The 52,607-nt window shown below is 39.8% G+C and overlaps 1 protein-coding gene and 2 long non-coding RNA genes across 6 annotated transcripts; all 3 read right to left on the reverse strand.

Moving 5' to 3' along the window:
• Positions 1-11,416: 11,416 nt before the first annotated feature.
• Positions 11,417-51,926, reverse strand: LOC114554894 (CD276 antigen homolog). 3 transcript variants are annotated; one of them, XM_028576968.1, is made up of 5 exons: positions 51,758-51,926; positions 22,019-22,360; positions 13,018-13,296; positions 12,719-12,856; positions 11,417-12,043 (listed from the first exon to the last, which is right to left on the reverse strand). In XM_028576968.1, exons 1-5 carry the CDS (start codon positions 51,813-51,815, stop codon positions 11,952-11,954), a joined length of 909 nt encoding a protein of 302 aa, XP_028432769.1. In that variant the 5' UTR covers positions 51,816-51,926; the 3' UTR covers positions 11,417-11,951. The 3 variants fall into 3 exon arrangements, with proteins under 3 accessions (XP_028432769.1, XP_028432768.1, XP_028432770.1); XM_028576967.1 differs by lacking the exon at positions 51,758-51,926 and adding an exon at positions 31,169-31,456; XM_028576969.1 differs by lacking the exon at positions 51,758-51,926 and adding an exon at positions 29,551-29,630.
• Positions 26,470-26,993, reverse strand: LOC114554896 (uncharacterized). The gene is made up of 3 exons (XR_003692489.1): positions 26,960-26,993; positions 26,733-26,834; positions 26,470-26,622 (listed from the first exon to the last, which is right to left on the reverse strand). It is a non-coding gene; the product is annotated as an uncharacterized LOC114554896 (long non-coding RNA).
• Positions 37,583-47,378, reverse strand: LOC114554895 (uncharacterized). 2 transcript variants are annotated; one of them, XR_003692487.1, is made up of 5 exons: positions 47,199-47,378; positions 43,543-43,578; positions 40,973-41,248; positions 40,691-40,825; positions 37,583-40,480 (listed from the first exon to the last, which is right to left on the reverse strand). It is a non-coding gene; the product is annotated as an uncharacterized LOC114554895 (long non-coding RNA). The 2 variants fall into 2 exon arrangements; XR_003692488.1 differs by lacking the exon at positions 43,543-43,578.
• Positions 51,927-52,607: the final 681 nt, after the last annotated feature.

Here is a 52,607-nt window from a genome sequence, read left to right on the forward strand (position 1 = left end):
CAAGCAGCACTTTAACAAAACAACAAGGCCCAAAACTAAAGAATTATAATCGCCACATATTTTTATAAAAGAGGGACAATTAATAGGATGGGTTTATTTACTATAGATGCTAAATGAGGATGAAACAAATTAATTATAATAATGCAGATGCGAGTAGGGCTCATCTCGACTAAAGAAGTTCTTAGTCAACATTTTGTCAACTAATCCATTAGTTGGTTTAATCCACAGATCTGTAGTTTCTCCTCAGAGAATCGTGCAACAGCGACATTTTAGATCTTGTGAGAGAGGTGGGCTCATAAGTTTCGTGGAAATTACTCATTCAGCATGAAGAAAAAGCATAAAAAATGACTAATGGACTAAAGAATTCTTAGATTAGTCGACTAATCGACTACTGCTACATCTACACTACTATGTTTTATTTTTTAAAGTGCTCATATTATGCTCATTTTCAGTTTCATAAGTGTATTTAGAGGTTATACCAGAATAGGTTTACATGGTTTCATTTTCAGAAAACACCATATTTTTGTTGTACTGCACATTGCTGCTGCTCCTCTTTTCACCCTGTGTGTTGAGCTCTCTGTTTTAGCTACAGAGTGAGACATCTCACTTCTGTTCCATCTTTGTTGGGAGTCGCACATGCTCAGTAGCTAGGTAAGGACTACTAGCCAGTCAGAAGCAGAGTATGAGGGCTTGCCCTGACAGTGACTAGGTAAGGACTACTAGCCAGTCAGAAGCAGAGTATGAGGGCGTGTCCTGACAGTACCTAGGTAAGGACTACTAGCCAGTCAGAAGCAGAGTATGAGGGCGTGTCCTGACAGTAGCTAGGTAAGGACTACTAGCCAGTCAGAAGCAGAGTATGAGGGCGTGCCCTGACAGTACCTAGGTAAGGACTACTAGCCAGTCAGAAGCAGAGTATGAGGGCGTGCCCTGACAGTACCTAGGTAAGGACTACTAGCCAGTCAGAAGCAGAGTATGAGGGCGTGCCCTGACAGTACCTAGGTAAGGACTACTAGCCAGTCAGAAGCAGAGTATGAGGGCGTGCCCTGACAGTACCTAGGTAAGGACTACTAGCCAGTCAGAAGCAGTTGAATGTTACAAAGTGACCACCATTGTCTCTGAAGTAAAGGCTGGACTACAATAGAGCTGTTTCGAGCAGTTTGTGTTTTCTGTTGGAGATGGTAAGTCCCTTTGGGGGGGACTTTGGGCTTTTTCACTTTGTAGACCTATAACATGCACAAAAAAGATATATAACCCAATAAAGGAAAGGAGAAAAGCCAAAACGCATAATACGAGCACTTTAAGCTGCATTTTGAGACAGGTGGAACTGTTACTCAAAGGTCTGTAAGCTACCTAAGAGATAAGACTGACTGACGTTCGTCCTCGTTTCCAAAGGTCTCTCTTTATGTCCGTCTAGACTACAAAACAACCCCGGAGTTTTCAAACCAAAACGGTGGAAGCAGTGTTTCCAAATGTCTCCGTTTTAGGGGCTCGGAAACGTCAGAGTAGTGTGTGGACGTGAGGCGTAAACGTAGCAAAAGATATTAGTTTTTTAATCCCAAACGTAGTGGTGTGGATGTCGACTAAGATCGGGCAGCCCCAGACACTAGACTAACACTGTAACAACCAATCAAAACGACATACTGATGCTGTAAATCAACAGCAGACGGCGAGCAAAAAGTATTTATATTGTCCAACAAAAGCATCAACGTATGTAGAGAAATGTAAAGCAGTATGTAGAAGTATATAAATAGCATTTATATTTAATCCTTACCCTTTTTGATTGAAGGTGAAACCTATGTAGAAATATGCAAGATGGATGGCTTCCTGAGCTGTTCATAGCTGCTTGACGGGACATGACGTGCACTTGTTTGGAAGGACAGGAAGACGCACGTGTGCGCACGCACGCACGCACACACACACACACACACACACACACACACACACAAACACAAACACAGACACAGACAGACAGTCAGGGGTCAGGAAGTCATTTTATTGAAACGTGTGATGTTATAAAGGCCTTGTTAACCTGTGAGGGATTTTCTTTTAGCTGCGGAGGGAAGGACATTCATAAAGACTATTAACTATAATAAATATACACTTTTTGGGGGAATTTTTTTAATGAAAGTAATGAACTGTCATGACTGTACATTTTTTAATTAATCAATTTTGTATGCATGTTCATTCATTGACAGCTCAAACAGAGACGATCCACAAAGCTAAAACGCACTGCTGGAGAACGTCTGTGCACTGATGTCTGTAAAGTTTAGAATCACCAACCACGTTAAATCTACAAGATTTAATCTCGGTGTAAAAGTACTGTGAAGGATACTACTTTTCTATTTCGTTTGTTTTTGTTTTGTATTAAAGATGTCAAACTTTTTACTTTTAGCCACCAGTTCGGATTAGGAACATGCTGTCGTGTTGTAATCCGTCTAATCACTCCTCTCCTTTTATTGTTTGTAATGGACCCAAACTGAACTGTGAACAGCTGTTAGCTGTTTGTCTCACAGATATTCAACATGCTCAGTGTTTTCTGCCTGATGCTGGAACACATTCCCACTCGCTGCGACGGTGAACTGTGACCTTTGTGACCTTTTCTGTGCACAGACTTGAATTACAAAGGACCTCTGAGAGAAATATTTAAAGGTGCCGTAGGTAGGTTTGCGAAGATCCAGGGCTTAGCCAAAAAATTTGAACATCAACAACTTCTCAGTCCCTCCTCCCTTTCCGCTAAAGCCCAAAACAGTCTCCTAAGCCCCTCCCCCCATAAGGGAGAATGAATGTGTGTGCATGATTGATACGCAGTTATATTCCGACTCCCACCGATACCAACCTGTTTATAGATACTAGAACACAATTTGGATTGATCCGTCGCTGAAAATAGTCCCCAACAAACTACAGTGAACAGTTGTTTTAGAAACGTTCTGAACTGTAAAATTAGAAAGAATTACACGATATATTTGTGAGTTTTATTTTATTTTTTAAAGATTTACATCTTCATTAGGAACCAATTATCCCGACATCCAGTGGCCGAAATGAACATTTTGACCCACCGGCCAAGTTGGCGGGTAGGTGAAAAAAATAGTTTTTGTAACATCACAAAACCTTCTGGTCCCAAATGATAGTCCTTTAACCATCACCTGAAACTGGAGCTGTCATGGGACTGGTCCTCAGGTTACTTATTGTTCTAAAGTCTAATGTTTATTTTAAGGAACATGAAAAGCATCCAAATTGCAATTCTTCGTCCACACACAGAGGCTTAAGAGACTGACACATGACTCAGCAGAGCAGTCTGAGTTTATTTCTGAGAGGTCGCCTCTTTAGATAGAGAGAAACTCATCAAACAAAAAGGCAGTAAAGGAGTACTGGACACCCACACCCATCTATCTATTTTGCGCGGATAACTTGGCGCTCTTATACTTCGTCACTTTACTTCCAGATTTTCTCCCGTTGTAACTACTACGGCCACTAGAGTGCGCCGCCACTATAAACCTAAATATAGCTCGTAATAGCTGCTTGAACAAACGACCTATGGGAGCGTTTTTCGGGGGAGGAGAGTCTCCTCTTTAGGCGAAGCACCAGTCAGTAAAACAGTGAGCATGTTGTGACACTAAAACCACTGAACACACTTGTTTGTATTTCTTTGTCGTCTGTAAATGCTGTAACGGATAAAAAGAGAAGGAATGTGAAGGGAACGCAGATACTCAGTGCACGGAGGTTTGTTTCTGTGTACATAAAGAAGAAGAGAGTGTATTTATACCAATCATAAAAGGGCAACAACCTTGTATACATGTAGATTGTGATTGTCTGTACTTTCTGATGTAAAACTGTTTTTAAATTTAATCAACTGCAAACAATACAAGTTCCTTTTGTCTAATTATTCCGATCATTTCAGGGCAGCTGTGGGAGGTTTATTATTTTGTGTATTTTTCATCAATGATGAATTCAGATAGTGAGTTACTTTGATGGTTTTTCTTTGTACAATGATGCTAATAAGTATTTCTTGTATATAAAAGTCTTTATTGTGTTAGCATGGGTATAAACTGTGATGTGTATGACAGTAGATGTAAATACTCACGTTTTTTCCTACTCACTAAACAAACTGCTGTGTTGTGGATTCATGATTAATGACAAACATTAAACAATGTTTAAGTGACTCAGTTCTGATTTGGCCTACATTCATTTCACGTTTGGATCAACTATAAACTAGAAGTATTCACACAGAGTAGCAATACTATAGTGTAAAAATATTCTGTTACATGTAAAAGCATTTAAAACTCTGACATATAGCAATTGTAAGTCGTTTTGGATAAAAGCGTCAGCTAAATGACATGTAATGTACAAAGTCAAAGTACAGTATGTCGAAAAATTTCATAAAGTCATAGTACTATGTTGAAGTCATAAAAAGTTATAGTATTGTATGTCGAAAGACAAAGACAAAAAAGATTACATTTAACTTTATTGTCACTGCAGAGGGTACATGTCCTGAGACAGTGAAATGCAGTTTAGCATCTAACCAGAAGTACAAAAAGCAGTAAAGTGCAGAGTAATGTACAGACTTCATAAAACATGGAATAAAACAGCAATGTAAATGCTGTGTGGCAGAGCTTCGACCTAGATGCAGTCAGTGAAGAAGAAGTAAAGAAAGGGATCTGCTCCTTAAGGAACTCAAAAAGCAAATATGCTTTCCATCAGAACACAGTGTTCATTAAAAAAAATTCTGCTACTCTAATTGCCCCTATTGCTCACTTAGTAAACCTCACCATTGCACACAGTTCTTTTCCCAACGACCGGAAACATGCAATTGTGACTCCTATCTTCGAATCTGGAGACCGCCATGTAGTCAGTAACTACAGACCCATAAGCATACCATACCAGTAGTCTCTAAGGTCGCAGAGAAAGTGGTCATAAAACAACTAACTGACCACATTAACAGCTGCAACCCTGGCTTAAAACCCTGCCCAGTTTGGTTTTAGAAAACACTACTCGACAGAAACAGCCATCTTACACCTAACAGAGCAAATTAGATTACATCTTGACAAAGATGGAGTTGTTGGAGCTGTATTCCTAGACTTGCGTAAAGCCTTTGACACCGTTAATCACAACGTTGTTATATCTAAACTTGCCAACTTCAACCTTTCGTCTAATACACTTGCTTGGATATTGTCTTACTTATCCAACAGAGTACAGTGTGTGAAAATCAAAGATGTGTGCTCTAGTCTACATCTGCATTAAGGGTGAACAAATTGAGACTGTCACTGAATTTAAATATGTTGGTGTTGTATTGGACTCAAATCTCGACTTCAAAAAACACATTAAAAAAATGACCAAAACTATTAAATACATGGCAAATTTAGACAGATTAGATCTTCTCTTTCCACAGAGGCTACAAAGATATTTCTCCATTCCCTCATTTTCTCACACATCTCATACTGTATTACCTGTTGGGGGCAGGCCAGTCCAACAACAATTAGGCCCTTAGAATCTTTGTACAAACAGGCCTTGAAAGTATTTGACAAAAAGCCGTTAAGGTATCACCACTGTGGGATACTACACAAATACAATCTACTCACTTTTGAACATTTTCGAGTGTTTTCAAATTTATGTACAGTTTACAAAATTTTAAAAGGTTTGGCTCCTACATGTTTGCGCAAATTTATCTCTTACCGCGCTGTTTGCTCTGTAAAGTCCACTAGAATAGCTTATATACACAACTGTATTGTACCTTTTCGCTCTTTTCGCTTGGGCAGGCAGCTTCCCTTTTAAAGCCATTACCCAATGGAATACTATCCCGGACAATGTAAAAAATGATAAAAAGTCATAGTGTAGTATGTCGAAAAAAATCATAAAAAAGTCATAGTATAGTATGTCGAAAAATGTCATAGAATTGTATGTTGAAAAAATTCATAAAAAAAGTCATAGTATAGTATGTTGGAAAAAGTTGTAGTATAGTATGTCAAAAAAGTCATAAAAAAAGTCATAGCATAGTCATAGCATAGTATGTAAAAAAAGTCATAAAAAAGTCATAGTATAGTATGTCGAAAAATGTCATAGAATTGTATGTTGAAAAAATTCATAAAAAAAGTCATAGTATAGTATGTTGGAAAAAGTTGTAGTATAGTATGTCAAAAAAATCATAAAAAAAGTCATAGCATAGTCATAGTATAGTATGTAAAAAAAGTCATAAAAAAGTCATAGTATAGCATGTCGGAAAAAGTCATAGTACAGTATGTCGAAAGAATTCATAAAAAGTCATAGTATAGTGTATCAAAAAATCATAGTATAGTATGTCAAAAAAATCTGAAAAAAATTATAGCATAGCATGTCAAAGAATTCATAAAAAAGTCATAGTATAGTAGGTCGAAAAATTTCATTAAAAAGTCATGGTATAGTATGTCGAAAAAAGTCGTAGTATAGTATGTCGAAAAAATATTAAAAAGTCATAGTATAGTATGTTGTAAAAATTCATAGTATAATATGTTGAAATTTTTTTTTTAAAAGTCATAGTATAGTATGTCGAAAAATTTCATAGAAAAGCCATAGTATAGGATGTCGTAAAAATTATAAAAAAGTCATAGTACAGTATGTCGAAAAAGTCATAAATAAAGTCAAAAATATAAAAATCATAAAAAGTCATAGTATACTAAATTTTTTTAGTATGTCGAAAAAAGTCATAGTATAGTATGTCGAAAAAAATCATAAAAAAGTCATAGTATAGTGTGTCGAAAAAGTCAAAAAGTTATAGGATTGTATGTCGAAAGACAAAAAGATTACATTTAACTTTATTGTCATTGCACAGAGTACATGTCCTGAGACAGTGAAATGCAGTTTAGCATCTAACCAGAAGTACAAAAAGCAGTAAAGTGCAGAGTAATGTACAGACTTCATAAAACATGGAATTAATAGCATGTGGAATAAACAGAACGAGGTGTGAATACACTAAGATATATACAGCATAAACATAGTAAGAAGTGCAGCTAAAAGCTTAAATTACAAAGTTCAGAGTGTAATTAACAGGTAATACTAACATAAAATAAAAAGTCATAGTATGGTATGTCGAATAATTAAAGTCATAGTAAATTTTTTCGTAAAAAGTCATAAAAAATCATAGTATAGGATGTCAAAAAAAATCAACAAAAAGTCATATTATAGTATGTCGAACAAATCATAAAAATTAATAGTATAGTATGTCAAAAAAGTCATAAAAAAGTCATAGTATAGTATGTCAAAAAAGTCATAAAAAGTCTTAGTGTGGTATGTCGAAAAAAATCATTAAAAAAAAGTCAGAAGGCTGAAGGGAAGAAGCTGTTTCTGAGCCTGCTGGTCCTGGAACAGAGAGTCCTGCAGTTTTCACCCTCTGAAGTAATTTCTGGTACATAACAGAGCAGTGGCCATAACGAACTATGATGCAAACATGTAAACCTAATCCATGACTCAAATACCTTAAAAATATAGTAAACAAGAAAAAGGCATAGTACAGCATGTCAAAAAAAATCATAAAAAAAATAAAATATAGCATGTCGACAAAAAGTCGAAAAAAGTATAGTATGTTGAAAACAAATTCATAAAAAAGTCATAGTATAGTATGTCGAAAAAAAGTCACAATATAGTATGTTGAAAACCATCATAAAAAAGTGAATAGTATAGTATGTCGAAAAAAGTCATAGTATAGTACTCTGATGACTTTGTTCTACCAGTGTTTTATTGAATCAGTCTTGACATTTTGTATTGTGATGTGGTACAGCGCAGAGTTATGGCTCTGGTACAGTGGTCTTCCAATGACCAATAAGCGTCAGTTAACAAAGCTAGTAAATGTAGCGTCTAAGGTGGTTGGGGTACAGTTATCACAGCTGCAACACATATATGAGAAACGGGTCAGGGGTACGGCTAACCACATTTTAAACTGCCCTGACTCTTTGGGGAGTTTAATGTGCTCCCCGTTTTAGGCTGCCTATGTTAAGAACTAAACGTGCCAGGGATTCTTTTATTCCTGTGGCTATTAGGCACCTGAATTCACTTGATTGACATCTCTTGAAATTTTTATACAGCAAATGTTTTTATTTATTAATTTATTCCCATTATTGTTCATTATAATATATTGACCTGTGTGCTGTCCAATTGGATCCTGTCATTGGTTTTGGGGAAGGAGTGTCTCTATTGAAGGTTTTTGAAAGTTTTTTTTAGATATCCAGGGGCTTCATTTATAAGACGAAGTGCGTAGATTCTATTCTGAAAGATTCAGAATTTTCGTACGCAAAAACAATATTCTGATTCATAACACCTTGCGGTGCACACCGGTACGCACTCTTCTCGTTATAAATACGGATGTGCGTTAGGCTACCTTATGGGGTCCTGCACGAGCCTCACGCTCCTCCCCTCCCAAGGTCGTCCCATATTTGTCCTAATAAGGTCCATCAAGGTCAATGCATATTCCAGCCTTGAAAGGAGCCCTTGATCACCAATCCCGAAACGGAAAAATGGGGAAAAAACACGATTCAGTGATTGTGAGATCGATGTGCTCCTAACAGAGGTAGAACATCCAAACTAAATCCTGTTTGGAAGCCTTAACCCTTGTGTAGTGTTCATATTTTTGTTACACAAACTTAATAACGTAATGTAACAGATTTAGCTCAATTACCAATGATACATAGGCCTACATCATTTATGGTTCATATTTGCCATTTACCCCTGTGAGATCACATTTATGATCATAGGATCATTTTCGATTTTTGTGAGAAAACAAAGAAATTCAATTATTAAAAAAGGATTGTTGGGTTCAGGGAAACAAAAACTGGGTTAGGTTCGAAAAACGGGCATACCATCAGAGTTCACTAAAACGCAGTCTACAAAACCTTGGGAGCATTACGCACGATCACACATGTGGTTATAAATTCTTTATAAATCCCGACTATTGCGAGGAATGTTGCGACGGCAAATTTCACCCTGCTTCACACAACTTTTTCTTGCGTAACAGGTTTTATAAATGAACCTCATCAAATTTCCTTTTCTAAGGATAAATAAATGGAAAGTGGAACTTGTATGTCGAAAAGAATCATATGAAAAAAGTCAGTGTGTCGACAAAAAGTTGAAAAATATAAAAAGTCATAGTATAGTGTGTTCAATAAAACATTAAAAAAGACAGTATAAAGTATGTCGGAAAAAAAAACAGTATGTCGGAAAAAGTCTAAAAAAGTCTTAGTATAGTATGTCGAAAAAATCATAAAAGTGTGCCTTATTACCCAAAGTAAACATTACTTTTAATGACTTGTGTATTGATAAACTACATTTGACTTCAAATCAAGATTTAAAACATTGTTAAATTCACTTCAAACATTTTCTTCGAGATAAAAACTCACTCAATTAAGGTAAAAAAAAATATTTATTTACAAAAAAGTAATACATTATTGTAGTGCATTTTTTGAAATGAGTGCATGAAGGAAATAAATGACGGAAGAAATGCATTAAACACAATTGTTTGGCTTCAAGTAAACACTGAATGTAAATATAACATTTGTTCACAGAGTACTTTTAATCCCCAAATCCACCAGATGCACCAATGATTGAAATGCCTCATTGCACACACATAAACATTATTTACATAATGATATCCATAATAATAATAATAATAATAATAATAATAACAATAATATGTATGTACAATCACCAGGAACTGATATATATATATATATATAGCTCTTTATAAAATATAACACATACAGGCTAATCTTTCTTTAACAATGTTCCAGTACCAGCATCAAGAAGATTAAATAAATATTCAGCATTTTATTCCTATTTGGCAGTATGCTTACTAGGACTAGATGTTAGGATCCCTTTATATTCAGCACAAGCGCTGTTGTTGGAGACCGATGCGTAACTATCGGTAACTAGCACGTGCCCGGACCAATCAGGGGCCCGCGTGACTGGAAGATATCGATTGACAGCCGGGCCCCCCTATCGCATTTTCATTACGACAATCCCAGCAGTCCCATGTGCAGTAGGGGGGGGGGCGATACCAATCCCAGTAAATACAGGGCTAGTATCGCTGATACCGTCACGATCATTGAATAATTGTGATTTTGCCTTTAGTTAGTTGATTATGATTATGATAAAACACAGGACAAAGATTTTAGGCAAATCTAAATGTTTTCATTTACTAACTAGAACAATATAAAACAATGTAACGGTATAAAAATAATAAAATAATATAACAAAATATTGCGGCTTACAATGACGTACAAAGATACGTAACGGCTACAAGTGTATGCACTATAGAGGATTTACCCTATTATACTTCATCAACAGGAATTGATACGTCAAACAGCAAACAGCCAGCCACGAATAGTCTATAAGCATCAGGCTGTCTTTGAGATTTCACATGAACAACGGTTAAAGTTACTCAGGCTACCGAAGAATACCAGAATAAAGAGCTTCCATCCTTAACAAACAGCCACGTATATATCGGCTCTTCCAGTCTCTCCACTGCTGGCTGTTCCAGTTTAAGGAGAGAGGAGCGAGTGAGGAGCGAGCGAGGAGCGGCGAGGAGCGAGCGAGGAGCGAGCGAGGAGCGAGAGAGGTTAGGATCTTGACCGGCCTCTGACGAGCTGTTACCACCTCCATCTTCAGCCAGAGAGGACATTCATTCTTCAGCTTCTTCTTGCATTGTCCACCCCCCCCCCACCCGGCGGGAGGTGTGCTAACAGGGCTTGCAGCAGGTGAATCGGTCGTGCTATTAACGTCATCGCTACACAATTTCTTAGTAAAACCAAAATCAATTAAAGTGCCTTGTTTTCTTTTTTGCAATGGCTATACGATGCTTACTGCAGAATAGGCCTCCAACATTTATATTTTTTCTGCAAATCTTTGAGTTAAAGGAACACGCCGACTTATTGGGAATTTAGCTTATTCACCGTAACCCCCAGAGTAAGACAAGTCCATACATACTCTTCTCATCTCCGTGTGTGCTGTAACGCTGTCTGACGGCTCCAGCATTAGCTTAGCCCAGCACAGATCCTGCAGGTAACTGGTTCCAACTAGCCTACTGCTCCCAATTGTGAGAAAAGTGACAAAATAACACCAACATGTTCCTATTTACATGTTGTGATTTGTAGAGTCACAGCGTGTACAAAAAACAACGTAACATGAGACACAGCCATCTTCTAACAGTAAACAAACCGGGAACTATATTCTCAGACAGGCTATCACTCCGCCCAAGTACTATATTCTTCCGCCTGATGATAGACTTCTGATATCCTTCACTGGTCTCCGTCGAAAACAACGGCGTCACTTTGTCCATTTCTATTACAGTCTATGGTGAGAAAGGGTCAAATTAATTTCCTTGTTTCTGTTATGAAGACGAGAAGTGTGAGACTCGAACATCTCACATTACCAACAAAACGTACAGCGAAATACAAAACATTTCAGACCGTCCTTCCAACCTGTATACATTTTAAAATCAATGTACGCTGTATCGATTTTTCACTTAGAAGCTGCTGAGGCGGCTGCTGTTTCAATCGTGTGGGCTCTCTGCAGCGGGCGGGGCTGCTGAGTTCCCCCGCGACTCAGGCGCACACCCAATCACACACGGTGGCGGGAAAAAACGGAGATGAGACGACATGATGACCTAAATTGAAGACAGCTACAGAAATGTTGCCATGGTGGGCCGCCACTACAAAATCAACATAGAGGAAACAGTGGACACACAAACACACCGTACTTCTATAATTGTGAGGACGCTCGTTGAAATAATGCATTCCTTAACATCTTCAGATCTAAATATTGAACCCAAACCTGATTCTGAGCTGAATCTTAAAACCAGGTGTGAACCCTCAAACAGGCATTTCAGAGTCTGTCTGAAAGTTAGGACTGCACAAATTCAAAAAGTCAAACTGGTTCTCACAAAGATAGATGTACAAGTAAACACACAAACACCTTTAAAAACGGACTTAACGTCATCGACCAGTTTGTGAATGTAGCAGATCTGAACACTCTTCACATGAACAGTTTTCCTGGTGGCCCGAATCGTTTCCTTCCTGAAGAGAACCTGCAGCAAAGAAAAGTATACAGTCCATAAAGTCAACTTTTACATTATACAGATATTATTTTGGTGGCCAAAACAAATAGATTTACATTTCATCAAAAGTCTGTTATACAAACAGGTAGCTCAAATCAAATCTGATTGGTTCATAGCCGTGTTATACACATATACATATATATACACATACATATATATATATATATATATATATATATATATATATATATATACATATATATACACACATATATATATATATATATATATACACATATACATATATATATATACACACACATATATATATACATATATACATACATACATACATATACATATATATATATACACACATATATATATATATATACACATATACATATATCTATATATATATATATATATATATATATATACATATACATATATCTATCTATATACACACAAAGGCTAGGATTCAAATTCCTCAGAATTAGACTATTCTATATATATATATATATGTCTATATATATATATATATATATACATACACACACACACACACACACAAAGGCTAGGATTCAAATTCCTCAGAATTAGACTAAACTTACCTTTATTGCAGCGTATTGTGATGATCTTTGAGACTACACAGAGCTTGAACTATAGCAAGAATCAGCGCTATCAAACATGAAGTAAACTTACGTCTAATGGGGTGTATTTCGATGACCTTTGTACAAGCAAGCAGAGCTTGAACTATTGCAAGTATCAGAGCTCCCAAAACCAATCCACCAAACAAACATCCGATGGCCACTTCACTGAAGGAGTCCTCACACTCTTTCCCTGAAACGCATCACAAACAGCTGATGTAACTCAAACTGCACACCAGGTACAGCACACAGACTACATACAACACTTAAAATGTGTCTAAAAATCTTTAAAACTAATAATACATGAACAAATTAAATGATGTCCTGATTAAACCACCAAGAAAGAAATCTCACCACAGATATGAACAGAGATCTCAGAGTGAGTCTGATGGCTGATTTCCTCCTGTGTTACTACACAGCTGTAGTTGTCTGTCTTGGTCACAGTAGTGGTGAGGGTGATGTAGTAGCTGCCTCCTCTTTCTGAGACCTTTGTCTCCTCAGCAGGAAGTGTGTTTCCAGCACTGTCCTTCCACTCTAGTTTAGGTTTTGGAGCCGCCCTTCGGACCTCACACTGCAGCAGGGCCCAGCCAGCTGTGGCTTTCAGAGTCCTGATGTAGGGTTCTGGAGATGCAGCTGTAAACAGTATAAACAAAAGCTTATTAAAGACAGAAAAATTATAGAAATGTGATAATATAACATTGTTATGTTAATCCCTGACTGTTTGGAGTTTTTTTCTTTTGAGAAATGTGCTCTTTAATAATCTCTGAAAGAACCGTATCTGACGTGTGTGTGAATATTAAGAGTTTCTAAGAAAAATCTAGATCTATGGCTACGTTCACAACGCAAGTCTTAATGCTTAATTCTGACTTTTTGCTCAGATCAGATTTTTTTGTTTGGCTGTTCACATGACCTTTTAAAATGTGGCCTATATCAGATTCCGGTGTGAACTCTTTGTTTCGAACTGACCTGGATGCACAAAAGAAGAATAACGATGACATCAGACGCAGCACGCTGTTGCACTGAAGTTAGGGAGGTTATGGTGGGAGTAAACATTTTTTTTTATTACAAAATCTTTGTGTATTGGCAGCTGTAACATTAATGAGCAGGTGCTGAGGGTCCCAGTTCTTCCATTTTGTTTGCTATTTTTTCAAAAACGGAGCGGTTACGGTATGATCCTTCTAGTTTTGATTGAAGTATCTTCCCATACACTAATTAGATCTAACACCTCACTCTCCCTCCATTGCCTTGCTCCATCACTCTTCTCCATGTTGTAGGCCTAGTCAATTTTTTAATTTTATTGTCTGTTTTTCTTGAGAATTCACCTCAAATATTTCTCTAAATTAATAAGATGTGTTTGTCATTCACCTTGTCGGTTTTTTAATGATTTTCTTTTTCCAAATCAAGAAACTTGACTCATCAGTCTCATTCTGCATGTAACTGTTACTTCTTTTTTATTATTGAAAAAAAATTTAAGACCGACAGTACAAAACTCTACATGGACAACTCCACAGTGGCAAAGCCCCGGGGATTGATGAGATCCGTCCGGAAATGCTCAAGGCTCTGGGTGTGGTGGGGCTGTCCTGGTTGACAAGCCTCTTCAACATTGCGTGGAAGTCTGGGACGGTGCCAAAGGAGTGGCAGACTGGGGTGGTGGTTCCCCTTTTTAAAAAGGGGGACCAGAGGGTGTGTGCCAATTACAGGGGTATCACACTTCTCAGCCTCCCTGGTAAAGTCTACTCCAAGGTGCTGGAAAGGAGGGTTCAGCCGATAGTCGAACCTCGGGTTGAGGAGGAACAATGCGGATTCCGTCCTGGTCGTGGAACAACGGACCAGCTCTTCACTCTCGCAAGGATCCTGTAGGGAGCCTGGGAGTATGCCCAACCGGTCTACATGTGTTTTGTGGATTTGGAGAAGGCGTATGACTGGGTCACCCGGGAGATACTGTGGGAGGTGCTGCGGGAGTATGGGGTGAGGGGGTCTCTACTCAGAGCCATCCAATCCCTGTATGACCAAAGTGAGAGCTGTGTCCGGGTTCTCGGCAGTAAGTCGGACTCGTTTCAGGTGAGGGTTGGCCTCCGCCAGGGCTGCGCTTTGTCACCAATCCTGTTTGTAACATTTACGGACAGGATATCGAGGCTTAGTCGGGGTGGGGAGGGGTTGCAGTTTGGTGGGCTGGGGATCTCATCGCTGCTCTTTGCAGATGATGTGGTCCTGATGGCATCATCGGCCTGTGACCTTCAGCACTCACTGGATCGGTTCGCAACCGAGTGTGAAGCGGTTGGGATGAGGATCAGCACCTCTAAATCGGAGGCCATGGTTCTCAGCAGGAAACCGATGGAATGCCTTCTCCGGGTAGGGAATGAGCCCTTACCCCAAGTGAAGGAGTTCAAGTACCTTGGGGTTTTGTTCGCGAGTGAGGGGACAATGGAGCGGGAGATTGGTCGGAGAATCGGCGCAGCGGGTGCGGTATTGCATTCAATCTATCGCACCGTTGTGACGAAAAGAGAGCTGAGCCAGAAGGCAAAGCTCTCGATCTACCGGTCAATTTTCGTTCCTACCCTCACCTATGGTCATGAAGGCTGGGTCATGACCGAAAGAACGAGATCCAGGGTACAAGCGGCCGAAATGGGTTTCCTCAGGAGGGTGGCTGGCGTCTCCCTTAGAGATAGGGTGAGAAGCTCAGTCATCCGTGAGGAGCTCGGAGTAGAGCCGCTGCTCCTTTGCGTCGAAAGGAGCCAGTTGAGGTGGTTTGCATCTGGTAAGGATGCCCCCTGGGCTCCTCCCTAGGGAGGTGTTCCAGGCACGTCCAGCTGGGAGGAGGCCTCGGGGAAGACCCAGGACTAGGTGGAGGGATTATATCTCCAACCTGGCCTGGGAACGCCTCGATCCCCAGTCGGAGCTGGTTAATGTTGCTCGGGAAAGGGAAGTTTGGGGTCCCCTGCTGGAGCTGCTCCCCCCGCGACCCGACACCGGATAAGCGGACGAAGATGGATGGATGGATGTCTGTGTCTTGGGCTAACTCCCGCCGGCGCATTGTGACAAATGTCGACGTACAGTAGATTGACGTAAAAGCCGCATCAAATCCGCCTTGGTTGTTCACACTGCGGCCGCGTTGAAGAAGAATTAAAATAAAATGAAATCAGATTTGAGTCTGATTCAGTACCACATATGAAGTGGTCTAAACCTGATTTGAAAAAAATCTGATCTGGCCAAGATTTGAGTCTTCACACTACTTCTGAAGAAGTCTGACCTGGTCACTTGACCCCAAAAAAAAAAATCTGATTTGGGCCACTTTTGCCTGCAGTCTGAACGTAGCCTAAAGGCGCTGACACACCAGTCTGGGATGCGAATCTGTTCGGTGTGTCCCGTGCCGTCGTCAGTCTGGGCGGCTGTCGGCGTTCATTTTGGCCGACCTGACATGTTCGGTCAGCGGCAGGGCCGTCGGGACTCACCCGGAAATGGCGAGCGGAATGAGGAGACTAGAGTCTCTCAAAATCTGATGAAAATCTTCTAAACTGACCTTTGTTGAGCTGAAATGAAGACAGATTCAGCAACTGCACGGCCTATTTCTCTCTTAAAATGTTTTCATAAACATGTTTCAGTGAACTATTTTAGTACAATATGAGATCGCATTCTGGACGGCTGCCATGACAGTCTGGTTTGAATTTCCGGAGAAAACAAACCCATGTGACGCGTTCGTCCAATTACTTGGGCAACATTACAGATTAGCGCCGCCTGCTGTTATGGAGGCGTATTACGTCTGGTCTCCTCTCGTCTTGTTGGTGTATTCTGTGGCAGTTTTTGGACCAACACGGGGAGACTGATCATTTCAACAGGCTTTTCTGTCAACGGTCGGCTGTCGGCTATATGTGTAAGCACCTTAAGAAACTATTTCTATGGCACTAAAATTAAAGGGACACTTCACCGATTTAGCAATAAGCTTTGTATCAGCAGAAACACAGTAGTATTTTTTAATGACCGTGCTTCCCTCCCTCATGTCCCCCTGAAACCAAAGATCTCTGTATTGTGGGTCTGGAAAAAAAGTATTCTGATGACATTTTTTGCCCAGAGGCAATGGACTACAGCCAGTACTAGGAGCTACTTCCGCATGTTTTCAATCCGCCCATAGGGAGTTGGACTGTCGTCTTTACCCGAAGATTCAGAGGCAAAAACGAGCGTCAGCCATCTTGAATCCTATCTTAGCTTCTCAGCAGAACACTTTAAGATAGATAGATTTATTCATCCCGAAGGAAATTTTAGAACAACAATTATGTGCATTCAAACTACCACACATGTGTACCAACGGGATACATGCAGGACACTTTATTAAAGATGGAATACTCCACACGCTATAGCCTGCGGGCTATGGAGACCAGCCGTGTTGCTCGATGCATCTGGCCGGCAAAGGGACATCATCAGCGGGGAACGTTGAACGAGTGTGCCGGTGGAAAGCTAACGCTAGCCGGTCAACTGTTTCATCAATCCTGCTTGCAAGTGTCCGCTCATTAGACAACAACATGGACTACATCCTACTTCAACGAAACAAGACTGCTGCATTTTTGTTGTTGTGGAAACATGGCTGAGCAACAGTGTCACGGACTATCAAGCTACCAGGCCGGCTGCTCTGTCACCGGGTAAGACTAGTGGAGGTGGGCTGTGTAAACACGGACAGTCTGGTGCAGAAATGAGCTAACTGCTAACTGCTGGTGGAGCTTGTGACTGTTAAATGCCGACCATTCTACATCCCACGCAAATTTATACGCAAGTTTATACTCTGTGTTTACAGTCCACCAAGTGCTAATGCTAGTATGCGTTAGCTGAACTTTACGGAGCCTATAATGTGTGTGCACTAAATGTAGCCTGTTTCATATGTTTTTATAGAATGTTGTTGTCAAATATTTTAAATGTTGAGCCACGGTGAAACGTTTGGTGTATATGGTTGAAATGACAATAAAACACACTTGAGTTGAGTTGACTGTCTCACTGTCTGTCTGTCTGTCTGTCTGTCTGTAAACAGTAGGCGTGGCTTGGGAGTAGATACTAATGGTGCGTTCTTTTTGACTTGTAATCGCGACTAGTAGCTCGAGTGTGACGTCACATCCATGTCGGAAAACGAATACCCACGGGTCGTTGCGTTCTTTTTGTCACACAATACTACGAGTCGGAGAAAAGATGGATTTTTGTAACATTTTTAGTAACATTTAGGATTCTAATCACCCAGTTATTGACATATTTCACAAATATATTTCACAGTTTGATACATGAAAATTACGTTTTGATTAAGGTTAACGTTCGGCTACTGCTCTGCTTTCTGCTCAAGACTCGGCTTAAAGCCATTGTTGTCATATAGCAACCGAGTGTCTCTAGCCAATTTCAGCTGCACAAGCTACAAAGTAACCAATTAGTCAGTATTTATCTCCTAATAAGACTGTAGAGACATGCCTATAGGTAGCAGTATACAGTGCTATGTGTACGACTTCTTCATTTGGTTACAACAAAGACAAAAGTGCTTAAAATTGTAGAAAACCACAATGTTTACTACGTGTGATGCACGACGTAGCCATCTTTGAAAGTGAACTCGGGGTCCTCTGAGTTCAGACGACTTGATGAGTTGTATATACGACCTCGTGGCGTTCTTTTTGCAACTTCCGGTTTGTAACTCCGGAAAACAACTCGTAAATCGACTTCGGTGGACAAAAAGAACGCACCATAAAGCAGCAAAGCAAGTGCATTCTGGGATTTCACCCGAATGAGCCAAAATAATGGAATGGTAATAATGGTAATAACTATTGGTCATTCTAAATAATGGTAATAACTCTTGGTCTTTCTAAATAATGGCAATAACTCTTGGTCTTTCTAAATAATGGTAATAACTCTTGGTCATTATAAATAATGGTAATAACTCTAGGTCATTATAAATAATGGTAATAACTCTTGGTCTTTATAAATAATGGTAATAACTCTTAGTCATTATAAATTATGGTAATAACTCTTGGTGATAAAACGTTGACGGAGTCAGACCTTCAAACACAGATCAGGAGAAATCATTGGTCAGTCCGGATTGATGATGTCACTGATTCTCTACTCTGTCACTGATACTCAACCAACTGAAGTTAGTTCCATTCAATAACTTCTTCTGTGTTTTTCGCCGTGGCGTCGCAATAACAGAGAGTTACCAGCGGAAACACTAGTACCAATACGGGTTTCCTCTCATACTTAACAATATACAGCTGTGTTAATACCAATTAAAACTGTAGACAAATGTCAGCAGTTTGGACCGGTGGCGCTGTGTCTCTCCATGTTGCAGAGGAGCTGTGTGTGAGTGAATGGGGGGGGGTCGGGGCTACGCAGAGGAGAGATCCAAACACAGGCCGGCTTTACAGAAGGAATGGGTCATGTAACACAACATTAAACATATCCATATAAACGACATCGCTTCGTTAGTGGAGAGGCAGCGGATGCGAGGACGTTAGGTGCACCGGTGCGACCTAGGAAAAATCTTAGTCGCACCCTTACACATTTTGGTACAAATTGGTCGCACTCTAGAACCCTGATTAAAATTCACTATCAGGAAGAGTAGTTTAACTTCTGGCTATTCTGTGCATGTGCTTCAAATATTATATCCAATCAAACAACACTGGGACCTCACAGAGAACTAAATGTGAGTGAATGAACTGAGACTGAAGGGGAGTGATCTTGTTAGCTTGTTAACATGTAGTTAGTTAATCCCTGTCCCCCTCTGCTCCTCAACATGAAGGTACTGCATCACAAGATTTATATGATCCTGAGGTCTACAGAGTTATAGCACACATCAGTGACATCATCACCTGGGTTTTCTCCTGATCGGTCTTTGAAAACATTAAGTGGAGGGTGATTGGCTTGCTTCTTCACTTTGTTGGATAAGAAGATCGATAGCACTCCCGTCCGTACGGTAAATATGAAGCTACAGCCAGCAGATGGTTAGCTTAGCTTAGCATCAAGACTGATAGAAACCAAAACATGCAGCCATGCACCAACAATGACAGGGAAGAAGAAGCAAACTAGTAAACATGGATGTAAAACACTCAAAACTCACTTGGTTCGGGCGCTCGGATAGCTCAGTTGTTAGAGCCGACTCTGACCTGCGGCCCTTTGCTGCATGTCATTCCCCCTCTCCACCCTTTCATTTCTTCAGCTGTCCTGTCAAATAAAGGCCTAAAAATGCCCAAAAAATAATCTTAAAAAAAATATAAAAATAAACTCCCTTGGTCCAGGAAGCCGAGTGGTTAAAGCAAGCAGTAGCTGAGTTAACATTGGAGCAGCAGTAAGCAGAGGCAGAGACTCAGGTCCTACACCAGGATTTAGAAGATCTCGCAGGCAGCAGGACCATCAGGGTCATTGGTTAGTTGCTTACGTGGAAAGACAAGATGACGTAGCGGCAGAGGAGGAGAGAAGAAAAAGATGGCAGGTCAATTTTTATACCATCAGCATCACATGTTGAATCTATGATAAGCCTCCTGGTCCACTGAATCATTCTGAAATTTTAACTGTCTCAACATCACTGGGAGTGATCTTTGTTGACTGATCGTATTTAAACAGTGAAAATGTCTCTGGATAGTTTACTGAGGTAGCTGCTCCCTTAAAGGAACACGCCGACTTATTGGGAATTTAGCTTATTCACTGTAACCCCCAGAGTAAGACAAGTCCATACATAGCCTTCTCATCTCCGTGCGTGCTGTAACATTGTCTGACGGTTCCAGCATTAGCTTAGCCTAGCACAGATCCTGCAGGTAACTGGTTCCAACTAGCCTACTGCTCCAAATTGTGACAAAAGTGACAAAATAACACCAACATGTTCCTATTTACATGTTGTGATTTGTAGAGTCACAGCGTGTACATGAGACACAGCCATCTTCTAACAGTAAACAAACCGGGAAGTATATTCTCAGACAGGCTTGCTGCGAGCATATCACTCCGCCCAAGTACTATATTCTTCCGCCTGAGAATATAGTTCCCGGTTTGTTTACAGTTAGAAGACGGCTGTGTCTCATGTTACGTTGTTTTTTGTACACGCTATGACTCTACAAATCACAACATGTAAATAGGAACATGTTGGCGTTATTTTGTCACTTATTCGGACCAGTAGGATTACTGGAACCATTCACCTGATGTTCTGTGCTGGCCTGATGCCGCTGGAGCCGTCAGACAGCATTACAGCACGCACTGAGATGAGAAGGGAATGTATCGACTTGTCTAACTCTGGGGGTTACGGTGAATAAGCTAAATTCCCAATAAGTCGGCGTGTTCCTTTAAAGCCATGACAAAACTATATATTTGGATGAAGACATTCACAAAAACTCAACATGTGATTTTGTTTTATGTTTTGAGGTTGTTGTTTGATTTAAGGAGGGAGCAGGAGTGGAACCGTTCACAGGCTGCCTGTCCATCAATCTTAGGGCTGGGTACCCAACTTTGATACTGTTTAGGCACCAGCGTTTCCCACACATAGACTAATTTGTGGCAGTGCGCCACACACACACACACACACACACACACACACACACACACACACACACACACACACACACACAGTCTGTCTCCATGAAAACATGAGAAGACGGCTGGCGAAATTCACAAGGTCACGAAAGGTTGGTATCTCGTGAACACCTTTACACAATCACACATTAAAAACTTAGCAAACAAGCGATTGCACCTGCTTTAGAAAGTTAACTAGTCGAAAGTTTGCGGTAAAATGCAGTTGGGTTGTCGAGGTCAAAACACTATATGCAGCAGCTGTGAATCAAATAAACATATTATAAATAATGTAATATCATTTTAGGGAAGAGATAGATTCATTAGGGCCTAGGCATTGAAGAAAAAGTAGGAGAAGAGGACAGCATCCAACAGCGTGTGGATTTTGTAGAGGTCAAGAAATTTGAATGTGGTGTGACTTTTCGATCTGGTGTTAAATGTGTGGATTTTGGGTTGGGAGTGTATAAATCAGTTATAAAACTTTATTACGCAAAGAGACGGGGCTCATGTGTGTGTTGTTGCATTTTGAAAGGCTGAACTACAGTGTGTGTGTGTGTGTGTGTGTGTGTCACAAAAAGTTTTTGTACCATAATATGTAAAGTTGTGATTTCTCTTTGTTAAAATGGATCGTTCAGGAACAACATCCAATAGTCGTGTTGTTCATATGTTTTAACAACATCTTGGATCTGGAGTTTCTTTGTCAGAGGTTTAAACAGAAGACTGAGTGGACAAAGAAGAACAGTCCATGTTCAAACCTCAAATAACAGCTGGAGATCAACAAACAATAAATCAAGAATTAATTAATTAATTAATTATAATTATATTAATTAATAAAAGTACTCACAGACAACAACTTCAACGTAGAATATTTGACCAAGATGGGGAAATTCACAGGTGTAGTTTCCACTGTCAGATATCTTTGTATTTCTGATGATTATGGAGGCGTTGCCGTGTTTCAGTTCATCTGGAAAATGAGAGACTCGACCTTTGAACTCTTCACTCTGACCTGGATGACCGTTGTAACGAATGCCTGCGTCATAATAGAACACCTCCTTCAGACCATCATCTTTCTGAACATCTTTCCTCCAGTCAAAGATCCCTGATACAATGTTCTCCTTGGAACTGAAAGAACAGGGTAACACGATATCACTGTCTTCTTCCACAACCACTTTAACACCACCTGGACCTGAAAGACAAAACATACTTTAATCATCATGTTTAAATAGAGAAAGTCACGTTAAGTTAAAGAAAGTCACATTCTGACAGTCTTTAGCATCATCTGTCTTTTCTTCAATAACTCTCCTAAAAGCATCATACTGCAGAGAGTCTCCATCAAACACTCTGATCTCTTTCTCTGGCAAAGATCAGAGATATTGATGCTGAACCAGCATAGTAGTTATTTCATTTCACCTTGGCATTATGAACAACTAATTATTATTACTAGGCTGAGCAACTCAAATTCAGCCATTAAATGAGAGAAGTGTTTTTGGACCTATAAAAAGTTTTTATTTATACCACTTCACACAGATGCTTTAAATCAACAGAGAACAACTGGAAGACAGAGTACTGAGCATCAGTACTAACATGAGGAAATCCTGCAGTAATCACATGACTCCTGATTACTGTAAGTAGACTTTTGACAAGTCACTTATGGCCTGTACTTTAAGTAAATAACATGCCTACTAATTACTTAAAATAATAAATATTGATCCATAATTATTAGTACTGAGGTTCTTGCTGAAAGCAGCTGCAGTCTAAACTAAACTAAACACCAACCTGTTGGAACCATTGACTGTATAAACTAGGGGCTAACACAGAAACATGAGGTTTAATATGAACTTCACCACAACATCAACACATCATATACTGGATATGATGACAAGATGCCTGAAATACATTTTAAACTCCTTTAACAGCAAAGCTTCCCAGCTCTTTCACAACATCTGTATGACAGCTCCTAAATTATGATAAACAGCATAAAGATTATAAAAGAAAGATGTAAATATATATGATGTAGGAAAAAGATGGTAGCCGATACCTCTCACCGCGGACACTAACAGTGTGAACCCCTCCCCTCTGGCAGGAGGCTGAGGCCCATCAGGACCAAAACCTCCCACCATAAAAACTGGTTCTTCCTGTCTGCAGTCAGCCGTGTTAACAAGGGCCCCGGACCCCCACTGACCCCTCTAGCCCCAGCCCCATCCCTAGTCACTACACTCTGCACTGACCTTCATCCACACTTCATCTGACTAGAGATATAGCTACTCTGGATGGTATTGCCCTGGCCTCCAGCACTACTGTCAGAAATTTAGGAGTTATTTTTGATCAGGATATATCCTTTAATGCCAATCTAAAACAAACCTCAAGAATAGCCTTTTTTCATCTTCGTAAAATTGCTAAAATTAGGAATATCCTGTCTCAAAACGACGCTGAAAAACTAGTCCATGCATTTGTTACTTCCAGGCTGGACTATTGTAATTCCCTACTGTCAGGTTGCTCAAATAAGTCCCTTAAGACTCTCCAGCTGATCCAGAATGCTGCAGCGCGTGTTCTCACAAGAACTAAGAAAAGAGATCATATTTCTCCTGTATTAGCTTCTCTGCACTGGCTTCCTGTTGAATCCAGGATTGAGTTTAAAATCCTTCTATTGACCTACAAAGCTCTAAATGGTCTAGCACCATCATATCTAGAAGAGCTCCTAATACCCTATTGTCCCACTAGAGCACTGCGCTCCCAGAATGCAGAGTTACTGGTGGTACCTAGAGTCTTTAAAAGTAGAATGGGAGCCAGAGCCTTCATTTATCAGGCTCCTCTCCTATGGAACCAGCTCCCGATCTGGGTTCGGAGGGCAGAAACTGTAATCGCTTTCAAGAATGAACTTAAAACTCTCCTATTTGATAAAGCTTATAGTTAGGGAGTGAGGAGTTGCAGTGTTCACCTAACTGGCCCACCTGCTTCTCTTCATAATTGTTAGATTAATAATACATAACAAAGTAGAGGGAGACAGGCCCAGCCAAGCCCGATCCGGCAGGGGGAGAGTTCTAAGCCCGAAAAAGCTACCTCTCCTTATGACCTGTCTCTCTTAGTTACGCTGTTATAGTTCTAGACTGCCGGGGGACTTCCTTCCTCTGACACACTGAGCTGCTCTCTCCTCTCCCTTTCTATTACTATTATTATTACTATTTGTGTGTATCCCGTCCCAGAAATGCTTGTTACTAATCCTAGCTTCTGGGGAGTTTACTCCCCGGAGTCCTTATGTTTTTTCCCCCAGCGTATTTCCTTGGAGAACGTTGGCACCAAGATCCTGGTTCCAGCTGTCGCCGTGGTCCTGCTGCACTCCCTGCCGAGCTCAGCGGTGCCCTACAATGTCATGCTGCTTCCTGCTGAACCCTGCTGCTTCCCGCTACATCCAGTCACTGTTCCATTATTAATGTGACTACTATTGCCACTGTTCATCACACCCCGAACCGGCCCGTCAGACACCGCCTACCAAGAGCCTGGGTCTGTCCGAGGTTTCTTCCCAAGAGGGAGTTTTTCCACTGCTTGCTCTTGAGGGAATTACTGTAATTGCTGGAATTGTTGGGGCTTTGTAAATTATAGAGTGTGGTCTAGACCTACTCTATCTGTAAAGTGTCTCGAGATAACTCTTGTTATGATTTGATACTATAAATAAAATTGAATTGAATTGACTATACATGCCCATTCCACACAGAGCTTAAACTAACTTGAACAGCTATTTTTTAATACATTTGTTTCTGTATTTATTGTTTATTTTCTATTCTTACTTACGTTAATATATGTTTGTTTGTGTACGTATGCTCCAATCTCCAAGGCAAATGTTTGTTAATTTATTGTCCCCGTAGGGAAATTAGGGTGCAGTGGAAATCACATGACAAGGCATTTCAACAACATTAAGACAAAAACAAAAGGCGAGTAAGGCTGCAGCCCGGAGCGTCCCATGTCACGCTTACCAAATTTCTCTCTCCTAACCACTGAAAACTGTCAAAAATCAAACCCAAAGTCCTATTATTATGGACGTTATCTGACATCTGATGCGTTTCTGCTTCACATTTTCAGCAGGGCAGCGGAGCAGCTGTGGTTGACTCCCCACGGTTCTCACCCAGCTAACAATTTTTGGTTCCCAGAACGTTCTGGGAATGTTCGTTTTTGGTTGCGCGAATGTTCCCTGAAGGTTAGGTTTGGTTAGGTTTTGGTTATTATGGAAAGTTGGTTGAACGTTCTGGGAACGTTCATTTTTGGTTACATCGAACGTTCAACCTTTATGGAACGTTCCCCTAACGTTGTAACCTTTATGGAACATTCCCCTAACGTTGTAACCTTTATGGAAAGTTCCCCTAACGTTGCAACCTTCAGGGAACGTTCCCCTAACGTTCTTTTTTACAGTCCCCTAACCTTTAACAAACTTTAACAACAATGATACCAATTGTATTATTACTTTAAACCGTCTGCATGAGCAGGAATGAATTATTATATATTAGCAGGAATGAATGAACAGGCAAACTTGATGGGATTTAAAACTTTAATTTACAATATACAAAGAAGAATAAACAACATACAAAATAGATAAAGATGTAGAGTGCAAAGTAATAGTGCAAATGTATTGTGCAATATGCATATTGGAATGATAAAGTATGTAATGTGTAGGTGAATGGCCAAAGTGGGGATGAGCCCACTTCTCAGCAGTTCAGGAGAGTGATGGCAGAGGGAAAGAAGCTGTTCTTGTGTCTGGTTGTTTTTGTGTGCAGGGATCTGTAGGGCCAGCCAGAGGGGAGGAGGCAGGAGGAGGGCAGGAGGAGGGGAGGAGGCAGGAGGATGGCAGCAGTGGAGAAGATGGCCAACAGCTCTTGCTTCTGCAAAAAAAATAAAAAATAGAGCTCCATGGTTTTGAAGGCTCAGTCCTTCTCAGCTGACCTAAAAAGAAAGAAACAAAAGTTGGATATGTCATACTAAGAATAAACACATTAACAAAAGCAAGACAAATTGCTTGACTAACAACCCTGTTTTTATTCTGATCACAAATATTGATAGTGTTTGATTATTATGATTATTATTAACATCACAGAAGAATTTCAACTTACCGTCTGTGTGGGGCAAACTTCAGCACTTGCTCAATCAAGTCCTCCACGTCTGCTGCAGGCAGGACGGGGAAGTTTTTCTGGGAGACCGCTAGAGTAGAAGTCAAAATGAAGCAACGTTACAAGTCAAATTAAAACCTTTTATTAACCAAACTAAGCATAATACTGATGTGAACAATAAAGTAACACCTGCCTGTTATAACCCTGCAGATAGTCAGTTCCTGGAAGGCCTTCTTTCCCTTTCTGCCCCGCAGGATATACTGTTTTAGAACGTCATTGGTTGCCACTCGCCATAGCATGCGACGGATGGCCGTACCTCCGGTCCAACCTCTGGGCTTGTCAGGAAAAGTTGCTGTAAAACATATAGAAACACAAATTATACACGTGGAACAGCTTGTACAATCTCATTTTGTAAGAGAAGTCAGTTCTGTTCTAATTTAAGTTATGCAAAAGCCACTGTACCTTCAACTGGGTCCCAAGATGAAGTGGCAGGCCGAGCTCGTGTTAGAATACACCCATCCAGCTCTGGGCGACCGGCTGGTTTCCTGTGTGGTGTGGACTCATCTAAAAAGAAAGTAGATATGAATATTGGTCAGTTCATTTATGGCAGGGTTCTTGCAAATGCCATTGCATAACTACTCTGTTACATTAGACAATCGCAAAAAACAAACAAACAAAAAAAAACTTACATGCAGGTGGTGGAGGCAGTGATGTCTACTGACCTGAAAAAAAGGCAGGAAGAGACAAACCCATCAGAACAGTCCCATGATAAGCACCAGGCTGAGGGTCAGTAGTTCCATGGTAGGAATAGGACTCTGGTTTCTTAAATGCATGTATAAATGTTAACTTACAGACAGGGCTTCCACACACACGCTCCGTCCTGGAACGCTTTCTTGCTTGTGGACCGGAGTCATCTGAAATAAAAGACCATACAATTTATATATGCAAAAAGAATATTTGAATGTATACAGTGTAAACAAACATTACAACATAAACATTGTATGTGACAGTATTTCTCAGGACTTTTGCATTGTAGCCCAGAGTCTTTCTAATGGGGAGACACAGCATCCATAGAAATGCATGGGGTTGTAAAGCCAGTATGGCAGCTGTGTAGCCTACACATATTCCGTCTCTTCCTGCATGCTTCCCCAATCACTTAAATAGGAAAATAGCTTGCCGATAACTGCCCAAAGTACGTTGCAAGGTGGCCGCCGAGTGACTTGCCTAAAATGACCGATTGTCCTGGCTATCATGTATGTACTGTACACTAAAACTAATTGAAAGAGCTGGTATGTCTTATTTGTAACAACAACGCAAGCAGGTTAACACGATGACACAAAACATACAATGTGGCAAAGCATACACGTCTTGCACAGCAGCAAACAAAGTGCAATATATATGAAGTCCATTTAAAGCGTAACTCTCGCCACAATGCAACCTAGGATCTTTTTGTGAAAGTACCAGAGTCAAACTTTCGTTTAAAAGCATAATTAGGACGGAAACGCCTCATTTAACATTAATCGTATTGTTGTTTTCAGGTCAAATGGCCTTTTGAATGGGAGAACTAGGGGCTACTTTTATCACATCAAAATCACTATATGTAAAACACTAAGAAGGCTCGACACAACATGGAACTTTGCACAAAGTCTCACCAGGGGATTTACACATGAACTCGAGCATTGAGAACATTGTTTGTGCACAAGGAGTTTACCAAAAAGAAACAGTTTTGAACAAGTCGCTGCTTGACTGGCAAGATGGCGAGGAGGGGAAAAACAAATGCTGAAGTGAGTTGTTGAACCTTTTTTGGCCAACCTGATCAAAACCGGAATATAACAAAGCACTACGAGGGAAAGGGCTTACGGTTTACCCCAAATCGTTGCATTACAACCATAACATCATGAAACTGTAACGTATTTCACTTACTTTTTCGTGAGATCGTTTGGCGAAGCAAATGGAATCTTCTTTCTTTGTCCGTGTGATCGTATCAAACGGAAGACCGGAGGACAGGACTTGAATCGGTCACCTGAGAGCAGAGGCCCGGTCTTCCCCTACTGGCGGGGGGGTGTAACGGTTGGATTTAAACACTGAACTGATTGAGCCACTTGTTAGAAGGGAAATGAAAGAAGTGAATGGTCTTAGTTGTGAAAATCGATAGATTCTTGTTTAAAGTATTTTTACCTAATACAGTTAAAAAAATGAAATCAAGCACAAAATTATAGTTTTTAGCAAAATTGATATCAGCCTAAAAATAAATATATTATCTTGCTATGTTGTTTATCTTACTTAGATTTTATAAGACCAATCATTTTTGAGTGAATCTAAATCAAGTGACTGCAAACCTTTTATATGCTACTTCAAAAACGTAAATGGAACTGTTTTAAATAAACATTTCAAAACTGCACTCAGAACAACCAAAAACAACCAAACAGGAACATTGTGTGGAGGTAACAGTGCAACCACAGGCAGGGCTGGACTGGGACAAAACATTGGCCCTGGCATCTTTGTCCAGGCGGCCCACACCCACCGTGATTGGTCAGACACATTCCCTGCAGACAGTCCTCTTAAAATATGCGTGCATTCTATGATAAGAGTTGCCTAGTGTTCTGCCTTCATGTGATCATTTTGGATCCTTCAAGAGGGGTCTCAAGATTTATCTGTTGATCTTACACTTAAATAATTCATTAATTCTAAGAGTTATGATTTGTATATTTATGGTATTTTTATTATTGATATTTGATATTGTATTGCCATCATTGTTATTACTATTTTGCTTAATATTGGCTTAGCAACTTTAAAAACAGTTTACTGTTAATTTTAAATATTGTAAAATTCATATTTTGTCGCTTTGGACACAAGTGTCTTCTAAATACAATAACCATAACTATAACCCTTCCCAAAAGCTACAATAAATCTGAGAGTAGTATATGCCCTGGAAAAGAGCACCAATACAAGAGAAGCTAATTAAGCCATTTAAGGAACACTGATGCTTGTATCAACACTGATTTTATAGATCACACAAACCTTTCAGCTAGCCAACAGGCTAACCGCTAGCATTTTCCATGTAAGCTTAAACAGTTAGGTTACCTGACAGCCACTAACTTTAATGTTACAGACAAACTGCTTGTTATCGTTATGTCGTCACACACACACACACACACACACACACACACACACACACACACACACACACACACACACACACAGCCACAGCCACAGCCACAGCCCACAGCCTCCCTCCCTCCCTTCCTGAGAGTCCCTGTTAATTTTGCCTACTCCTTACCACGTCGTCTCTTCCATCTTTTACTCACTCGCTCCTGTGGTCCTGTCATGGTCACTCTCCTCCTCCTCAGCTTCTTCCCTGTCATGAAGTTGTTTCTGCTTCTCTGTATAGCCAGCCAGCCACCCCTCCTCCTCCTCCTCTACTTCAGGTAATGCTGATGTTGAGCTGAGCAGCTACTACAGCCCCAAACATGTCAGAAATTTTGGCACATTTTGAGGAATCCGCCTGTAGGTTCTTAATCTTTTTCTCCTGTATTTATGTGCACCTCCCTTGCACTTTAGTGGTCATTTGTCCATTTTAACGTGAATAACTATAGCATAACTATTACAGCTCGTGTCTCTGGGCCGGGAGGCGTGGCCATAGTGGGATTTGTAATTTTGCGGCCCGGAGTGGGGAAAGGGGGTTCCTGGATTTGATTGGGTCAGGCCAGTGCCAATAAAGAAAATTAACCAATGGGCCGCTGTAAGTTCTTTATGGGTCGGCCAGGCCAAAAATAAATTAAAAAAAGGCCTATTTTTTGACAGTTGGTTATGAGGAGCAATATAAGAGAGAAATTTAGTTAACATAGGTACAAGCTTTTTCCTCGCCATAGGGGCCAATGAAGAAGAAAATGTTAATGTGAGATAACTTATAATCGTGGATTTCGGTTTAGTTCTTTTGACAGGCTTAAGTGTTCATTACAATATATGGCCATGAGAAATTTGGTGATCATTGATTGTCGTTGAGGTACATTAAACCACATTAAGTTTTTTAACGTTAAGCAGAATGTCCCGACAGGCAGCGTTGTGAACGAGAGAAGTGTGCAGCAAGCGCAGCAGCAGAGCGGCTGTGTGTGTGTGTGTGTGTGTGTGTGTGTGTGTGCCTGCCCTGTGGGGAAAGAGATTGTTGTGGATTTTTTGGCTACTGGCGCTCAAGAATTATATGTGTTATGGACTTTTTTTTTTTTTTTTACCAAATTGAGCTCGAGGTTTTCAAAAGAAAGTGGTGGGTACAAAATGACTCATGTTACATTTGATGAAACCAGCTGCATCAGCGTAGGTTGACATTTGTCAGCAATTTATGGTTAGCCTACAGACTCTGATGGTTTCTTTCTGTGATTTTCCTTAAGGTACACAGCAGTGTCTTTTAAAAAAAAAAGTATGAAAGCAGTAAAGTATTTTATTCCAGACGCCAGCTTTTATTTTGAAAAGTAGAAGCTTGGGGATGGCAGATACGGGACGTAATGACATGGGACGCTCCAGGCTGCAGCCATACAGTCTTCCACGTATGGTTACATTACTACTGTGGCTTTAAATTGACATCAAATGAACCACGAGGACGCTTTATGTGAAGTCGGGTCTTGTCATTAATTTGTATCAATATTTATAAGATCACACTGTGTTGATGCTGATGGTTTTTAGCAAAGGTTGAAAGTGAATTCCTTCATCTCAATGTAACAAAAAGTAAGGACATGAATATTTTATGTAGCTAAGGAACAAGCCATTTACCCATGAGAGTAGTATCAAGGGACAGGTCGTAGAGAACTACGTACGAATAAGTACCTTGGGAGATGCTGTGAAGGGTCAGCAATACAAAGACTGAACTACGAACTGATAAACATCTGAAACCAGTTTCTTACCGTGTTCCTGTCCGAGTATTAATCCATTTAAAGTCAGAAGACAGAAGAGAGTCACCCAAAGTTTAACACCAAACATGTTTCCTCGAAGTAGCACAAATAAACCAACGACATAAGCTCCCACTGCTGTTAGCAAACAAGTAACGTTAGCTCGTATTATGTATTAAGTGAGGTTTAGCCATTGACATGTAGCCTATAAAAGGGTTTAGCTCCCGTTAGCTCCATAAACAGTATATAAGAAGGTTAGCTCCAGATGGGAAAACACATTAGGCTCGATCGAGATGAACTGCGCCTCGCCTGTAAAGTAGACGAGAGCAGGCGGCAGCAGCCGGGGGCGGTGACAAAACTCCGCTCTCAAGTCGGACAGTTTTCCAGCTGATTCCAGCAGCCTTCAGGCTGAACAAGAAGTGACACAAACACTGTGGTCCGATTCCGATTTAATAAAATGTTATCAGACTCATATATCAGCTCCTACACAGTCTCCAGTTGATTTTATTATGACAGAGTAGCTGTCGAAATTCTCTACATGTGATCTGTTGCTGATTTTAATTACCAACAGACTGTAGATGATCTGTAATCTGAACAGATTTAGTCTCTCTGACTTCTAAACATCACTATCAGCCTCACAACATGTGTTCTGTACAGAATAAGCCTTTAAATCAGACAAATAGCAGTTAAAATCCCTCCGATTCAAAATCAATAAAAAGTTTATATAAAACGTCATCATGTTGAGTCGATTCTGAACCAATCAGCTGTTCGATCAGCTGAGAGGCCGGCGTTTCCCAGCATGCCCTGGGTCCACCTGGGTCCGCCTGGCTCTTGCTGTTGGTGAAAAGCAACTGCGCTACCTGCGTCTCAGAACTGCAGCCGCCTTGGTCTCGTGAGATTATCGTTGCCCACGTGTGCATGACGTCAGAGCAAGTCGGGATCAAGTCGGACAAGAATCAAACCGGCATGCATTGGGCGGCGATCGCTGGTGATTGATTATGCGCAGATCTGGCCAAGGGGTAAGCTTCGCTTCAGAACGCGAACCTCCGATGGCGCCATTTTGTTGCTACGAAGCGATCACCTCTTGTTAGCATTACACTGACCGCCATTTTTTTTCGTCCTTGACTGCGAATAACTTTACATCTGAAGCGTTTAAAGACTCTATTTGTCCATTGTTTATTTATAAAGAAACACGACAATGTATAAAAGGCTCCATTACCTTGTATCTCACGTTATGGCTCCGTAGCAGACGTTTTTGTAAAAATAAGCTAACGATTGTGTCATAACCACGAGACTTACTGTCGCACAGTAGAGGAATTACCGTATAGTACAGGAGAAGCTCGCAGGCAGTTTGGACTTACATTAGCTGTTTAAGTTTAATTACTAATGTTAACTAGCATGTTAGTTAGCAATAATTAGCCTGTGTCTATGTTATCTCCTTACATATACCTACACTCTCCGTATCTGTAAGATTGGGAATGATTGAGATTATTCTTGGCACAGCTACTAGAAGACTTACAACTTTCAGACACGTTGCTCACGTCACATTTACGTTGTCTCTGTCAGTTGGAGGCTGCGCAGTAAAGCAAGAGATCACCGGAAAAGTGCTTCTAATAGCCTCCACTGGTCTCTGTCCAGAGCAACGGGGTCTATTGGTTCATTATATACTGTCTATGGATCTGGCTCATCCATAGACAGTATATAATGGACCAATAGACCCCGTTGCTCTGGACGGAGACCAGTGAAGGCTATTAGAAGCACTTTTCCGGTGATGGCCAGCTTTACTGCGCGGCCTCCAACTGAGAGAATGTGACGTGAGCAACGTGTCTGAAAGTTGTAAGTCTTCTGGTAGCTGTGCCAAGAGAAATCTCAATCATTCCCAATCTTACAGATACGGAGAGTGTAGGTGGATGTAAGGAGATAACATGGGCACAGGCTAATTATTGCTAACTAACATGCTAGTTAACATTAGTAATTAAAACTAAACAGCTCATGTAAGTCGAAACTGCCTGCGAGCTTCTCCTGTACTATACGGTAATTCCTCTACTATGCGACAGTAAGTCACTTGGTTATGACACAATCGTTAGCTTATTTTTACAAAAACGTCTGCTACGGAGCCATAACGTGAGCTACAAGGTAATGAAGCCTTTTATACATTTTCGTGTTTCTTTGGAACTAAACAACGGACAAATAGAGTCTTCAAACATTTCTGATGTAAAGTTATTCGCAGTCAAGTGACGTAAAAAAAAAATGGCGGTCAGCGGAATGCTAACAGGAGGTGATGGCCAGTTAGCAACAAAATGGTGCCATAGATGGTTTGAGTTCTGAAGCGAAGCTTACCCCCTTGGGCTCATCTCGAACGAGCCTACTTTCGTTTCCTGGGATGGCGAAGGCATTTTACTCTGATTGGCTAGTACTTGTTGCCTTCGTTGGTTGGATTGGTTAGGTTTAGGCATGAGGAGTGGGATTGGTTGAGGTACCAGGGTAAGCCAATCAGAGGCGGAGTAAGGCACCTGCGACCATAGATAAAAAGGCATTTATATATATCTATGTCCGCGACCGCCAGTAGTTTTCCTATATTTTTTTCTTTTCTTTTTTTTAAACATCTTTATTTAGAACACAAAGAAAGATTACAATGACAAACTCAATGTTTGATAATTCAAGTAGAATTCTATCAGTAATACAGTCACACCTCCTAAACTGAATATTTTCTTTTAACAATATTCATAAGTATCCATTATAGGAAATAACTTGTCAGTGAATGATGACCGTAGTAAATAACAAGTAAAGTTTAAGTATCAAGATACAATACGCTAAAGAATATCATAGCAAAAATGCATATACACTATATACACACACGTATATAGATATAAAAGTAAAATAAAAAGGGAGCAATAAGGGGCTAGAAAAGGTTAAATTCAGACATAAGTGTACAGAGCTTCCTGGCTTGGGCGCTACTGACCTTTTTATACATTTGTTGAGCATAGAAAGTTTGTTTTGTAGTGCATTTCACACTGGGGAGTCTTTGCAAACTGACATTTGTGTATATAATATTTAGTAATTATTATAAGATTATTAACCAAGAATTCAATTATTTTGTCCTTTAAGATTATTCCTAACTGGATAGTTTTGAAATAAAAAACTAAATCTATATTCATGGATTTGTCATGTAATGATTTCAATAAGCTTTGGATCATATCACAAGTCTAACAGGTGCTCTGTATTCTACATCTGTAAGACAGAGGTGACAGTTATCAACATAAAATTTGAACCTTGTAAACATTCATTTGTAGGATAAATATTAACAATTTTAAAATACATCTCTTTATATATAGGATGGAATTTAGTTCTAATAGCCAATATTTTAGTTTTTCCACAGTTTTTGAGAAGTTTCGTCCTTGTTGAACCAGAATACATACAAACAACTGCCTTAGAAATGCATTATTGCATCTTTTATGTAAAAGATCCACATAATCAATATTTATAATTTGTAATCTAGGTGTTGGTGTATTATCTAGATTATTTTGGATTATCTGAATAAGTGCCATTGGCGGGTGGGTGCTACACATTGGTAATTGCTTTGAGTGTCTTTGATAAAGCGCTATATAAATGTAATAAAATAAATAAATAAAAAATAAATAAAATGACCTCTGCCAATGATCTGACTTATCCTCGTAAGCCCAGAATTTCTTATCTGTATTTACATTGGACGGGCAAGTCCTAGGAGGCGTCCATGTCGTTCCGAAAAACTATAATGGCTGATAGAGACAAAGAGCACTAGCCTGTCTAGCTAATCCCCAACGCGTTTTCGTTCAGAGCCAGCGTCACGTGACGGAAATCAGTTGAAACGGAGATCAGGGAGAGGCGCCTGTCACCACCCCGGCAAATTTGAAAGCCTGCGCAGCACTTTAGTTCATAATGGAGGATCCTACTTATGCCGAGCCACGGGAGAAGGAATCCTCGTCGCCGAAAAAAGGGAACGGCTACTATAACGGCTACCGTAACGGCTACCATAATGGCTACTATAACGGCTACTATAACGGCTAGTTGCAACACGCATTTGAAAAAGTGAGGCGCTAGAGAGCACTATTCGTTTGAATACAAAATACAATTTCACCGCTAGATGGGAGAAATTTGTACAGTGTGCCTTTAGAAAATATTGAAGCCATTTCATTTTTAATACACCATTCATAATTTCAAAATCTAATGCCTTTATCCCACCTTCCTCATGACATTTGAGCAAATCTCCTTTTTTGATGTAATGATGGTTATTTTTCCAATTAAAATATTTTATCTTTGATAAATCTTGTAACCAATTATTCAATATTTTCTTAACATTTATCGATAGTGTTTGGAATGTTCTTTTTCTCAGTAGTATCTGAACATTTGGTTATCCAGACTCCTCGGTATCTGATATATATTTTATCAGGTATAATGAAGGCCATGCAGGGACAATTGTGGATGATCATAAGTTCTCATTTGTCAAGGTTCAGACACAGAGAGCGTCTAGCTTGAGAGAATGAGTCTATAGTATGTAAGGCTAAAGGAATTTGGTCTTTGTTGTTTAGAAAAAGCGTTGTGTCATCATCTAGCTGACTTATGCAGAGTTTTTCCTGCATAGAGAAGGTTTTGGCGCCCCCAAAAGAGGTTTTAGCCAGCGCCAAAGAAAAATCACGAGCGCCAAAACATCAGATTTTCAGCAGCCAGCCTCCATTTAATCCACAACAACTACTGTATGTATATACACATGCGGCTGGTGCTGATTTGACTGGATCTGAACGCTCTGCTGTATAGCGATAATAATATCTCCGTTTGCAGAGTCAGACTGTACCGGACTCTCCCGGTGACCATGATGCACCGGGGGAACGGCGGCGCAGCGAGAAACTGCTGCTGAAGGACGCCGCAGCTCTGACAGCTGTCTGTCTGTCTGTCTGTCTGTATGGCGGGATGTGCTTCTGTCTATCGCTATTAAATTAAGACAGTTTCATAACCTGTAAAAACGTCTCGTAGTCGCTTTAAATACTTTCCCCGTGTTTTGGTACAGGTTTTTAACACCTGATGCGAGCCGTACGTTAGCACTCCTTAAAACCAAAGTTCTGAGTGCTTTATCAGCATTGAGCTGCCTCCCTGAATAAGCTGGTTGATTATCTGGTTGGTATGATGGTTAGATATGTAATTAATCCGCTGTTCACATGCATGCTGTAGGGGCGGTTCGTCACACTACTCTAGGACTAGAGGCTATTCAACATCACTGATAATTTTTGACATTGCGTTACACTTCGTAATGTTTTGTATTCATAACACTCTTGTATCATTGTACAAATGAGCTACAACAGTAATAGCAGTTAGCTCATGTAAGTCATTCTGTGCTCCTTGGGGAAAAAAGATACGGGGGTCAGAATGGTGGGAAAAAGGCACAAAAAGTCACTGTATAGTATGCCATTACAAATGTTATTCAAAAAGTCATAATACAGTTCATAGTTACTCAAAGTGCGGCTCATAACCAGTTTAAGAACTTGCAGATGAATGAGGGAATCATTTAACAAATGTCAATTAAAATGTCCAAAACTTCAGGGGCAACAAATAAAAAGTGAAATATTACTGAAAAACAAACCCGGCCTATTGTAGGAGCTGTTGTTTTACTTTATTACTCATAAAGTAAACATTACTTTTAATGACTTGTGTATTGATAAACTATATTTACCTTCAAATCAAGATTTAAAACATTGTTAAATTCTCTTCAAGCATTTTCTTCAAAAATTGTCACTCAATTAAGGTATAAAATGTATTTATTGTCATGACACAAAAAAACACAATGTCCCTTTATGATAGAAAAAGAGAAGAAAAAAAGGAGTACATTCTTGTAGTGCATTTTTTTTATTTGCACACTGATGAATTCTTTGGTCAGATAATATGGACGGCATCTTAACATTAAAACAAGAATGTAAAAATGAAGGAAGTAAAAGAATTTTATGTTGTCTGGAGACAAAATGTTTCATGAGGGAAGAACTGTTTGGCCTCAAAATAAACACTGAATGTAAATATAACTGTAATCTGTTTTTTGAATTGGTTCAACAGCTGGAATGGTACGGCCCTGCACCCGGCGTATACACAGCGGTGAACGGTTGTCTCTCTGACACCAAACGTCTCTGCCCCAACCCTGATTCTGGCCAGATGGCCGACTGGTACTACACTCCCTCTCTCCTTTTAGCCAAAGAACTCAGCTTCTAAACTCTTTGATTTAACAAGACGGTTTGCCATCTCCAACCATGTCTAACGTCAAAAAGGTTTGCTTAACAATTAGATGGAAACATGGCTACTGAGAGAAAGATATGAGATCTGCTGATCGGACAGGTCCTCCCTGTTTAATCAGAGTTTCTGTAAAGGGTAAAAAAAAAACAACCTGGACAATATATTTCACAGGCCCACTCATTTTAAAATATATAATTTTATTTTATATACAGTAAAGCATTTCACATGCTGCATTGGAGTTTAAGAATAACAATATGCAATTATATATTATATATGGCCAGCTGCCCACATGTGCTTTAAAGACAGCATTTGAATGCCTAAAATTTAATAAAATAACTAAGAAAACATATGTTACAAAGTGCTTTACAATTTTGTTGTAGATTTCATTATGACCCGTTGGTGTTATCACAACAACTATATCTTCATAATGATTATCTAGTCATTGATATGGAAGCGAGTTCTTTATTCAGAATTCAGAATAAAGTCACTCTCTAGTTGACAACTTGTTCAGACTTCTGAACTTTAAACCAGTTCTAGAGGAAGAGAAAATAGTATCAACCATAACTGCCTCATTTCACAAGCTTCCTTTGAGTTTCAGAATAATTGAATAAATTACATTTTTATCATGACTTCATGTATATAACTATGGCCAGTCTGCATGGGCCGACAAGACACCGTAAATTCATACAACAAAGAGCAGAGTGCAGTGTAGACATTTCACACAACAGAAAGTACAAAAATAGAAAATCAGCTTAAATATCTTTTTACAATGAAATCATCAGACCATCATTATCTCCAAATGCAGGAATTGAACCACCAACTTTTAGATTGGTAGGCGACCGCTCTACCACCGGAGACGCTCCAATAATACCTAACAGCAATGGGACCATTCAGAATGTTAATGTTATCTAACAACTAACTAACTTCTCAGCATCCTATTTAGTTATTTATTTAGAGAATTGTTGCTTTGTGATTGTTTTCTCATCTTCAGTTTTAATGTTTTAAATATTTTTATTATGAAGCATAACAACAACAGTATTACAGTTGTTGTGGAATGGATATCCTGCTTCTTTTCAAATACTGAACCAAGACAAACCGTACAAAGATGTAAATGCCCCAGCATTACACAAATAAACAACATAGGTATACAAGTAATTGAAAACAATAACCACACACACACACACACAAAAAAAAAAAATGACATTAAAAAAAACTTTAAAAAAGAAATCAGGAACTTGACAGTGCCCATCCACCCCTTCCCACCCCAATATAGTGCCACTTAGATGCCTGCGTGGTGAATCTTAACCGTTCATCTTTTCCATAAATGATATCATCGGTCTCCAGATCTTTTCAAACTCCTCCAGCCTATCATTAAGGATATCTTCTCCAGTTTTAAACTCCATAGTTTAACTACAGGTTATATTACATAAATATTATAGATTTTAATGTCAGCCTGAGAGCTGATCTGAGATCTGTCGGTCTCACAGGTCACCTGATTATTGAGGGCTTTAGTTCTGTCCTTTTCCCTTTAAGCCTCTGAGCTATAGGAAGTTAATATTTATAATAATGATATTTACATAGACCTTTTCATGTAACATGTTACAAACTGCGTCACAAAACAAAAACAGAGGATCAATATATAAAAAATAAAGTTACTTTAATTGTATCAGGTGAGTTTCTTTTTTCTTCATTTTTCTTCTTATTACCACTTTAACATAGGTGATGATTTTTGAAGGTTTCATTCATCTCATTATCATTTTGGTAACTTTTCACTGTTTAGTTGAGTTTCTTTGGAGCTTCATCTCGCTCATTCAGCTGCTATAAAGTCTGTAACTATAGTCCAGTGGAGAGACTTTACAACTGTGAGAACATATGAGATGAGATGGTGATACAGGAAAATAAAACAAGGTCAAATACAAAAAAAAAAAAAAACAATAAAAAAGGAACATGCAGAGAGCTGAATTCTTGATGTTGACATACAGCGACATAAAATAAAAATCCCTGCAATAAATATGATCTTTGTGAAACCTTATTAAATTTTTGTTGATCTGTCAGAGTGTAGATTGTCATATTGTTGATTTTTCTTGTTTTTGTAAATTATAAAGTAATATTTATATGGTCAAACTCACTCTGTAGGTCCAACCAACAACAGACCATAATAAGTCTCACAAAGATCTCCTATAAGGCAACAGATTGCATATTTACACTGAACATTATTTACAGACACACAAACACACACACACACCGTACTTCACACATAATGCATTCCTTAACATCTAACTTCAGATGTAAATGTTTAACCCAAACCTGATTCTGACCTGAATCTTAAAACCAGGTCTGAGCCCTCAAACAGGCATTTCAGAGTCTGTCTGAAAGCGAGGACCGCACAAATTCAAAAATTCAAACTGGTTCTCACAAAGATAGATGTACAAGTAAACACACAAACACCTTTAAAACGGACTTAACGTCATCGACCAGTTTGTGAATGTAGCAGATCTGAACGCTCTTCACATGAACCCTTTGCCTGGTTGATCAAATTTACTATGATCATCATCATTCACTGACAAGTTATTTCCTACAACGGATACTTATGAATATTGTTTAATGAAAATATTCAGTTTAGGAGGTGTGACTGTATTACTGATCGAATTCTACTTGAATTATCAAACATTGAGTTTGTCATTGTAATCATTCTTTGTGTTCTAAATAAAGATGTTAAAAAAACATAAATAAATACTGGCAGTTGCCTTACTCCACCTCTGATTGGCTTACTCTGGTACCTCAACCAATCACACTCCTCATGCCTAAACCTAACCAATCCAACTAACGAAGGCAACAAGTACTAGCCAATCAGAGGCAGAGTAAAATGCCTTCGCCATCCCAGGAAATAAAATGTTTCCCATCCGGAGCTTACCTTACTTGTAAGCTAACACAGCACTGGGAGCTGTTCATTTGTGCTACTTCGAGGAAAAGTGTTTGGATGTAGCATCTCTGAACGCTCTTCGCATGAACCGTTTCCCTGGTTGCCCAAACGGTTTCCCTGGTTGCCCAAACAGTTTCCCTGCTGACGAGAACCTGCAGCAAAGAAAAGTATACATTCCATAAAGTCAACTTTTATATTACACAGATATTATTTTGGTGACTAAAACAACTAGATTTACATTTCATCAAAAGTCTGTTATACAAACAGGTAGCTCAAATCAAATCTGATTGGTTCATAGCCATGTTATAATAACCACATACAAAGGCTAGGATTCAAATTCCTTAGAATTAAACTAAACTTACCTCTATTGCGGCGTATTGTGATGATATTTGCGACTTTAAGCAGAGCTAGAACTACAGCAAGAATCAGAGCTCCCAAAACCAATCCACCAAACAAACCGATGGCCACTTTTCCAGATAAGTCATCACACTCTTTCCCTGAAACGCATCACAAACAGCTGATGTAACTCAAACTACATCTCACAAAACAATTTAAAGGTATCCAAAAATCTTTTAAACTAATAATACATGAACAAATTATTAATAAATTATTTCCTGAATAAACCACCAAGAAAGAAATCTCACCACTGATATAAACAAAGGTCTCAGCGTGAGTCTGATGGCTGATTTCCTCCTGTGTTGCTACACAGCGGTAGTGGCCAGTCTTAGTCACAGTAGTGTTGAGAGTGATGTAGTAGTGGTCTCTTTCTGGGGTCTGTGTCTCCTCAGCAGGAAGTCTGTTTCCAGCACGGTCCTTCCACTCTACTCCAGATGTTCGAGAAGCACCATGAACCTCACACTGCAGCAGGGCCCAGCCAGCTGTGGCATCAAGTGTTGTTACAGATGGTTTTGGAGTGGCAGCTGTGAACAAAGTTTAAACAAAAGCTTATTAAAGATGAATACAATAAAATGATAGAAATGAGAAATGTGATAATATAACATTGTTGTTTATGCCTGACTGTAGATACATTGGCCCTCATTTATCAAAAGTGCGTACACCAAATTTCCAGCGTACACCCAAAACCACGGTGACTTTGAGATTTATCAATATAGACGTTGGCGTACGGCACGCACAAATGCTACGCCAGCTCAGGAGGTGGTGTACATGTACGCACGTTTAGAGTTAGTGCGGAAATGCGCAGAAAAACAATTCCTAACACCACAAAACGCACTGACAAACAAAAGAAGACCTATGCGCCGGTATGCAACATTGTTTTAGCCTGGGGGGTTCTGTACAACATCTCGCAGGAAAACACGGTGCCATAAATGTAGCGATGGAGCCAGATGACCCGATGCCCGGAGAGCAGGGTCCAGCACAGCCCCAAGTGGGGGCTATACAAAGGAGACAGGATATTATTCCTCACTTTTAAAAGGTAGCCTATAGTGTTATGTTTGGCAATGATATTCAATACTGGAAACATGACGATGCACAATATTTTTATTTATTCCTCAGGTTTTTGTTTCTCTTTCAAGTGAATGATTTATTTCTGCCATTGACCGAGTTATTTCGGCTTGTTTTTCCAGCCCCTCTGCTGTCAGGAGACAGGGTCCAGCACGGGAGGACACGCGCCTCCCCTCAGCTGATGCCTCGCTCCGACTCATTGAAAAAAAAAAAAAAAAAAAAAATAAAATAAAAGACACTGCATAAACTCTGCTACCATGTGTTTATTTAAATAAAAGTACACCTACATGTAGGCCTGAGAGATTGCAATAGAAGCCTGTATATTACTATTAGGACTATAGAAAAATGTGTCAAGGATGTATAAATTAAATAGGCTAAACTTCAGCTGGAGTCCGATTTACTACGGTAACACCGTTGACCACATCATTGATCTCTTTTCATTCCGCATTCTTTCTACAGCCTTTAATACCAGTTTTCAGGCTGCCAAATAGTACACACGTTAGTGAAATGAACCGGAGATATCAGGGTTTCAATCTCCACCTCTGAAAAGTGTCGCTTCTCAGACGGATTACGTCTCGCCATGTTGTAAATTGTAGGGGCGAGGCCTCAAAACCCAGAATATATTGGGGAGTGTTAGTCTAATGACGATCGTTTTCAGCCGCGGCATTTATCAAGGGCAGGTATTGCGTACACCTGGATTTCAAAGGTACGCACAGCTTCATAAATCAGGCGGTGAGAGGAGTGTAAGCATAATCTTACGCCAACATATACGCCCGTTTCTACGCAAGAATGATTAATGAGGGCCAATGTGTTTAAAGAGAAGAACAAAGAAACAGGAAATCAGAACGTGAGCTTTAACTATTTTTGGGTTATTGGTTATTTTGATTGTTGGTCAGATAAAATCAGACACTGGGACACATTGGGCTCTGGGATCTTGCTCGGTCATAAATAATGGTAATAACTCTTGGTCATTATAAATTATGGTAATAACTCTTGGTCATTATAAATAACGGTAATAACTCTCGGCCATGATAAATAATGGTAATAACTCTAGGTCATTATAAATAATGGTAATAACTCTTGGTCTTTATAAATAATGGTAATAACTCTTGGTCTTTATAAATAATGGTAATAACTCTTGGTCATTATAAATAATGGTAATAACTCTTGGTGATAAAACGTTGACGGGCCGTTTAGAGACAGAGTCAGACCTTCAAACACAGATCAGGAGAAATCATTGGTCAGTCCTGATTGATGATGTCACTGATTTCTACACCTGCAGCATGTGCTACAACTCTGTCATCCAGAGGCTGGCTATTATTATTTTTATTATTATTCAAAGATTTAGACACAATACCTTCACTTAAAATTGTTGGCCTTTAAATAGTGTAGAGATCAGTGACATTATTCAAATTAGGACTCACCTCATCTGTGTTTTAAGATAGATCAATGTAGATCTAAAATACATCTGATCAATATGATATTTCATCTTAGTATTAGATATTGATCTGATGTAATAATATAACACTGGGACCTCATAGAGAACCAAATGTGAGTGAATGAAGTGAGAGTGAAGGGGAGTGATCTTGTGATCTTGTTAACATGGAGTTAGTTAATCCCTGTCCCCCTCTGCTCCTGTCTACCTGCTACACTGGGGGACAACAACAACAAGTCAACATGAAGGTACTGCATCACAAGATTTAAATGATCCTGAGGTCTACAGAGTTATAGCACACATCAGTGACATCATTACCTGAGATTTCTCCTGATCGGTCTTTTAGGAAAGTCACTGAAAGACAAATGAAAACATTAAGTGGAGGGTGATGGTTTAATATCATCAACTAGTCAAATGAGTCTGATAATCGAGTTTCAACATCTAAAATGGAGCGGGAAAAACACGAGTCTAAGCACGAATCTCACACACACACACACACAGACCACGTTTAGAATGAGCGGCATGTTCAGACTATCAGCTAGTAACTAAACGGAGCTCAGCAGGTGGGAATGATAGGGCAGCACTCCACTTAACTATTATTATTATTATTATTATTATTATTATTATTATTATTTGCTTGGTTGGATAAGACCTATACCAGTCACGTCTGTACGGTAAATATGAAGCTACAGCCAGGAGATGGTTAGCTTAGCTTAGCATAAGGTGACTGACCAGATTTCCCAGAACTAAAACCGGGGCACTTTGCGCGTGACTGTAGTGCTCATACACCCACCCGCTTTTTAACAAGAACATGTGCCAGCCCAGGTCAGACAAAAGCCCTATTCGCACGGGATAAGTATTATCTAGGGACCTCGTGTGAATTATAAATTACCCACCCACGTCTGATTTTCATCTGGCGCATTCGAACGGGATAAGCGAAGCCTGTGATTTACTTGAATTTACTGACATTAAGCAACAGTAGAAACATGGGTGTGAGTAGCTCTGCTACGTGTTTGTGTGTGGTCAGATCTTGAGGACACACACGCACACAATCTCAACCGGGTAGTCAGTCATCGTCCGAACTGCAACCTCTCCTTTTTCTGTCTGGGTGGTGTCAAGCAGGGTCCGGTTAGATCGTTAGATGGATAAAACAAAACATTTCACCAGGTTAAAATCTATCAGCTCAAGCTTTACGCTTGATTTATTTGTAACATTAACCTCTAATTATGAAGTGAGCCCCCTCGCTTGATTGTGCATTATTTTTGATAAGTGCTTGGAGATGTCTTGTCGTTATCTCTAGATGTAGGATACAAACATAAAAAATATACTTAGCCCTACCGCATGCTGCTATACATGTCCTCCATCGCCATCTAACCATTCTTTTTGTCTTCGCACTTGTGGTGGTTTTCATCTTTCTCTTTCTGCAAATTGTATATGATGTATAGCGACATGACCCAGCACCCAAAACACTGTCAAAACACTCCAACGCACCCTCCATTCTTCGTGAAAGATGGACAAAAAGGCGAAAAAGAAGGAAATAGGTACCTTGAAAAAACAAAAAAGCCCTGCCAAATCCTGGACAAATCAGAGATGCTGATTCGCACGGGACTAATATTATCACAGGATCTCCGTTTTCGGCGAAATATGGTAGGTCATTTGCGGGGGAATTATTACTTTACAAATTACAGACATGACCGATTCGCACGGGATTAAGATCACAGACAACCTCCGCAATTATTACAAATGACTGGAGGTCACCAGGTAATACTTATCCCGTGCGAATAGGGCTAAAGACACCGACCGATTACAGACGTAGACCGCTACGATTGACTGACAAACACAGTGGTTAAATTGGCTTTTGTAGGGAGGGGGAGCTCTTATTTACAGTGAATGGTCATCATTCAAAATCGTGCCGTAAAATGACTTAATGTGTTTTTAAGTAAGTTAAGTTAAGTTTTTAAGTGTTTTTGTGTAAGGTAGGTTTGAGTAGTTATTCAAGAGAAATACTTTACAATTCATTTACTTTATTATAATTTTTTACCTTTAATGTTAACAGGCAGGCAACGGATTTCACACTCGGAAAATTTATGAAATTGAACTTGTTTGAAAATACTGGTTGGCAAATATGTAAACATTTTTTTAAACAAGAAAATTATTTTGATTTAAGAGAATCAGGGCCAATTTCTTTGGCAGTTTATGTTATGTTTGATTTAATCACACCGACACGGGAGGTCATTACTCTACTCAATGCATTAAAACAACCCAAACAACACTTGAGGCACTTGTGTGCAGACATAACAGTTTACACTTTAAATACATCACATTTACTTATTAACATACTACAATTCATGCATTCATCTTCCAAATAGGAGTAAAGGCAGGCTCCTCTGGTTTATGCTGCCTTTGTCTACAGGCAGCATGGTCTGCTGACCTCCTTGTCATCACCCACTTCCTAACAAACTTAGTTGGGTTCCACAACTCTAGTGGTGGACCCACTAACTAAACGCCTGGCTCTCAGCTGATCTAACAGTTGATTGGTTCAGAATCAACTCAACATGATGACGTTTTATATAAGCTTTTAGTTTTGCTATTTGTCTGATTTAAAGGCTTATTCTGTACAGAACACATGTAGTGGTGCTGATAGTGACGTTTAGAAGTCAGAGAGACTAAATCCGTTCAGATTACAGACTATAAGACATTTTATTTCTCAAAACATGGCATGTCCTTTTGTCTACAATCCCGTTGATGAAGAAGCTGCTATACTTTGCAGGGTGTTATATGTCGGGAGATGATATTGAAACCCAGACATTTAAATGTTTAGATAACTTCCTATTTGAGCAGTATCGTTTTTCTTCCCAGTCGATCAGTTATGTAGCCTACCTAACCTTATCCGCCATGATATCACTAACGTCACCCATCTATGCTCTTAGATCCCAGCAGATTATTTGTGTCACATTACGTTTTTTCATCATTATCGCTCCATTCATGCTGCCTTTTTTTAACTTCCTACCTGAAATACCACCCAGATCGCAGGTAGAGCATTTTGACAGCTACTCTGTCTTTATAAAACAGCTGGAGACTGTGCAGCCTACAAGCTGATTTATGGGTCTGATAACATTTTATTTAAATCGGAATCGGACCTAACAGAATTTGAGTGACTCTGTGACTGCCTGTTCAGACTGAAGGCTGCTGGAAACAGCTGCAAACTGTCCAACTTGACAGCGGCTTTTTGGCACCGCCCCCCGGCTGCTGCCGCCCGCTCTCGTCCACTTTACAGGCGATGCACAGCTCATCTTGAACAAGCCTATAATGACTGATAATTCCAGGTAGCCTGGGTGTCTCTGTGTAGTCTTGTTAATTAGTCTCATATGTAGGGCTGGGCAATATGGCCTAAAAATAAAATCCGATTTTTTCAAAAGAAATCTGATTTAAATCGATTTTTTTCTCCCTCTACTTAAAATCAATCCGCAGATGACAAAGAAATTGTTCAAAACAAGTTTTATTTTGTTTTGACTCATTTGAGTGTTTTGTTTTTTTTTGGGTTATATAGGAGCTACGGGAGCCCAGAGGGGAGCGTCGGCGGATGTTAAGGAGAAAATCGATTTTTCATTTAAACAAATCCAGGTTGACTACACATTTGAGTTAATCGATAAAATCGATTTATTGCCCAGCCCTACTCATATGCCATGTATTTGCCAGGAGATGAAAAATAATTCAAGGGGAATAACAATATTTGGTGCTAAAGGAGACGGAGCTGAGCTCCAGCAGGGTGCGTTGTGGACCTGAGGAGGCGGAGCTGCGCTCCAGTGCATAGTGGTTGGTGTAAACCGGGACATTTTTTGATGCCAAAACATGCAGCCATGCACCAACAATGACAGGGAACAAGAATCAAGCTAATAAACAGGGATGTAAAATACTCAAAACTCCCTTGGTCCAGGAAGCAGAGTGGTTAAAGCAAGCAGCAGCTGAGTTACCATTAGAGCAGCAGTAAGCAGAGGCAGAGACTCAGGTCCTACACCAGGATTTAGAAGATCTTGCAGGCAGCAGGACCATCAGGGTCATTGGTTAGTTGCTTACGTGAAAAGACAAGATCAGGTAGCGGCAAAGGAGAAGAGAAGAAAAAGATGGCAGGTCAATTTTTTATACCATAAGCATCACATGTTGAATCTATGAGAAACCTCCTGGTCCACTGAATCATTCTGAAATTGTAACTGTCTCAACATCACACATCATCAACATCACAGATGCTACATCTCAAGGGGTTATCCTGAAATAAATTCAATTCAATCAAATCACTGGGAGTGCTCGTATATTAAACAGTGAAAATGTTCTCTGGATAGTTTACTGAGGTAGCTGCTCCCTTAAACCCATGACAAAACTATATATTTGCATTAAGACATTCACAAAAACTCAACATGAGATTTATTTTTGTTTCATGTTTTGAGATTGTTGTTTTATTTAAAGGGGTGATAGAATGCACAACCGATTTTACCCTGTGATAGTTGAATAACGAGTTTGGTGGGTAAATAGGACATACATAGAAGCTCAAAATCCCACCGACACCCCTTTACTATGAAAATCTCATATTTTGAAACTGCCGCTGAAAACGGGTGAATCCCAACAAAGCTGAGTTGCTTGCGCAAGCATCTCAAAATCCGGAACCTTAAGAGAACAGTCACGCCCCAACATTTACATAGGCTACACAACTGACCTGAGATCAGGTAGTCTTCTGAATCTAGCTAGGTCAGGCAGATCTCTGCTATTCCATTACAAAATTCACTTCTGAAACTTTTTTATGCGAGAAATCAACTATGTAAAGCTCAAATATCGGCCGTTTTACGAAAATGGATGGCTAATTGCAAATTTTGTCCGACTGTGTGTCGGAGTTCAGCCCCGGTGCTGCCTGTGTTGCTGCCTCGCCGCCCGACCTGCCTTCCTTCCTTCACACACCCCGGCCTGCTCTGAGGAACTTGGAGCTCCGTTACGGCTTGCAGCCGACAGCACTCCATACCCGCGCAAAGTCACCGGTTTTTGGATAATGAACTACTAAACGCTGGTGCTCTGACAGAGCTCCAGCGCCTGCAGCTCCCCTCTTCCTGCTAGCTAAATGCCCGGTGTGTGTGAGTGAGAGCACGGTCAGCGAGCTTGTTACGCCAGCAATCTGTTACCACAGGTTCCAGTTAATATTTTAATGTGTGTAATTATGCGTTGAGTTATTTAAACAAACGAGAAAACGGGAAATAAACGCCGCTTGTCCGCGAGTCTCATTGATAGAGCCTGCGGCTGGATGTAGCTCTATCAATGAGAGCTAGCTAGCCTCCTCTTAGAATTCCTCTGGAATTCACAAATAATCATTAACTTGAAATCGGACACCGTTGTTAGCTTTATAAGACATATAGTTAGATGTTGTGTAAGTGGCGTGACGAAATTCAAACTGTAAATATAATCGAATTAAGGCGAAAAGGAAGCTAACTATCCAGGATTTGTAGCTACACATAGCTAGGATTTAAGGGACAGTCGCAGATAACGAAACACTTTGTCTTCACAAATATTCATTAACTTGAAATCGGACACCGTTGTTAGCTTTATAAGACCTTTAGTTAGATTTTGTATAAGTGGCGTGACATGTGTGTAACATGTGGTAAGAGATTGCTGGTGTAACAAGCGCGCTGACTGCGCTCTCACTCTCACACAACGGGCCATTTAGCTAGCAGGAAGAGAGGAGTTACAGGCCCTGGAGCTCTGTCAGGTCAGCGGTGTTGGTAGTCCCTGCTGTGGGCTACGAGCCGTGACCGAGCTCCAAGTACCTTATAGCAGGCCGGGGTCTGTGAAGGAATGAAGGCAGGCTGGGCGTCTTACCAAATTTGCAATTAGCAATCACTTTTGAGCTTTATATAGTTGATTTCTCACTTAAAAAAGTATCAGAAGTGAATTTAATAACGAAATAGCCCGATAAACAATGTATAACTTTGCAGTGTCTGAAATATGAGAGTCTCCCATGTGTTTCTATGTAGTTTGCTCAAACCAATCAGCGTGTAGCTCATTCTGAATATTCATGAGCATACCATATTTGGAAGAAAAGCTCTTGTTCCAAATAGAGCCATATGCACAGGGTAGTTAAGGGCCTAATAAAATATCATTCGGGCAATTTTAAGCCCAACGAATGTTACATACCGCATTAGGAGACCTTAAGGAACAGTGTAAAATACCCTATATAATCATTCTATCACCCCTTTAAGTACATAATTCCATGTGTTCATTCATAGTTTTGATACCTTCGGTGAGAATCTACAATGTAAATAGTCATGAAAATACAAAGGAAACGCAATGAATGAGAAGGCGTGTCCAAACTTTTGGCCTGTACTGTAATTTATAGTTTTTAGAGTCAAATTTCTTGTCTCTTTTCTATGAACATATATACGAGGGAGCAAATCATATCATATGTAGGATAAAGAAGGAAACTCAGCCTCTGAGAAAAAATGACAGAGAGAGAGAGGGAGTTTCAGTTCAGAGCAGTAGTCAGTAGGCCTAATATGTTTTTAGGGTACATGTTCAGTCGGTCTGACATCGTCTGCCTCGCTTTCTCTCACTGTTTCATTACAGCGCCCGTGTTTCTTTTTTACAAATAATGTGTTTCACGTTATACTTCCATATGAAGCTGGTGCTCACTCTGTATGAAGTATCAACAATGCGTATTCTCCATTTTGGCATCAGTAAATCTATTCTCGACATCGTGGTCTGTTAGGGAAAGCCGTGATCCGAATGACCACATCGGGGTAGTGACAGCTCCTCCTCAGCCTATAGGTCAAGCCTCGCTTTATCGATTATCCTGGGGCCTATTGCACAAAAGTAGAATAAAGAAATCCAGGATAAATGAAAAAGCGCAGCTTGACTTAGTGTGATCCACTCATCGCGGCTTAATCGGTTGCACGTTTGCCGAGCCAGGATAAGTAGGTGAAGTTATGTCAAGCCAGGAGTAGATAGCTGGGATAAGTGCACGTTCACGGATTTCTTAAATAGACCACGGTATCGATCACAGATTTACTGATGCAGAAATGGAGAAGACGTGTGCAGCAGCAGCTTCTAATGGAAATTTACGAGGAGGTGAAACAAAATATGCAAAGAGGGAAATACGGCTGTTATCAAACGGAAAAAAAGCCCGACAGACAATAGCGGACCGACTGAATACGTAGATTTAAAAAAAATCTACTTAGTCACTCCATGTTTTAATTGCTTTAATATGCATGTTTTATGTGTTGGTTTTATTGCTGTAGGCCCATATGTTTTTATGCGCTAAATGTGCTGGTTTTAGTGTAAAGTGTCTTTGAGTAGCCTGTAAAGCACTAGGCCTATATAAATAAAAAAATATATATACACCGTATCTTAAATTGTTTTACATGTACTGTAAATCAGTTTTTTGTTTGCTGTGTCTGTTTTTGTGATTCTGTGTAACTTGTGTACTGTTGCTCCAGGGCTCCCTTGTAAAAGAGATTTGACTATCTCAATGGGACATCACCTGGTAAAATAAAAGGATAAATAAAAAAATAAAATAAATAAATCTTGTTCCTGGGAAATTTATAAGAACTAGGCTTAATTTCAAAGCGTATTCAAAATGCGAGAATATGTTTTACAACCATATGCACAAATCTCCATAAACTATGTCTAATTCTAAATATCTTTCTACAATAAATGTTCATACAGAACAAGCATGACTCAACAAAAACTAGGAAAAAAAGTGACTTCAATACACACTGTAAGCATATCTGTAAAACAATGTAGCCTGTTATTATTCATGTTTTATTCTCCCAAGCTCCAAGATGACGAGTGACAGCACCAAAATAAAATGATTAAGAAGCTTTGTGGCATTCCAACACATTCTCACTCCTATTTGGTAAAAAAGGACATTTGATCAGGTGCCATTGTCGTCGTTATTTATGTTAAGTCTCCTTTTAGAGTCGGCTGCACCGTGTGGGAAGATCCCCCTGCCTCCCCGCGTTGCACATTTCACGGGGACAGCAGCGGAGGAGAAGCCCATTTCCTCCTTGTCGTCCCACTTTTTAACATTACCATCTCAACAACTGCAGTAGTAGGATTTAAATCAAACTGGTGACAGCAATAGTGACAAGTAATCCATGTTAATAAAATGAAGCAGAACACCTACAGAAGACAATTAACGAAAAAACTGTTAAACACGTTTATTTCGGATCAGAGCGGCAGCTGATTTAACACATCAGACTCCAGGATTAATCTTAGCCTGCCTGTTAGCCTGCTCTGGACCAGGCTAGCTGCAAAGAATAAATCGCCATGGTTACTTGGCTGGGTTTAATTCAACCTGCTTTTGTGCAACCAAATCAAAGCTAAATTCATCCAGGATAACCTGAATATCCCGGCTTAATCCCTTATCCTGGTTTTGTGCAATACCCCTCAGGATTTATAAATTCTGCTTTTGTGAAACAGATCAATCGTTTTCTAGCTAACGGGACTATTGATAAACTAGCTAGCTACGTATTAACGTAAACATTAGCTTTCTTACCGTTTTCCTGTCCAAGTATTATTCCACTCAAAGTCAGAAGAGCGATAATAGGATGCATTGCTCTCAACCAAACTCGAAGACCGAAGTAACACAAACAAACAAAGGTTAGCGTTAAGTGATAGAAGTAGTGATGTTACCCGTGAACCCTCTGCTTCGAGGCATGTACCGAAAACATTAACCAATTTGGAATGAAGGTTTGTATCGGAGCTCGATTCGTTTGGAGATAATCACGTGACCAGTGACGTCCGAAGCTTCGTTTCACACACCTACGTCACTGCTTCGAAGTTCAATTCAAAAGCTGCGCGAGCAGCGCGACACGGGGCTGGGGTTGTTGCAGTAGAGAGTCAACAGAGTCAGGAGAGTTAGTTAATAGAGAGATTATTATAGCCAGTAAGAAAGTGTATAGCCAATAGAAAGTTCATAGCGAGTAGCCTAGTTTATAGTGAGTAGAGAGTTTATAAAAGAGAGTTTAGAGTGCCTTGCACATGCCTATCTCACCTATTTGGCTGAGGAGACAATGTTGCTCTAGGCTACATAGACTTAATCACAGAAATGAGTGTGCAATGTGTTCTTCATTCATTTCCCTCCCAAATTGATGTATTTGTTTTCAAACACAAGACAGTTCACAACCAAAATCCTAACTTTAGTTCTTTTTTTTTTGGCGGAGAAGGCAATTACATTTTTATTTATGCAAGGTCCCACAGATAGGCTTAGTTATTTATGTCATTATTTATTTATCAATGAATTCATACTCAAAATGTGTTTATCTTCAACTCTTAAGTAGAGTTTAGATTATCTGCCCAAGCCCGAGCACGCCAGACTTTCGGGCCGGGCCGTTATTTTCCGCCAC

Source organism: Perca flavescens, chromosome 4 (assembly GCF_004354835.1).
Source record: "Perca flavescens isolate YP-PL-M2 chromosome 4, PFLA_1.0, whole genome shotgun sequence".
Taxonomy (NCBI): domain Eukaryota; kingdom Metazoa; phylum Chordata; class Actinopteri; order Perciformes; family Percidae; genus Perca; species Perca flavescens.

What these genes read in the sequence shown, in the direction of transcription:
- LOC114554894 (XM_028576967.1), bottom strand. Translation starts at nt 31,244, where the DNA reads ATGTTTGGTGTTAAACTTTGGGTGACTCTCTTCTGTCTTCTGACTTTA. An exon ending in AATACTCGGACAGGAACACG is followed by an intron (nt 22,361 to 31,168) that starts GTAAGAAACTGG and finishes TTTGTCTTTCAG; the next exon opens with GTCCAGGTGGTGTTAAAGTG. An exon ending in GATCTCTGTTCATATCTGTG is followed by an intron (nt 12,857 to 13,017) that starts GTGAGATTTCTT and finishes GATGCGTTTCAG; the next exon opens with GGAAAGAGTGTGAGGACTCC.